The sequence below is a fragment of the Lissotriton vulgaris genome, chromosome 2_1 (assembly GCF_964263255.1).
Source record: "Lissotriton vulgaris chromosome 2_1, aLisVul1.2, whole genome shotgun sequence".
NCBI classification, from domain to species: Eukaryota; Metazoa; Chordata; class Amphibia; order Caudata; family Salamandridae; genus Lissotriton; species Lissotriton vulgaris.
In genome coordinates this window covers 219,628,143-219,700,231 of record NC_141687.1, presented here as the reverse complement: position 1 = coordinate 219,700,231, position 72,089 = coordinate 219,628,143, and positions in this window count along the sequence as shown.

The window sequence follows — 72,089 nt, the reverse complement described above, 5'->3', positions numbered from 1 at the left end:
GTCAAGCAGTGCCGCGCAGCAAGGTGACTTCCTGCACTGCACTGTGTGACTTGGCCATAAATCTGGCCCTAAGTGTAGGAATTGAGTCCGCCCTTTGCTCTTTACTGGATGGCTTTGTTGTCCATTTCACTTCCCTGCTATTGATTCAATGGCTTCCCTAGCTATTCTTGTGTGTGTCCTTCTTAGGAGCATTTCTGTATCACCGTGTTTTGATTGGTCAAGGTATCCTTGCACTGGTGACATCACACTTTCCACTACAATACAGGAGAGGGACTATTTTTCATCCTCTTTCCTTGATCACCTCACCTTGCATATCACCATCATTTTCATCTCAATCCTTTTCCCACCAACCATTCAGTGTCCACTATTCCCCCCTCCTCCCCCGCCCACAGCACTTTATTCCCACCCATCACTCTGTCAGCAGATAAAGATGGCCACTGGCATGTGTGCATGCACAGGTGGCACTTTTTAAATGAAGTTGTTATATTTGATCACATTCCATTAAAACATTAGCTACTACGGATGTGTACCCATCAGCAGCCATCATCATTGCATAGCCTTTGTTAAAATATTGGGTAAAAGAATTGTCTTCGCCAGTAGGTCAATAGGATTCACAACGGAGACCCATTAACATTTGCTATGCTTCTTTTTACTACACTACTGATACGAACTTCTTGTGATTAATCTGACTGCAGTCTTACCCCAATTTTTTAACGTCTTTGTTGGTTTAGAGTAGGTGCTCATGTTGTTTAGACACGGAACCATGATAATGGGGGTCCGGCTAAGTTGCTCTATGTTAGAAATGGGGTCTCTAGTTGGCAGAGGTAGGTACTTTTGTCTAAATAGAGGCCCTTGCTTCTTGGCAGGTTAAGGGGGATACACACTTTAGGTAACCCCTGCTCACCCCCTGGGTAGCTTGGCACAAACAGACAGATTTATCCAAAAGGCAATGTGTAAAGTATTTTGACTCAAAACACATAGTAATACAGTGATAACACCACAAATGGACACCACACCAGTTAAGAAAAATAAAGTATCTTTATCTAAACACAACAAGACTGAAACGACCTAGAGGGACAATTTCTCCCAGGCTGTCAGGTCACAGTGACAGCAGCCCTCCTCTTATTAGGGCAGCACTCAACCCTGGACCTGGTTTTACCCTTGTTAGGCCTCCTCAATGGACATGCCCATCACACTTAGGATGTCTCACTCAGAACCTATAGAGGTGATGAGTGGAATGTGGTTGCGTTTGGTTCCATCTGGCGGGAGCCTGGTCTGTCAGTTTGTGCTTGAATGTACCTATTGGAGCTGGACAAAGGGTGATTTGTATATGGTTGGCCTCTTCTGGAGTGGCAGACTTGATGTGTGGATGTGACATGGCCTTATAATGATTAGTGGCTGCTGATTGCACTTGTAGCAGCCGGTTGGTGGTACTAGGACCTTGTGTGTTCTACAATCTGGAGAAAAGATATGATTAATACTCTAACCAACAGCCTGGAAGCAATTCTGCACAGGATCTGGTCTAACACGCCGACCAACTAGATCAGAGCTGGGATCACACCTCTGCCCAGAGATGTTTTAAGGCATGGCCAAAGTAGGCAATTGCCCAGGGCCTCTGCCTTCCAAGGGGCCCCCTGAGAAAAGGAATTTTCCATCAGCCTTATATCATCTTAAGAATTTTTGGCGATCCAGATAAGACATATTTAAACTGTTTTTGTGTGACCTTCTTAAAGATTAACAGAATTCAGAATTTGGTATTGTTTGTCATCAGATGAGCTGGAATTAGCAGGAACTGGGTAATGACATTCAAATTTATTCCGTACAGAGGCCCCCTAAATCGTCAAAATGACAATACCTCAGCCTTGCTGGAAAGCCTTAAGGCTATTTGTCAGAGCTGCAGAGATGAGGTGCTGTAAGGCACCCTATCAGAGCTGCAGAGACAGGGTTGGATTGGGATTACAAATCGGCCCAGGCATGCAAAAAAAACAGTGGCCCACATTTGCATAATGCCTTTCCTCAAATCACTCCTTCAGAGTAATTTTATTAAAAAAAGGAGGTGGGAGGGTAAAAAAAAAAGCACGAATTAGTTTACACTGGTGAAAGACATCTGAAAATAAGTGAGGCCACTTCTGCTCACACCCCCTGCCACGCTCAGTATGCATACATTATTGGGCGGGCCAGCAAGACAAAGGGAGTGATACCTCTGCCTGTTGCTAAACGGGAGGTAATGAGCGCCCATCTGCCTCTAGCAAGGCCAATCAGACACCCAATGGGCCGATGGCTGTATTTGAAAAATAGAGACACCGCCCAAATCGGCAACCCAGACTGCTCAAAAAAGCAGTCCACAGCGGGAGCTCGGGCCCAGGACCCTCGGGCATTGCCAGAGTGCCCGCGTTACCAATCCGACGCTGTGTAGAGATGAGGCGCTGTAAGGCACCCTGTCAGAGCTGCAGAGATGAGGCTCTGTATGGCACCCTGTGTGAGCTGCAAGGTTTGAGGCGCTGTAAGCCACCCTGTCAGAACTGCAGAGATGAGACGCTGTAACGTACCATGTCAGAGCTGCAGAGAAGAGGCACTGTAAGGCACCCAGTCAGAGCTGCAGAGATGATGCGCTGTAAGGCACCCTGTCAGAGCTGCAGAGATGAGGCACTCTAAGGCACCCTCTCAGAGATGCAGAGATGAGGTGCTGCAAGGCACTCTGTCAGAGCTGCAGAGATGAGGCACTGTAAGGCACTCTGTCAGAGTTGCAGAGATGAGGCACTCTAAGGCACCCTGTCAGAGATGCAGAGATGAGGTGCTGCAAGGCACTTTGTCAGAGATGCAGAGATCAGGCGCTGCAAGGTACTCTGTCAAAATGCAGAGATAAGGCTCTGTAAGGCACTCTGTCAGAGCTGCAGAGATGATGCGCCGTAAGACCCTCTGTCAGAGGTGCAGAGATGAGGCACTCTAATGCACCCTGTCAGAGATGCAGAGATGAGGCGCTGTAAGGTACTCTGTCAGAGATGCAGAGATAAGGCGGTCTAAGGCACCCTGTCAGAGATGCAGAGATGAGGCACTGTAAGGCACTCTGTCAGAGATGCAGAGATGAGGCGCTTTATGGCACTATGTCAGAGCTGCAGAGATGAAGCACTGTAAGGCACTCTGTCAGAGCTGCAGAGATGAGGCGCTGTAAGGCACTCTGTCAGAGATGCAGAGATGAGGCACTCTAAGGCACCCTCTCAGAGATGCAGAGATGAGGTGCTGCAAGGCACTCTGTCAGAGATGCAGAGATGAGGCGCTGCAAGGTACTCTGTCAAAATGCAGAGATGAGGCTCTGTAAGGCACTCTGTCAGAGCTGTAGAGATGATGCGCCGTAAGACCCTCTGTCAGAGATGCAGAGATGAGGCACTCTAAGGCACCCTGTTAGACATGCAGAGATGAGGTGCTATAAGGTACTCTGTCAGAGATGCAGAGATAAGGCACTCTAAAGCACCCTGTCAGAGATGCAGAGATGAGGCACTGTAAGGCACTCTGTCAGAGATGAGGCACTGTAAGGCACTCGGTCAGAGCTGCAGAGATGAGGCGCTTTATGGCACTATGTCAGAGCTGCAGAAATGAAGCACTGTAAGGCACTCTGTCAGAGCTGCAGAGATGAGGCGTTATAAAGCACTCTGTCAGAGATGAGGTGCTGTAAGGCACTCTGTCAGAGCTATAGATATGAGGCACTCTGTCAGAGCTGCAGATATGCGGCACTGTAAGGCACTCTGTCAGAGCTGCAGAGATGAGGCGCTGTGAGGCACTCTGTTAGAGATGCAGAGATAAACCACCATAAGGCACTCTGTCAGAGCTGCAGAGATGAGGCGCTGTAAGTCACTCTGTCAGAGATGCAGAGATGAGGCACTGTAAGGCACTCTGTCAGAGCTACAGATATGAGGCACTCTGTCAGAGCTGCAGATATGAGGCACTGTAAGGCACTCTGTCAGAGCTGCAGAGATGAGGCGCTGTGAGGCACTCTGTTAGAGATGCAGAGATAAACCACCATAAGGCACTCTGTCAGAGCTACAGAGATAAGGCGCTGTAAGGCACTCTGTCAGAGATGCAGAGATGAGGCTCTGTAAGGCACTCTGTCAGAGAAGCAGAGATGAGGCACTCTAAGGCACCCTCTCAGAGATGCAGAGATGAGGCGCTGCAAGGCACACTGTCAGAGATGCAGAGATGAGGTACTCTAAGGCACTCTGTCAGAAATGCAGAGATGAGGCGCTGCAAGGCACTCTGTCAGAGCTGCAGAGATGAGGCGCTCTAAGGCACCCTGTCAGAGATGCAGAGATAAGGCACTCTAAGGCACCCTGTTAGAGATGCAGAGATGAGGCACTGTCAGGCACTCTGTCAAAGATGCAGAGATGAGGCACTGTAAAGCACTCTGTCAGAGCTGCAGAGATGAGGCGCTGTATGGCACTCTGTCAGAGCTGCAGAGATGAAGCACTGTAAGGCACTCTGTCAGAGCTGCAGAGATGAGGCGCTGTAAAGCACTCTGTCAGAGATGAGGTGCTGTAAGGCACTCTGTCAGAGCTGCAGAGGTGAGACGCTATAGAGCACTCTGTCAGTGTTGCAGAGATAAGGCACTGTAAGGCACTCTGCCAGAGCTACAGATATGAGGCACTCTGTCAGAGATGCAGAGATAAACCACCATAAGGCACTCTGTCAGAGCAGGCAGAGATAAGGCGCTGTAAGGCACTCTGTCAGAGATGCGGAGATGAGGCTCTGTAAGGCACTCTGTTAGAGCTGCAGAGATGAGGCGCTGTAAGGTGCTCTGTCAGAGCGGCAGGGATGAGGCACCGTAAGGCACTCTGTCAGAGCTGCAGAGATGAGGCACCATAAGGCACTCTGTCAGAGCTGCAGAGATGAGGCACCATAAGGCACTCTGTCAGAGCTGCAGAGATCAGTTGCCATAAGGTACTCTGTCAGAGCTGCAGAGATGATGCGTTGTAAGGCACTCTGTCAGAGCTGCAGAGATGAGGCACCGTAAGGCACTCTGTTAGAGCTGCAGAGATGAGGCATTGTTAGGCACTCTGTCATAGCTGCAGAGATGAGGTACTCTTTCAGAGTTGCAGAGATGAGGCACTGTAAGGCACTCTGTCAGAGTTGCATAGATGACTCGCCGTAAGGCTCTCTGTCAGAGATGCAGAGCTAAGGCACTCTGTCAGAGATGCAGTGATGAGGTGGTGCAAGGAACTCTGTCAGAGAAGCAGAGATAAGGCATCTTAAGGCACTATGTCAGAGCTGCAGAGGTGAGGGTCTGAGGCACTCTGTCAGAGATGGAGAGATAAGGCCCTCTAAGGCACCCTGTCAGAGATGCAGAGATGAGGCGCTGTATGGTACTCTGTCAGAGATGCAGAGATGAGGTACTGTAACATACTCTGTCAGAGATGCAGAGATGAAGCATTGAGAGGTACTCTGTCAGAGATGCAGACATTAGGCGATGCAAGATACTCTGTCAGAAATGCAGAGATAAGGCTCTGTAAGGCACTCTGTCAGAGCCGCAGAGATGAGGGTCTGTAATGCACTCTGTCAGAGATGCAGAGATGAGGCACTCTAAGGCACCCTTTTAGAGATGTAGAGATGAGGCGCTGTAAGCTACTCTGTCAGAGATGCAGAGATGAGGCGCTGCAAGGCACTCTGTCAGAGATGCACAGATGAGGTACTGTAAGGCACTCTGTCAGAGCCGCAGAGATGAGGCGCTGTAAGGCACTCTGTCAGAGATGCAGAGATGAGGCACTCTAAGGCACCCTGTCAGAGCTGCAGAGATGAGGTGCTGTAAGGTACTCTGTCAGAGATGCAGAGATGAGGCGCTGCAAGGCACTCTGTCTTCGATGCAGAGATGAGGCACTGTAAGGCACTCTGTCAGAGATGCAGAAATTAGGCGCTGTAAGGCACCCTGTCGGAGATGCAGCGATGAGGCTCTCTAAGGCACCCTGTCAGAGATGCAGAGATGAGGCGCTGTAAGGCACTTTGTCAGAGATGCAGAGATGAGGCGCTGTAAGGCACCCTGTCAGTGATGCAGAGATGAGGCGCTGTAAGGCACTCTGTCGGAGCTGCAGAGATGAGGCACTCTAAGGCCCCCTGTCAGAGATGCAGAGATGAGGCGCTGTAAGGAACTCTGTCAGAAATGCAGAGATGAGTCATTGCAAGGCACTCTCTCAGTGACGCAGAGATGAGGTACTGTAAGGCACTCTGTCTGAGATGTAGAGATGAGGCACTGCAATGCACTCTGTCAGAGATGCAGAGATGAGGTTCTGTAAGGCACTCTGTCAGAGCCGCAGAGATGAGGCTCTGTAAGGCACTCTGTCAGAGATGCAGAGATGAGGCACTCTAAGGCACCCTGTCAGAGCTGCAGAGATGAGGTGCTGTAAGGTACTCTGCCAGAGATGCAGAGATGAGGCGCTGCAAGGCACTCTGTCTTCGATGCAGAGATGAGGCACTGTAAGGCACTCTGTCAGAGATGCAGAAATTAAGCGCTGTAAGGCACCCTGTCGGAGATGCAGCGATGAGGCTCTCTAAGGCACCCTGTCAGAGATGCAGAGATGAGGCGCTGTAAGGCACTTTGTCAGAGATGCAGAGATGAGGTACTGTAAGGCACTCTGTCAGAGCCGCAGAGATGAGGCGCTGTAAGGCACTCTGTCAGAGATGCAGAGATGAGGCACTCTAAGGCACCCTGTCAGAGCTGCAGAGATGAGGTGCTGTAAGGTACTCTGTCAGAGATGCAGAGATGAGGCGCTGCAAGGCACTCTGTTTTCGATGCAGAGATGAGGCACTGTAAGGCACTCTGTCAGAGATGCAGAAATTAGGCGCTGTAAGGCACCCTGTCGGAGATGCAGCGATGAGGCTCTCTAAGGCACCCTGTCAGAGATGCAGAGATGAGGCGCTGTAAGGCACTTTGTCAGAGATGCAGAGATGAGGCGCTGTAAGGCACCCTGTCAGTGATGCAGAGATGAGGCGCTGTAAGGCACTCTGTCGGAGCTGCAGAGATGAGGCACTCTAAGGCCCCCTGTCAGAGATGCAGAGATGAGGCGCTGTAAGGAACTCTGTCAGAAATGCAGAGATGAGTCATTGCAAGGCACTCTCTCAGTGACGCAGAGATGAGGTACTGTAAGGCACTCTGTCTGAGATGTAGAGATGAGGCACTGCAATGCACTCTGTCAGAGATGCAGAGATGAGGTTCTGTAAGGCACTCTGTCAGAGCCGCAGAGATGAGGCTCTGTAAGGCACTCTGTCAGAGATGCAGAGATGAGGCACTCTAAGGCACCCTGTCAGAGCTGCAGAGATGAGGTGCTGTAAGGTACTCTGCCAGAGATGCAGAGATGAGGCGCTGCAAGGCACTCTGTCTTCGATGCAGAGATGAGGCACTGTAAGGCACTCTGTCAGAGATGCAGAAATTAAGCGCTGTAAGGCACCCTGTCGGAGATGCAGCGATGAGGCTCTCTAAGGCACCCTGTCAGAGATGCAGAGATGAGGCGCTGTAAGGCACTTTGTCAGAGATGCAGAGATGAGGCGCTGTAAGGCACCCTGTCAGTGATGCAGAGATGAGGCGCTGTAAGGCACTCTGTCAGAGCTGCAGAGATGAGGCGCTGTAAGGCACTCTGTCAGAGATGAACCACCATAAGGCGCTATGTCAGAGCTGCAGAGATGAGGCGCCGAAAGACACTCTGTCAGTGAATCAGAGATGAGGCACTACAAGGCACTCTGTCAGAAATGAAGAGATAAGGCTCTGTAAGGCACTCTGTCAGAGTTGCTGAGATGAGGCACCGTAAGGCTCTCTGTCAGAGATGCAGAGCTATGGCACTGTAATGCACTCTGTCAGAAATGCAGAGATGTGGCGCTGTAAGGCACTCTGTCAGAGATGCAGAGATGAGGCACCATAAGGCACTCTGTCAGAGATGCAGAACTAAAGCACTGTAAGGCACCCTTTCAGAGATGCAGAGATAAGGCACTGTAAGGTACTCTGTCAGAGATGCAGAGATAAGCCTCTGTAAGGCACTCTATCAGAGATGCAGAGATGAGGCGCTGTAAGGCACTCTGTTAGAGATGCAGAGATGAGGCACTGTACGGGATTCTGTCAGAGATGCGGAGATAAGGCACTGTAAGGCACACGGTCAGAGATGCAGAGATAAGGCACTGTAAAGCACTCTATCAGAGATGCAGCTGTGTGATGGTCTAATCTTGTTCTTCTTTGAACATGGTTATTATTCCTAGCCCTTCCTTTGTGTCCTTTCCTTTATACCTTCTAGAATACTTGTAATGTTCTGTATGTTTATCTCTGAGCCAAGCTGATTCCAGACTTGTCAGTTGGTGTCTGGTCAGCTGGTGAGGAGTACGTCTCGTCTGTGTTCTGCAGAAATCCTTACCTGATCGTGAAGAGGCTTCAGCGTTGTCATTCCAAGTGTCTACTTCAATTTGGCGATGGTTTTTGGTGCTGACCAGACAAGATCTTGAGCCTTCGACAGAGCAGACATTCAGTTGGAGCTTTCCGGATGAGCGACAACTCCCTGATAGGAATCTACTGCGTGCAGAGCGATCGCTGTTCCTCCAAACCGTGATCCCATTTTGGCAGTAATTGAGAGGATTTCGGAGAAGTTGACAAGGCGATGACGTTGGTAGGCAATCCATGAGTCAATGTGTGCTTGCTGTGTTCCATGCACTACCACTTGACACGTTGGATGTTGCTAGGCATCAGAGATCAGCTGATATGTCAGCGTCGTCTCTGCGCGTCATACTCCAACGTAACGCTCAGAATATTCCTGGGCTGCAGCGGTAATTGACTCTAGCACGTCCAACCTTTATCGCGCTGTTGCTGTCCTTAGTGCTTAACGTCCTGACATCATATCTCAACGTCGAACGGCCATCTTGGATAAGTAACGTTTATTGTCATTTACTACGACTGCACCCGTGTTGTTTCTGTTTTCGTAGCCATAGTAACAGAAACCAATGAGCGTAATCGCAAACAGTGATACGCTCACAAGTTCATACTTCAAGTTTGGATTTTGGCATTTTATCACTGCCCGCAAAAGTTGAAAGAAGTGTAATCGTAAATGTTGATACGCTCATCACTTCAGTACTTTACCTTACACTTTACATCGTTTTATTACAAATAACAGCTTGGAACATTCATTGGAATAATACAGGTTTGGGTGCTACGGCCAAACGAAGATACACTCCACACACCATCGACCCCGACCCCCTGCTAGCCTGGGCCAGTGTGAGCATCGATGACAACATCAAGACCATGAGCACAATCCACTCCGGCTCTCCGTCAGACCCATTCTGCACCACGTCTTCAACAGAACATGCAGCTCCATCGCACCCCACCTGCGCAACATCATCAATCCTTCCAAGAGATCTGGAAACACGCCGAGATCAACGCCCTACTCAAAAAACCTAAGGCAAACTCAAGAGACCTCAAGATTTTCCGACCCATCTCTCGGCTCCCCTTCGCTGCCAAGGTCATCGAGAAAACCATCAACAGACAGCTAACCTAATACCTCGATGAAAACAGAATCCTGGACTCTCCCCTCATCGCCGCCACCGACGACTTCAGAACCCTGCTGGACAACGGCGAGACTGCAGCACTCATCCTACTAGACCTCTCTGCCGCCTTCAACACCGTCTGCCACCGCACACTACGCACACGCCTCCACGCCACAGGGATCCGAGACACGGCTCTGGATTGGACCACCTCCTTCCTCTCCAGCAGAAACCAGAGCATCCGCCTACCCCCCATTCCATTCCAAAGGCTCCGAGATCATCTGCGGCGTACCCCAGGGATCCTCCTTCAGCCCGACTCTGTTCAACATTTACATGGCCCCACTCGCACACGTAGCCCGACAGCACAACCTCAACATAATTTCCTATGCCGACGACACTCAAGTGATCCTCTCCCTTACCAAGGACCCCATCACTGCCAAAGCCAACCTCCATGAAGGAATGAAGGCTGTCGCTGCAGCTGAACTCGGACAAGACGGAGGTCCTCATCCTCGGCTCCAACCCTTCAGCCTGGGACGACTCCTGGTGGCCGACGGCACTGGGGGCAGCCCCGACACCCACCGACCATGCACCCAACCTGGGAATCATCCTCGACTCAACGCTCTCAATGAACAAGCAAGTCAATGCCGTCTCCTCCTCCTGCTTCAACACCCTCCAAATGCTCCGCAAGATCTACAGATGGATAACGACAGATACAAGAAAGACAGTCACCCAGGCCCTTGTCAGCAGCAGACTCGACTATGGAAACGCCCTCTATGCGGGAGCCCCGACCAAGCTCATCAAATGACTACAACGCATCCAAAACGCCTCGGCACGACTGATCCTCGACGCACCACGCCATGGCCAAATCACCCCCACCTGAGAAACCTGCACTGGCTCCCTGTCAACAAGAGGATATCCTTCAAGCTCCTCACCCACGCACAAAAGGCACTCCACAAGACCGGCCCAGCCTACCTCAACAGACGGCTCCCCTTCTACATCCCCAACCTCCAGCTCCGCTCCGCCGACCTCTCACTCGCCACCGTCCCGCGCATCCCAAGAACAACCACAGGTGGGAGATCCTTCTCCCACCTCGCTGCCAAGACATGAAACACCTTCCCACTGAGCCTACGACAGACGCAGGACCTGCTGACCTTCAGGAGGATACTTAAGACCTGGCTGTTCGATCAGTAGCGCCCCCCAGCACCTTGAGACCTTTGCGGGTATGTAGTGCGCTTTAAAAATGATTGATTGATTGATTGATTGATTGAGTGTCATCATTCTGTTTCTTCACTAAATAGAACTTCTGCTGTGTAACTACATTCCCGTGTGTACAAGTGTTTAAGGTGTTACCACTATAATATTTGGTGGCAAATATTTGCTTTCAGTTACAGCTATTTGGAAGTAAATTTGTGTTTAACTTCTACATAAAGGAGTTGGCAATTTGTGATTTGTTATGGCTCAACAGGTGACAGTAGCTCTACCATTTGACTATTATCATTCCTAGTCAATCTACAGTCTAGACATTAGTATGTTGCACCACACATAATATATGAAGAAGGAATACACAATTAGAAAGCAAATTAGCAGAAAAAATATAAATACGTAGAGAAATTTTTGTAAAAAAGGTTACAGTTTTTAATGGTTTGTTTAAAAATCCTCAGAATAGGATATACATAACACATAAATCAATAAACATTACATAATAGAGATACCCATCTCATACAAATGCATCTTAAAAAAATATACTTTAAAAGTGGCAAAAATTATTTTTAATATTCGTTTGACGCGCGTTTCGGCGTTTTACACGCCTTCTTCAGGAAAAAGCCACAAGAATATCTGTTTATAATAAAGTGCAAAGAATACAAACATTAACATTATATACCAAAAGTACAATGCCATAAAACATTTACATACTAAATTCTCCATATATATATATAAAAAATAACATTTCAGTTATAAACATATTCATATCATAATCATTTACATAAATTCGACTGTCTCTACTTTTTATAAGAAAAATCTTCTTCAATGGTGCCATTGGTATAAATCTTACTAGTCATATGCTCATTAGGAAAGCTCAAAACTCTCTTGTATTTAATAGTAATGATGTTTACACAGGCATCTAATAAATTCGACATCTGGTTTGTATCGAAGATATCCTGGAGCTTTAAAAACCCACAGACAGAACAGTTCATAATAATTCCTATTAACTGTTTATTTTGTTTAATAACTTGAATATAATCAAGAGAAGGAGCCTACTATTTATAGAGAAGACTTAACTCCATATGTGCATGTTATATCTTGATTCAATATACAAACTTTCTTTGCTCCAAAATTATCAGCAAACAGAATACATTTGTATTGTGGGTACCTGTCAGGTTTTAGCATAGTCCACAGGTTTTGTTGAATCACGTTGTATATTATCTACGGCAGGTTAATTGTAGTAACGTGGATCCGTTTTCAGATACAATCCAACAGGTGACATCAGCTCTACCTCCACAATTTCTTAGCGAACCAGGTACACCTTTAATTTCGTGGGAAGATTGGATAGTCTTGTTTGATAACTATCTAGATGCACTCGATGGATAAGACTTTTCTTCCAACGTAAAAACGCACTATTGTTAAGTGCTTGGAGCAATGAAGGTCAACGAGTCATCAAATATCTTCCCCAGGTGTTGCAATCCAGTGGGCAGTCCAGTCTTGATGAGTACAAAGAAGCTGTTTCTAGACTTGAAGTTAGATTTGCAAAAGAGGAGAATTTGGTAATGAATAGATACGAGTTCTTCACTCTCAAGCAATGTCAGGAAGAATCTATCAATGATTTTGTTGCTCGACTACAAGAATGATCTGTCAAATGTAATTTTGGGTCAATGACAGATGAGTTGAACCGTGATCAACTCATTGTTCAATGTAACAATAGGAAGAAACAAGAGAGGTTGTGGGCAGCAAAAAATCCTTCCTTAAAATTAGCTATAGATTTGGCTAAGGTAGTCGAAGAATCTGAAAGATGTATGAAAGAGTCGCAAAAGTGTAGTTCACAACAACAGATTTCAGAGGTGTCGGAGAAGACCATGCATGAGAGTGAACCGGGTGATGATAACTCTATAGGTTCCATAAAAGCTATAGGGAAAAACTTTCAAAAGAAAAATAATTATGGCAAATCTTCCACTAAATTTTGTTCAAGATGTGGTAATAATACCCATTCTTCCCATGCAAAATTCTGTTTTGCAAATAACAAAGAGTGTCTTAAGTGCGGTAAGATAGGTCGTTTTTCAAGAATGTGTAGAAACAAAGGTCGGCCCAAGGTAGCGGTTATTGAAGATGAGGACATAGAAATAAGAAGGGGGAAGAATAACATTTCTGTTGGTTGAGGAACCTGACATCATCACATGTAATGAAAAGAGAGAGAAAAGACCAAAATCTGAGTTTAAGATTGATGGTCATAAAGTGAATCTTATGGTGGATACTGGTTCAAAATACACCCCAATCCCCGAGTCAATGTCCTGGAAGGAGTGGGGTGATAGGTTACTTAAAGCTAGTTACATCTCTCCTACGGGTTATCAGGGTGAAAATGTAGAGATACTAGGATGTTTTGATTCTGACATTTTCTTTACGAATAGGTCTACCAAAGGAAAAGTCAATGTTTCAGTTGATGGAACACTAATTCTTGGGTGGATCCATCAATATGACTTACATATAATAGGTAATCCCACGGCTCCTAACCAGGTCATGGTCATTGATGACATTACACTCAATGACATTTCACATGATGCAAACAGATTTTTTAGGGATGAGTTGGGAGAGTTGAAGGGGTATGTACGTAAGATCCAGTTAAAGAATGGTGTCATCCCTGTTCAACACAAGGTGAGAAGAGTTCCCCTTGCTGTCAGAGAAGAAGTTAAAAATGTCATAAATGAAATGCTACAAGGGGGTGTTATTGAGCCTGTGGAGGCTTCACCTGGGTGTCTCCGGTTGTTATCATGCAGAAGGCGGCTAGCAAGATAAGATTTTGTGCGGACTTAAGATCACTTAATAAAAATATTGTAGCAGACACTTTACCTCTCCCAAACATCAGGGAGTTGGTAACCACCTTGCAAGGTGTGAAGTTCTTCACAAAATTGGATCTTAAGAGCGCGTATCACCAGATCCAGCTACATGATGTGTCTAAGCATTTGACCGGGTTCATAACCACGGAGGACACGTTTCAGTTTCCCAGGCTTCCTTTTGGACTCATCTCTGCTGCTAGTGTTTTTCAGTGTATGGTAACAGAGATTTTCCAAGGGATCAAAAAGGGGCTATTTTTTCGGGACAATATCCTTATCTTTGGGGACACCTATCGCTGATAATAATCAAGTTCTCAAATCAGTTTTGTAGAGAACTGAAGAAGCTGGTTTGACCCTACGTAAAGAAAAATGTGATTTCCTTGTTCAACATATAGAATACTTAGGCTATGAGATTTCAGCCCAAGGTGTTAAACCAAAGAAAAATCGTCTAGAGGCTATACAGTTAGCTCTGTGTCCCTCTGATAATGACCAGCTACGTTCTTTTATGGGCCTCATAGAGTTTTACTATACATTTGTGAAGAACTTCTCAGACAAAACATTTACTTTGAGACTGTTACTTAATAAAAAAGGAGCAAAGTTTTCTCGGAATGATAGTCATTCTGTTTGTTTCAATGCCATTAAGAAAGAGTTGTATGAGGCTAAAGTCTTGGCTCCTTTTGACATCAAGCGTACCTCTGTAATGACGGTGGATGCAAGTGCCACTGGTTTGGGTGCGGTACTCCTACAGAAATATCCTGATGGTGAAAAAACAATTGCTTTTACTTCTCGCACTCTTTCTCAATCTGAGCACAACTATTTGGTAATAGAAAAAGAGGCTCTGGCTGCTGCATGGGGAGTACAATATTTTAGGACATAATTGTGGGGTACCAAGTTTCAACTAAAGAACGATCATAAACCTTTAGTTCAGGTTTTATCTCCAGGGGGTGCTGGCAAGGGTTCTCCTAGATTAGCGAGTCTTGCTTCAAAGCTGCAAGAATATCAGTATGATATTTATTATACACAAGGTTGGCGCAATGTACAGGCGGATTGTCTACCTAGACTTTCAGTAAAGAGTGAAGATCAAAAGTGTGATGGTTCGGAGGTTCAAGATGAGTGGGCTGTGGCCTGTATTCAGGATATTGTGGCCTTGAGTTTTGGTACATTTACCAAGGACGAATGGTGTGTTGCCATGGGAGAAGACGTAGTTCTCAGTAAGGTCATAGAGCTTATCAAATTGGGTACAAGACGTGAGAGTTGTGTTCAACCATCTATTCGCCCTTTTATTAAAGTGATAGATGAGCTTTCAGTATATGGTAACAGTATTCTAATGAGAGGTGATAGCTACATCCCACCATTTAGTTTAAGGCCAAAATTGTTAAAGCTTGCTCACGAAGGGCATTTGGGGCAAACTCCTACACAGCGCAGACTTAAAGCAAATCTTTGGTGGCCAGCTATGGACGCACAAGTTACGTCTTGGGTAGAAAATTGCTCTGCTTGTAAGAGGGTGAAAAGAGACTTAAGATTGCTGCTAGTTCAGCTGTGGGTCACATTGTCACTCCAGATCAGCCTTGGCATAGTGTGTGCCTGGATTTTATAGGACCTATGGATGAGTTTCCTCTTACGCAGCGTTTTGCCATAGTTGTAGTTGACATGTTTTCAAAATGGCTTACTGTCCAGTTTGTTAAAGAGATTACCACTGACTGTACCATTCTATTTCTGAAAGATTTATTTCATGATGAAGGATATCCCTCTGTATTGATCACTGATAATGGTACTCAGCTTACGTCCAACAAAATGCGTATGTTTTTGTCTGGTTGTGGTGTAAGCCATCATCGCACTCCCCTTTACAATCCCCAAGGGAATGGTGTTTGTGAGAGAGCTAACAGTTGTGAAAGGGATTATACAAATGACGTGTGCTTCTGGTGGTTTTGCTAACAAGGTGGTTCAGGAGATGGTGTGGGCGTATGGGACCACTGCTCATAAACAAGGTGGAAGGTCTCCGTGTGAGCTCATGCGAGGAAGATTACCTGGAACTAAGCTTGCACCCTCTTTGTAAAAAATTGTGCTGTCAAGAATTGTCATTCAGAGCCTCATACTTTTCTTCTTACTCAATTTCCTCTGGTGATTTTGTTAAAGTCAAATCAGGGAGAGTGGCACAGGGGCTTTCTAAGTTCAGAGGTCCCTATTTAGTTAAACAGGTTTTTTAGGTCTCGCCTGTCGATGCGCATGCGCATCGAGCAAGGCGAGAGTATTGCGGGTTATCCACTCTTTATCTACACTGCAAGGAATCGTGGCGATTCCTTGCAGTGCCCGTGACTTTTAAGGTCAATGCGCATGCGCATTAAGCTTATGCGCATGCGCATTGACCTTAAAAGTCACGGGCGCGTGCATGTCCGTCTTTGTTTACCCGCTCCGCCCCCTCCCCTTCCCGCCGTGTCGCATTTCTCCTCCCCCCTCCCCTCTCTTCCCTCCGTCTTGTTTGTTATTTTACCCGCTCCGCCCCCTCCCCTTCCCGCCGTGTCGCATTTCTCCTCCCCCTCCCCTCTCTTCCCTCCGTCTTGTTTTATTAAACACTCCCTTTCATCAGACTCGAGGCCTGCTCTAGTGCTGGCGCTGCCCCGTCGTGTCTGAAGTACTGATCTTGGCGTTTTAGGAGGCTCTCTACTGGTCTCACCACTCCTCCGGTTCTGTCCTTCCTCTGCTGCATTTTAAGATTTCTTTCCAGGATCGCCACTGTTTCCCCTGCTCCGCTTTTACTCCCAGCCCCCCGTCTTCGTGTCCAGAGCACACAGGAGAGTTTAGCAGAGGCCGGTCTCACCCCACCCCTTCTTCCTCCTCTTGACCTGCTGGCAGGCGGCGCCTCTGGTGAGCTCATGGGGGAGGAGCAGCCAGGTTGGAGGTAAAGCCCCACCTCCTGCCGGGAGTACTTCTCTGAAACTCGACAGGACGCTTCCAGTAACCAGGAGACATCTTACGTGCAGGCAGTGAGGGAACTGCTCTCCTGCTTTCTTACAGTTGTTGCCCCCCAGGCAGGGCTGCTTTTCAGGACACAGCCAGTGTTTTTGCTGCCCCATGGCCGCCTTCAGCATGGCCGCAGTGTCTGCTGGGACGTGTCTCCTGAAGGTTACAGCAGGGCTGGAGGACCCCATGAATGCATGGACTGTACAGAGAGCCCCACCCTGGCTTCCGATAGACACCTCTCTCTGTGAGTACCCTCTTATTAAGTTGTGCCCCTCCTGTCACTTCACGTCGAGCCTTCATTTTACACCTCTGTTAGTGCCTCTCTGCCAGTACCCTCTTTTTGCCCCTACTCCTTGTGAATATCCTCTTGTATTTACATCATTTTACACCTTTGTCATTACTCGCTTGTTCATCCTCTCTGTGTATCAATGTCCCCGATCTGCCACTTCTTCTCTTCCACATGCTGCTAGTATTCTCATTTTACTTCTTCTCTTAACCCCTTCCTTTTCCACCCTGTGGTGATTACCCTTATTTTACACCAGTGTACGTGAGTACCCTAAACTTACACCCTCACTTTGCCTGTCCCCCATTACTCACTTTCTGTGAGTAACCTCTTCTCTCCCCTGTGTCATTTCCAGTTTATTTCTCCCTCCGAGAGTGTACTCGCATTTCACTCTTCTAGTCACCCCTATCTGCTTGTACCCATCTTTTAAACACATCTGAGCACCCTTAGACCATACTTCTCCCTGAGACTCCCGCTTGCACTCTCCAAGTACACACTTTTCGCCGCTCCCGAAGAGTGCACTGGTGTTGCGCGTTTCTTGTCCTGGTTCTCACAGTCCTTTTGAGTCCTAGTGTGTTAACTTCTTTGTTTTGCACCCTATCTGCTGAAATCTTTCCCCATTTCCACCCTCTGTAAGTAGCATTTTTTTGATCTTCTAAGCGTTTTGTGGCAGTTTGTAACAAATGCATTTACTGAGAGCCATGACGTTTCTGAACCTAACCACTGAATAACCGTACTGGAGGGGAACCTGCTATAGTGTTTTAAAATTGTATTTGTTATCTAGTGGGTGTTTCTGGGTGTATCATGTACGTCTGCTTTTCGTGGGAGATGTTTATCTATGTGCTTTAAACTATCCCTGGCCTAACAGAAATTGGGGGGGGAGGGGGCAATGCATGCAGACAGAATTTAGAGGGTTTTGATAAGGGCATGTAGTAAGTCCTTCCACGCATTCCTCGCAGATATGTGGTACTTGGTATCATGTTCTGTTTTGTATGAGGGAGACTTATTACCATGTTCCACTCCTTAAAGTACTATAAAGCTGCCTCTCAGAAGAGGAGGCCCCATTTCCCACGTGTGAGCACAAACAGCTGCTGACCCTCTTGGGCTGAGGACGTTGAACAACCTGTCCCGTGGGATGCCTTCATCGTCCTCCAACGGCACATAAGAGGCTGCAATTGACCGGGGTCCCCACTTTTGGGACGCCCATGTCACCCTCAACCCCTCACCCTCAACCCCTCACCCTCAACCCCTCACCCTCAACCCCTCACCCTCACTCACCCTCACTCACCCTCAACCCCTCACCCTCACTCACCCTCACCCACACTCACCCTCACCCACACTCACCCTCACCCTCACTCACCCTCAACCCCTCACTCACCCTCAACCCCTCACTCACCCTCACTCACCCTCACCCTCACCCTTACTCACCCTCAACCCCTCACCTACCCTCACCCTCACTCACCCTCAACCCCTCACCCTCACCCTCACTCACCCTCAACACCTCACCCTCACTCACCCTCAACACCTCACCCTCACTCACCCTCAACCCCTCACCCTCACTCACCCTAAACCCCTCGCCCTCAACCCCTCACTCACCCTCACTCTCACTCATCCTCACTCACCCTCAACCCCTCACCCTCACTCACCCTCACTCACCCTCAACCCCTCACCCTCACTCACCCTCAACCCCTCACCTTCACTCACCCTCAACCCCTCACCCTCACTCACCCTCAACGCCTCACCCTCAATCACCCTCAACCCCTCACCCTCACCCACCTTCACTCACCCTCACCCTCACTCACCCTCACTCACCCTCACTCACACTCACTCACACTCACCCACCCTCAACCCCCCTCAACCCCTCATCCTCACTCACCCTCAACCCCTCACTCACCCTCAACCCCTCACCCTCACTCACCCTCAACCCCTCACCCTCAACCCCTCACCCTCACTCACCCTCACCCTCACTCACCCTCACCCTCACTCACCCTCAACCCCTCACCCACCCTCAACCCCTCACCCTCAACCCCTCACCCTCAACCCCTCACCCTCAACCCCTCACCCTCACTCACCCACACTCACCCACACTCACCCTCACCCACCCTCACTCACCCTCACCCTCACTCACCCTCACCCTCACTCACCCTCACCCTCACTCACCCTCAACCCCTCACCCTCACTCACCCCCACTCACCCTCAACCCCTCACCCTCAACCCCTCACCCTCCCTCACCCTCATTCACCCTCAACCCCTCACCCTCACTCACCCTCAACCCCTCACCCTCACTCACCCTCAATCCCTCACCCTCACCCACACTCACCCACACTCACCCACACTCACCCCCACTCACACTCACTCACCCTCACTCACCCTCACCCTCACTCACCCTCACTCACCCTCACTCACCCTCACTCACCCTCAACCTCATGCTAAAGATTTACAAAAAAAACCATTAACAATTCTAAAAGCACTAACTCTAATGCTGCGAGACCTATTGCATTTCTAATGCTTGTCCTCATTATGTAGTCTTGGAGAATGGTGATAAGTGGAACCTCCGTAGAGTGGCGTTGTACCGTAAATCTTTTTATTCAAGTGATCTCTCTCAGGAGATTAGTGATTCTTCTCTGGATAACAGTGGTTACGTTGTATTGACCTCGGAAGGGGTTACTTTATCTCCAGACGTAAGGTTGTAGTCCTCCCCTCTACTTGAATGATTATTTATGCTAATGTTTCACAATAATATTATCTATTGTTGGTTGTGTTCTTTATTCCAAGGGGAGAAGATGTTTTGTCAACTTATTTTTCTTTCAACATGGTTATTATTCCTAGCCCTTTCATTTGTGTCCTTTCCTTTATACCTTCTAGAATACTTGTAATGTTCTGTATGTTTATCTCTGAGCCAAGCTGATTCCAGACCTGTGAGTTGGTGTCTGGTCAGCTGGTGGGGAGTACGTCTTGTCTATGCTCTGCTAATAAATCCTTACCTGAACGTGAAGAGGCTTCTGCGTGTCATTCCAAGGGCCTTATTTATGAAAGCCTTGCGCCACCAGTGCGGCATGGTAAAAATGACGCACCGGCGGCCCAAAACCTTCATAAATCTGCCCCCAAGTGTCTACTTCATGTGACTCACTGCTAGCCTCAGAACAACGAAGAGGGAGCATACTCTGCTGTGATCTTTGCCACAGCATGTCTCGTTCTGTTTGCTGTGGAAATGCCAGTGCCTGAAAGGAGTTTTCCTTTGGAACCAATGCCCAATGCTGACTCGATGATTGAAAGTTGTTTGCAGCCGGGTATGCTGAGGTGGATGTAAATTACATTATTTTCTGATTACTGTTCCACATCTGTAAAGCTCTTCATGAATTTTGCAGAAAAAACACCCAGAGTTTCAGATCTAAGTAAGGCACTAAGGGTCAAAATAGTAACGGTGGTTGCAAAGAATGGTCACAAACTTTGCAACTACTTTTTGCAACCAGCCTTTAATTGTACACATGCAACCAATAACTGCGACCCCCTACGATTGCATGCAGACACAGAGGTGATGGAAGGCAAGGAAACACAGAGCTCCCTCCTTGAGTTGACACTACCAAATGGGGAAACATCAAGGGGAGTATTGGGGTTCTATTGTTCCCATTTCCTGGCGCTTACATTTTTACAATGTTTGAGTATTCCACCACCCAGTGGTCAAACTGGGGACTGCTCCTTCGAACCGGCTGAGTCGATAATAACAGAACCACCCGCACTGACTGAAAGCTGGTGACGATAGTTTAAGGTGTGCCGCTAGCTTCATGTAATAAATTAGAACTAATAATACATAGAGAGGGTCCTGGGACTGCCTCTCCTAGTCGTTTCATTATTGAAATATCACTCATGTTGACTGACATTAACAGCTCCAGCCTCCGAGTCCGTTCCCTCTTCCTGCTTTTTTCTTGACTCCACTGTCGCGAAATCCTGTATCGCATTTAATTAAATTCCTGCACATTCTCCTGCTTCTAATATAGACAAATCCAGAAACGTAAAAGCTCTGCACATGCGGGCGACCATGCACTGAAGCTGGCACAGCTGATGGGGTACCGCTTCTGCAACCCCTCCTTCTCTTGCTTCAAAAAGGACCTGAAACTCTTTCTCCTCAACCAATACTTTACCGACCAAGGCAACCATCCTAGGCATCAATAACCTAATGTGACTCCCCACTCCCTTTGTCCTTCAAGGATGGTGGTTTTCTGACTGTCAGCCACCTGCGTCCTTCTACCCTCTCTGGATACATAAGTATTACGTCTTTGCTTTTATCTTTATGCATCCTCATGTCCTGCGATGTTATGCAATCTTTTCTTTTCCTTTGTGTATGTAAAGCGCTCTGATACTCATGGGTCTAGCTAGCGCTATATAAAACTTTATAAATAAATAAATGATGTCAGTTAGGGGGTAGGGTGTGTGGGCGTTGAACTGCTGCAGCCTGTGCTACAAACCCATTGTGTACATGAGGTAGGGACGTTTCTACAGTTTCTGCACGGTGTCTTCCTGGTAGTGGGTGTTTTTGCGAATTGTGCAACTGGACACGCATCTTCTCCTCTGCCCCAGCACACACATTTTTGATAGCTGGACGAGGATAAAACCCTGGGTATCCCAGCTTTGGGTCTGACATTTCATTACGCCTTGCTTCTCACAAAACGCTTGATAAAACCAGTGATCGAAGTGGGGGAGAAAAAGTAGGGGAACTGTGGGTGAAGAATCAGAGGGCGGGAACAACCCATTGATTGGGTCAGTTGGGGGAGTCAGAGGTGTGGCCAGAAACAGCAACATTTCCCAATTTGCATTATTTGTGTGGCATTTCGCTTGCCAGTTATAGCTTATTATGTTAATTCAACCTATGGGTACACATGTTTATTTAAGGGTTAATATGAGTTATTGACATTAAAACACATTTACAAAGTGGGATATGTTTCCAGTCACAGAATGTCCCAAATATGCTTAAAAGTAGAATCACAAGCCTATTGTCTCTGAGCCAAGGAGTTTCTGTCATCAGCACTTCTCTTCCCTTATTGCACAAGAGCAGTTCAAACATGAACGACAAAATATCCAAGTTCGCAAATGTTTCCCGCATAATTATTGCCCTGCCATAATTGCCACATAATATATAATATGCTGCATAATCTGACAATTTTAACTAATAAATTGTTTGTAGCTCAAAGGGATCAAAAATTACAAAAAAAATCTGACTTGTGTTGCTGCAAAGTGGAGGGCCCTTTGAAAAGGTCAACTGGGCACCTTTCTCACTGCTGCATTTGTATTTTACACTGCTACTACTGAGGGAATATCTTTGCAGAGTATGTTAGCCTGTGTAAAAATGTCAAAATAAAGTATCAGAAAATATACTGCTTTACGCTGCAGTCCTTTTTGCTGCAAATTGTAGTCAACGCTGCTTCATGATTTTGTCCTCCATTGCTGCATAGTTCCAGTTGCCCCAAAACAGGCAGCACATGTTAAAAGTGCTTGTGCATGAAGCAGGAAGACTGTGAAGTTTGCAAAGTTCGTTTGGTGTGCCTGCAAATCCTGCATTGCCTTTCTCTGGTGAGTTGCAGCTAATACTGCTTAAACACGGCCAATGGAGGTACAAGTGGGTGAGGAGGACTTGCCTCAAGGGTTCTGTGACTTCAGTGACCAATTCACTGTCACTCTAGGATGTGCTGCTTCGTAGGCCTGTCTGCAAGACTGGTGGTGAACTTCTGTATGGATTGTGGTGGGCAAGACTTGATGGGTAACACACACTTGCCACCTCTATGGTCCACCTGCTGGTGCTAATACACCAGGGCTTCTGAGGTCTAGCGGGGCCTTCTAAGGTCCAGCATGGGCATGTGCTCCCTGAGTTGAGTGGTCTGGTGGACTGGTTAAGAAGGCTGGGCATGGTTCCCCAGTTCCAAATTTGGCAGCTCTGGCCATAGTGTCACATCCTCTCCCCCACTGAACACCATACTGCCCACCTAAGAGAAACTCACACTGCCTTCAATTACAAACCAATTGTGCCAGGCTACAAACACCTGGATGCGCCTCAATTCAAATTACGCACTAGACAAGAGCAATATGCTGCATAAAGGAAAGTAACAGCATCCTGGAAAAAGCAAATACTCATAGGGAATGCAAGATTGAGGTAAGCATGTGAAATGTAAGCAGTAACAACATGGTTACGTAAACGTTTTTACACTCATTATCCAGAAATCAATGAGTGCTTTTGCCTGAAAAGTCAATGACATGACTACAGGGCCCAGAAGGGATGTGTTTCAATGTCCATTGCTGATATCCTTACAAAACATTAGCAGTATGTTTAAATGCTCCACCACAGCGGAATGTCCACCGCGGTGTGGGAGAATCTGACGCATGCGCAGATCGGACAGCCCCACAGCCCCCAGCTGTCCAACGCATACGCCCACCTCGACGTCGGGCAGCCGGGTGCCGTCCGACGCATGGAAGTGGTTAAAAAGACCACATCCATGAAGAGAGAGCAGTAGTACACCCTTTATGAACAGGGATAAGGAATACGGCTGACAATGATCATATTAAACGTTTTCCAATCCACCCATCAACTTGGTATTGCAGTACCTCCAGGAATGGTGCACTTCCCCACTCGGGCAAAACAATGCTGTTCAAAGAAAGATCAGAGAACGAAAGTAGCGCTTCACTGGCAAACACTGTAAAGTGGCACTAATGTGTGTGGTTGTCAATAAAACCAATCTGGCCACTTTGCAACCACTCTATCTAGCTTTCTTTAGTTATTTATTTATTTTTCATCTTTTGAACCATTTTTTTTCTCTCCATCCCAGAGGCTGCACTTTTGTAATAGAAAAATGTCAGAAAAAGATGACATTTCCAGCAAAAGTATTTTTTTTTTTGATCAATTTCACAGGGGAACAAATAAAGTAAAAGAGAGGTTAGGGGCCGTTTTGTGAAGTCACAGGTTTCAGCAAGTAAGGAGGAGCAAGACAGAAAAAGTGGGAATTAGAGGAAGAGAAAGATAAACAGGCGGGGCAGCGGCAGAGCAGGAGAAGTGGGCACAGACTGTCCTCATCTCTCTGGGCAAGAAGGAAGAGACAGAGCCCTTTTCCTTCCATGCCCCCCGTCCCAAAAGGGCTACAAATGCCGTGCCTTATCTATAGGACTTGGCTATTTTTGTCATCCTGGGACGCATTTTTAAAATAAAAATGTTGTGGAGCGGATTGCTTAAAATTAAAGAAGTAGGGGCACGCCGTGCCCGGCCTACCCGGCCCACTTCGACCACTGGATAAAACCACATATCTGAGAGAAGCTTTGAAGGACAGGACTCCAGGAGATGTTGGCACATGACATGGAGCACACGTTTCTGTGCTAGTTTCTTGCACTTGTTTTGGGGTTTACTCCACAGTGTACATAGCGCACATCACTGACTGAGTGATCACATTGATTAACTTACAGACGCTGCTAGTACAAAATTAACTGGTGCTCAATTTGTTGAGTTTGTAAAAAAAGAACGTGTGAGCAAAGTCTCAGAGACTCAACCTCTAGGTCCTGGGTCACCAGGGAAGGCAGATGATGCTGCCAAATGCATGGAATCTGAAGAGGAATCTAATATGTACTTCTAAACCACAGGCTCAATTAAAACAGGCCCCTCCCCTGCCAGCCTGTCAAGCATTTTTTTTTTGTAAAACTTTTTTTAGGTCTCGCGACCTATCAATGCGCGCAAGCGCATTGAGCGGAGCGAGAATTCAAGTGCTCAAGATCCTCGTCAAACCAAGGGCTTCTTGGTGCGGTTTTCTTTAAGTTCACGTGAATCATGTGACCAAACAAGCACGCGCATCAGCCTCCCTCCCTCCTAATTGCATTTTTTAACGGCCGCACAGCACATCAAAGGGCTTCTCCCAGCGTGTGCAATTCGGCTTCTCCTCCACCATCCGGCGCTGTGGACATGTTTCTTAGCCCCGTATGGCAGCGCATCTTCCTCAATGGAGGCAGCTCATCTCACCCTACCCATCCCATCCCCTCGAGTCCCTTGCACATCTCCCCCTGCTACTTCACAGATTTTCACTAGTGCGCAGGAGCCGGCACTGCACCCCCAGAGGAAATCAGAAGCACATGTAGAGAGATGGACGACTCCAATAATGCAGCGGCGACCGCAGCCCCATCAGCCATGACAGATGTTAGTTACAAAGATCACAAGTTGTGTACGAGTCAGAACAGTGCTGCGTCGAGGACACAACCTATAAATACACACGGAGCAGCCTGTGTTCAGCAGCCAGAAGTTCCACTGCAGGACAACACAAACGAAAACAAAACGGGAGCACAAAAACAAACTTTGTGAATAGTAGGCGCGACCTGCCAGGTCCTTCTTGTCTGCCAATTTGCCAGTTCATGTTAGATGGGGTTCCAATGCTTAAGGTTGTGTCGTCTTTCTCTTCTAAATGAAAAAAACCTTTTTGAACAAAAAAAGCTTCCAACACAAACTTAACGGGTGTAATTCGTCTGCTTTCTCTACTCCGGTGATTTTCTTATCAGCTGCCTCCCCTCGCTCGCATTCCCGCCCCCCCACCAGGCTCTCCCGCCCCCATCCGGCTTCCCTCCCGGCACATAAAACATCTGCTGTGCCTTTAGTCACACCGAACATTCCTGTGAGACATAGTTCTTTAGCTGTGTGATGCTGCCAGCAAAGTCCACTTGAGATTTAAAAAAGCTTCGCACTCTTAGCAAAACCAGCCGTCAATATTCTACAGCACCAGCCTTCCCACTCATGTTATGATAGATACTTTCTTTAATTGTAATGAAACAGTTTACACTTTGCCAATACTCTGAGTAATACTCGACAGTAATAAACGATTAGATCTGAGGGGTTCCAATGCTTAAGGTTGTGTCGTCTTTCTCTTCAAAATTAATAAAAACCTTTTTGAACAAAAAAAGCTTCCAACACAAACTTAACGGGTGTAATTCGTCTGCTTTCTCTACTCAGGTGATTTTCTTATCAGCTGAACCAATGATTTCTAAGCACATAGGCAGGCCCTGCAATGCATGGATAAAGAACTGAGTTATCCATTTGTTTGCATTGGACTTCGAGCGAATGCATATGTATAATACATTAAGGAAATGGAGCCCGATAATCAAGAAAGCCCGCTGCAAATAAAGGCTGGAGTGGTCTGCAAAATAAAGCGTCTCTTAAGAGAGCGACTGCCAACATTTAATACTTATGCAAGTATGGTACCCGCATTCGAAGACACGCAGTTGTAAATATAATCTCACCGAATAATAAATGTTCTGTAATTATGACCACGTGTAAAAGCACCACAGTGCAAGTCAGAAACAAAATACCTTTCTTTCCACCCACCACGTGAAAGACGGTGGGATGTCGCATCACCGAGGTGAAGTATCAGAAGGTAACTGTGTCATTGGTGTGGGGGGATGGAGCAGGGTGGGGTGGGGGTGTTGCGCTCACGAGCAGGCGCCATGATTCCTCGCAATGTGAAGCGGCTCATTTACCGATGTTTTTTATGTACAATACTTATGAGTTTATTTTAAAGCAGAGCTCGCTCCCATTAACCGCCTTCCTTCTGATACCAAGTACACCATTTTTAAAGTATTATTTTCAGATACCTCGTGACTGGACTTTCAGGAAAATATATGTATCTGCCTAGCACCGTCTTACCGGTTGATGCATATTGTTTCATCAGTTATGAATGGCCATTCAATGGAAAATGCAGGATCGAGGGGATACTGTGAATGCTCTCTAATATTTTTTGTCGTCCGGGTTCCGCTGCTTGTTTTATTTTCTCAGTATGCAGCACACATCGTTCTGGCATTCGTTTCTTTCCAGGTTGTGCATCTGAACTGGCTGTCCAAGAACATATTAGTCAGGTGATCACCCCACTTATAGCGCTTAATGGACATTTTGAATAGCCACACGGTGTTCCATCACTTTTACAAGAGCACCGGATTACATTTCATCAGGTCAAATTCACTTTTTCAGATACAGGCAGGTCTTAAGTTACATTTTGCATGGGAATCATTCTTTATGTTAAAGTGCAAAATGTTCAGCGCAACATACACTCCAAATACCACTCAGTGCCACATAGTTACACGCCACATAATTACACTGCACTTAATGCAACATACACTCCAAATACCACTCAATGCCACATAATTACACACCACATAATTACACTCTACTGAATGCAACACACACTGCACACTGTACCACTCAGTTCCACATAATTATATGCTACATATTTACACTGCGCTCAACGCAACATACACTCAAATACCACCCAGTGCCACATAATTACACGCCATATAATTACACTGCACTCAATGCAACATACGCTCCAAATACCACTCAGTGCCACATAGTTACACACCCTATAATTACTCTGCACTCAACGCAACATACACTCCAAATACCACTCAGTGCCACATAATTACATGCCACATAATTACACTGCACTCAATGCAACATAAACTCCAAATACCACTCAGTGCCAATTAGTTACATGCCACATAATTACACTCTATCGCATCACCACAGCATCACTCAGCACCACCAAGAGGCACCACCACATCACTCAGCGCCACCACAGCATCTGTGCAACCATTCAACAACAACTGGTTCAAATATGTTCTCTCAATGTTTCAAGCTTTATTACAAATGTCACATAAAGATGTTAATATTTCACTTCTGTTCTTGGATTTTCGTCACAATAAAATACACTGAACATAATCTTCACAAAAGTTATTTACAAAAGTTTAATCTATTGCCATTATAAATTACAATAACTTTTATTAATTAAAAAAATTAAAATCAATGGTTATTCGTAATATCAATACATCCAAGTCACGTAAATACAACACATATTGCATTACAAATGCTATAGGTGTCACATTTGCGAAAGTTAAAAGTATTGTCTTTGTAAATGACAAAGCTATTAATTTCGCTATTTTCAAAACCAACACATAAATAAAAAATGTGTCATTTACAATACCAATAGCTCAAACTTTCCTAATGCGAGACCTATTGGCAACGCCAGTGCTTGTTATTGAAGAGCGGTACATCGCATTACCGGAGTTACATAACATTGAGACCAGTCAGTACTTTACAGTATAACATTCTGTAGCAATACATGCGCCCTATACAGTGTGATGTGAAGAATATACAATTGGGTTCATTGTACAGTCCATTATTCATTCGCTATTGTCCTGTGATAGTTCTTCAGTCGGTGACGTGCATATATTACCTCTGAAGGTATTCCACTTTCCCCACACCCATTCCCACTTCTTCGGGCACCTGCGGTGTAAGTAAACTGCTTGTGTGGCCACCATTGCCACATCCATATCCATACTCCAGTCTCTCACAGTGGAAGTAGTTCGTGCTCCCAATTGTTTTGCAATATTTATTTTAGCTATGGTTATGCCAAGTGTCATCCAGGTCTGTGCTGCACTGTTGAGACCTGTGACTTATCATATATTCAGAAGGCACCTCTTAGGTTCCGGTGGTACCAGGACCCCCCTAACATTTGTTATCGCAGTCATCATCGCCTCCCAGTAAAGTAACATTTCCGGACATTCCCACAGTGTATGATAGAATGTGCCTGTTGCTCCATACTGCCACAGGCAGAGCTGATTATCTGACCTTCCCATTTTATGTAGTGTCACCCTAGTGTAGTAGATGCGGTGTAGTACTTTAAGTTGAACTAAGCACAGTATTTGCCACCTCCCTAGGGGATGGCAGTGCCTCCTGCCAGTCCGTCTCAGACATGTCTCCGAGCTCCTCCTGCCATCTTACCCATGGGGAAAGTGTGGGGCCAAGGTAATTATTGATAAGTTTCCGATATGTTAGGGATGTGGCTTTTTTGTGCATGTGTTCAGTCAATAGCCTGTCTTCCAAGGGGGAAGCCTCTGGTAGTAAGGTGCCCGGCGGGAGAGCTGCTTCTGGTGCGTGATGAATCTGGCGATAGCTAAACAGTTCTGTAGGTGCCATCTCATATTGTTCTTCTATCAAGCATTTTGCTGCTTTTTAGGGTAAGGTCTTTTTTGTGATATCAACACCTGCAATAATCAAGAATTGGCAACGGCAATCGCTTTGGATTTTTGCAAAGAAAGGATTTGGTAAGGCACACTACACGAGTTCCACATGAGCAGCGACAGAGCAGGCTTCCGGACCAGAGAACAGATCCAGCAAACACAACAGAAGTGTTCAGCTCTTTAACATAGAATAGATCCAGCTTACACAGCAGCAGTGCTCCTCACACACAGACACACACAAACAGCCACACACAGAAGCTTCATTTTACTACCTCGAAGTATATCAGATCAGCGCCGAGCTGCCACAGTGCTAATGATGCAACATTGGTATGGAGCCCAGTGCCACGCCTAGCGGTGGAAACATGGTGCCATGCCAAGAAAATACAGGTGACTGTTAGGCAAACGTGGCGGGAGTGGAGGTAGAGAAGAAATGGGCGGTAGTCTTTGTGGTGGCAGAGCCTCAGAGGTAACACAAGGTGGAGGGAGTCATGACAAGGGAAGTTGTCCAGGGCAATGGGGAACTTGACAGAGACACAGGGATGTGGAATAGACGGAGGCTTAGGAAGGACACGTGGTCCCCGGAGACGTCTGATCAGGTTGGTACAAGCAGAGCTTTAAGTGGGATGAAAAAACTGGGGGGGGGGTCTCTCAAAGGGGCTTGGGCAATGTAATTAAGGGCATTGCTTGCTTAAAACACCTAAATTAAAAAGATGTGCTTATCATAGTGGGCCGCCCGACTTGTATTTTGCAGTTTCTGTCATTACATCTAGATATATGATACAACAAGTAACATCATACCTACAACATGTCACGACTATTGGCTTTGTCAAATGTTGTTAATTGCAGGTGATAAATAAGCGGAAACTATGGCTTGTATATAATATTGAAAATCTTCCAATAGAAGCCCTGGTGACGCCACAACAATATTGCTGCTCCTGAGTTTCAAAAAGAGAAGGCAAATCCAGTGAGAAAAAGACGCTTTAAAGGATTTCCCTTCACCTACAACGCTTCACTAGTGAGAAGTGAGCAGTGTGAGCAGCGCACATCGATGTGCCTGCTGTCACTGCAGTCTGGAAAAAAACAGACCGCCTGTGTCAGGGCACGAAATAGAGCCCGATAGAGACCCGTTTCGAGGCCCCCTTTAAAAAACTGTTGGTGCTCAGCACCAGTGAGACCCGACCCGCTTAAAGCCCTGGGTACAAACCCTTTCGATGCTCATGATGAGCTCAGCTCATCATGAGGCACGGTTGAGCTGTGCTTATGACGAGCTGAGCTTGTCATGAAACTATAGTATTCAAGCAAGTTCAGCACAGGAGGGGAAAAGTCACAGCAGCCAAGGTGTTAACCAAGTCTCTCACCCGTCCAAGGACATTAAAACATGCCCCATTATTTTAGGAAACAGCAACATCTGTGAGTCACAGTTTCAAAACGGGGTCTAACCTCAAAGAAGTAATATTGTTATCTCAGTCAATCAAGCACAGTCCCCGGATTACCGTGCTGAAAGTACTTTAGCAGCTCATCAGAGATATGAAACGCTACATATGTTCAACAACACTGCCCATAATACAATACAATACAATGCAATGCATTACAATACAATGCAATGCAATGCAAAACAATGCAGGTTAGGGCTTTAGAGAACTGAACAATCTCCCAGGCTGCATTGAACTCAGAAGTCTAGGGCTCAGCTTGGAAAGCTACCCCTCATGACACAGAAGTCCCTCAGCTGACACATAAGGTACAAGCTCAGGCCTTCAACAGTAAAGATATCTCACAGGCTCATGCATCAGACAAATGAGCTATCTCTCAGTCTAGCAGATTTGAAAATATGAGTACTTTGACAGCAGAGCTATCCCTTAATTTACGCTCCTGCTATTTGCTGACTGAATAAACATAACATAGACCACCCAATCTAGTATCACAGGGAGTATCTGCAAGCATCTGGGACCTTGTCGTTGTATCCAAATACCTGTATTGCCTGTATGTCTTCAACCTCTAGCCATTACAAGTTCAATGTTGAATACAATATCAAGGAATTTCAGAAATCAGGCTTCAGTTTGTATTTTTTGACCGCATGCACTATTTTCAGATATGCCGCAAATATGGTTCCACTTATACACAGTGCATGAACAATAAGTTTTAACACAACGCTGTCTCTTTGTTCTTACCTCTCTAAGCCCACAAGAACGTTTTCCTTTTCTGTCCATTTTTATGATCTCTTTCCGGTATTTTTCCTCTCTGCCTCTTTTTTTCTGTTCCACAATAGTGGTTTGAAGCAGCCCTAAGTTGGTATACAGCATTATACAAAAAAACAATAGGCTTAAAATCATGTTATCTCCTCCTGACTCCCCTACAGCATCTTACCCATCACACTGACAGAGCCTCACCACTGCGGACAACGCTATACAAAAATTGATACGATGTTCCCTCTTTCCCCAATTTTCTTCCTTCCTTCAATTTTCCTTCTTTTTGCCCAATGCAGTAGTTTGGTGAAGTCAATAGCTACAAATTCACGTTAAAAAACAGCCAATACTCCAGAGTCCCTGAAAACCCTTCGTAGGCTCTCGCAAAACACCCTGTCTTTCACTGGTCCCGGGCACCACCTCCCACATGTGACCCATCCATTGTCCCCATCTATCCACATTACCCTCATATGTACTCCACCCACTGGCAGCACATTGGAATAAATCCTGCTCATCATCAAGGTAAACAGAAGTCTTATTACTCCTTCCCAACCCCAATACATACACCAAAGTCAAGCTGAAGGGACAGACTGACCTCTTGCTGCATACATTTTGCTGCTTTTATTCTTTATCAAGCAAATTTCTCCCCATTCCTATGTATCCTTTAGGTGTCCCACCTTAATAATGGCTCAACATTGTCATTGGTGCATAATATTGTGGGAAAAATATGGTGATTTCAAGATTATTACTAGGCCTTGGCGGTAAATTCCGTTCCGCTCACGGAATTTGGGTAATTTCGCATTTCGCATAGAACGCGGAATTCTCAAAAATTCTTCGATCCGAAGTTTCGCTTTTTTTTGTGCTTGTTCGCGCTTTCAAAATGCGTGTTACCGAGATATTTCCCTCCGAGCACGCGTTTGCGAACAGGAAAAAAGCATCACGAATGGGCAGAACAAGCAATTCCGCATGTTCGCGGAACTCTGCTTGCTCTTGGAGATTTTTTACCGTTTGCAGAGCTTTGTGTAGCGCGACTATTCAACTTCCGCCCACTTCTAATTATTACAGTAAGAGTATCAGTTTTCACTGTATAGACACTATTGATGCAAATAATATCGAACACTTTAGCATTATGGCATATAATATCTATTTTTTATTTTGAGATATTATATTTTTTATTTGATTTAAATCAATTTATTGCAAATAAATATTTTCATTTTGCTTTAATTTTGTTTAGTATTCTGTTATATTGTATTTTATTTTGTTTTTGCGTGAGTAGTTGGGTTTGTGAGGGTACAGAGTTGCAAGTATTTTAAATTATATAAATTGTCATTTAGTAATGGTTTTAATTATTTTAATGTACTACTTAATAACAATAGTTTTTAATGTTGCAATTTGTGTTATTTTTATTGTATTATAGCATTTGTTATATATGCTATTAATAATAATTTAATTGGCTTAAGTGATATATTATTCATATGTAATTTTATGGTCAGATTATTGGGTGTGCAGGGAAGAAGGATGGGAAGTTTTTGGAATATATATTCTCATTTTAATATGTTAATTGGTTAATTGAGTAATTGTTTTAATACATTCATATTGAATTGATATTTAATATTTACGTATTTTATGCCTTTTTAATTGTATTTTTCAGTTTGGAAAATGTATTATTTATAAACCCAATTATTATTTAATGTACCTTATTACTGTAATCATTATAATGTCTTCTATTTTTCATATTTATTATATGTAAATTGGTATATTATAACAATAATTTAATATTTTAGGTTTTAACAAAATTATTCTTTGAAGGCTTTACACTTTAAACATTGTGTATAATTTTGGAGAAGGAGTAGTAAACCTGGCCCCCTTTGAGTGCAGTACTTTTTCCATTCCTCAGCTGAGGTTGAAGTGGGATTTGTAAACCTGACCCCTTTAGAGTCCAGTACTTTTCCCAATGTGACTATAGCAGTAGGAAATCTGACCCATTTAGAGGCCAACACTTACCTCAATATGGCTTAGTTTGGAGCTGGAAATATAAACTTCGGAGTAGGAATATCTCATCATATCCTTCTAAAGTGTATTGGAGTGGCATAGAGTGATGTCGCGTAGAGTGGCGGACAGTGGAGAGGCGTAGAGTAGAGTGGACTGGTGTAGAGTGCATTGGTGTAGAGTGTTGCGGTGTATAGTAGCACAGAGTGCAATAGCATAGAATTCAGTGGTGTACAAAGCAGCGTCGTAAAACACAGTGACGTGGATTAGTGTATTGCATAGTAGAGTGCAGTGGTATAGAATGTGGTGTTGCAGAGTAGAGTGTCGTAGAGTGCAGTGGTATTGAGTGACATTGAGTACATTGGTGTAGAGTGCAGTGGAGTAGAGTAGAGTGCTGTTGAGTAGAGTGGCGTACAGTGCCGTGGCGTTGAATACAGTGTGTGCTGCTCTATGATAAAGCTGTCCCACCTCTAGACTGGATTGTGCTAATCTTCCATGGTGTTGTCATTATGAGCACATTTGAGTGTTCAGTCACAGGGACTGATGCAGAGGCGTAGCTACCAGTGGTGCAGCCAGTGTACCGAGGTGAGAGAGACCCCACTACAACAGCCCCTTCAGGCCTGAGAGGGTACCCAAAAAACCATTCTGGAATTCCAAAAGTGAATGGAGCATTAAAGTAGATTTTACATTTTGTTTTTATCTTGTCAAATTTGCTGTGCTTCACAAGGGCAGAGGTCAAATGTCAGTCTAGTCTTCTGACAAATTACTGCTTATTCATTTAGATGGAGATTTGTGTTTACTTTTCTTTCACTTACTCCAAAGTGTGAGGAGTTTGTAAAGTGAATTATGTAAAAATATTGCTGTTGTGAAAGGGAAGGCTGTATGATGTTTTCTTCTAACACACAACCAAATTTAAATACCAATAAATGAACTGTGTAAATATTTCGAAATAAATATACAGTTAGGAAAGCAAAAATGAAACACCTTTGTCTAATTCTAAAGTGTGATAGAAACATAGATTTTAATAGAATCAAAACAAATCAAGACCCTTTACTTGGTGATGCGCAAATGACAAATATTTTCTGAAACCACATTCCATACATTATTGTTTGTGTGCTATATAAGTTGACAGTAAAATTGTATAACTGTGCAAATATAGTGGTCATTTCAATGGAAAATGTTCAGAATATAAATGACCGGGGCTATCCTACCATGCTTTAGTAATATATTTCTGACAGTGTGCTCCTAAAGGCAACACCAGCTACATACTAGAAGTGGGCAGGACTCACAGAGTTTCAATCTGTGGAATTCCACAGAGTTACAGAAAAACTGCAGGATTCCATGGAATTCCAACAATAAGCGCAAAATATGCAGCTCGCCTGGCAATTTAGCGCCAGTAGCGCAAGCAGGGCTGAAAATCAAAGCAAACTGCACCATTCGTTGCACAAGTTTGCATGGTCATTCGAGTTGATTTTGCTGGTACTTGAATAGAAAATGTACTCGAGCAGCAACAAATCTACTCGAACGGCAGCCCTCTAACTGTGACCGCTCTCAAACATCGGCATCCGCCCTCGTTAGAATATTGTGCTGGGGGATGACAAATCTCGCTCCTCACCAGCCAGTATATTTTGAAGCCTCACAGGAGTAAAATCCCACCACACGGCGATTGGTGGAATTTGGACAGAACTCTGCATTTAAGAGTAATGCAGAGTGGCCAAAATGTCACCAATTGCATGGGCAGGACAGAATATTTTGCCCATCCTTACTACATACTACACCCTTACCACTCTCCTGTTGAATGGGTGTTCCTCATTTGCAAAAATAGTTTTTATGTGATGCTTGGTTTTAGCAAATATCCTATGGGTTCAGTACTGTAACACTGATGGAGCACCGCTGACTTCTATGCCACAGGAGGTCCTAAAGCACTGGGAGCTTGCTGTTTGTTCCGTCCAATTCACACAGCGGCAAGAGTCAGACACTGAGTACGAGAATCTACTGAAGCACCTACAAGTGCACTAGAAATGCCTCATTACGCGCATTTTGAATGGTTGTGCTGTGTGCATGCTCACTGTTTTAAATGCAGAGTGTGCCATTCAACCCTGGCTGCCTGACTTCAGCAGAAGTCAAAGAAGAAGTTATGATCATGTGTAGCAGGGATTCTGCTCTCACACAGAACTGTGCATAGAGACTTAGAACCTCAGTGAATTAGGATGAACCAAAACTCACCTTAGTATCCAAAATCCCCTACCAAACTAGCAATCAGTGTCTCTTTGGTTCTTACCAACCCCCAACGATTAGACAACCCAGAACATGGACTTAGAACACCTTAGGTAACGTGGAACACATGAACACTCTTTCGTTATACTAACATAACAACCCAAAACGAGGAGTCAATGAGGACACGTGCAAGTTTGAAATGTTTATTTCTAATGCAGTGTTCTCAGTCGCCGTATCTTAGCTAATACAAGCAAACATATTATAAGGAACAAGGTTAGCAGCATGGTTACTATTCCGTAAAATACAAAGGGTGAAAGCATGTTAAAATGCTAAAGGAAAAAGGTGTAAATAGAACCTCAGTTTACCCTCCCTAGCTAGTATATTATATTATGTCTACAGAAGGTCTCTTTGGGTTTAGAAGGGCGGGCCCATACCTTTGGGTTCAGCAGAAATGGATCACATCATCTCCTGCACCAACTCTCTGCATACGGATATTCATCAAGTGTGTGTCTCCTGCTTTACGCAGTCCATTATTAAAACGCGCCTAAACCCAAAGTTGGCCAAATCTGCATCCATATTATGTCTATTCTGTGCGCTGATCAATCCAAACAATAAGCGCTGTGTTGAAATAACCTTGAAGGCCTCGGCACTCACTGTACAGACATAGCTTACCAAGCAAGGCTGATATTATAAACAAACATCTTATTCTCGTGTAAAGCAAAATACCTAACTAGGCAAAAAGCTTTAATAACAAAATGTGTTGTGTGCAGAGGTAGCAGAAAAGGAAAGATGGCGTTTAAGTTTCTAACAAGCTCATGCTACCTTAACACAGTGCAAAGGTGAAACCAAAACACAAGACACATGCTGCTGGATAGCTTCTGACGGTAGGAGAGTCAGGGTAATCACTGCATACAGCCTCACAGGTGGTGGCAGACACTGGCAGTTAGCAAAAGAACACATAATTACTTATGGACAGAGTGCTGAAACTGGAAAAATTAAAGATTTGTGTGTGGTGTGTTTAGTTTTCTGCTAAAACAAATGCACAGCTAACAATAAATCAACTTCTCAGGATTGCTAATTCACAATTCTTCCTTATAAAAACCAGAAACAGGAATAGTTATCCTTCTGAGACCTGCAGAAGTCAGTCAGAATCTCAGAAATCAATATGTTGCTCCCCAAAATAAGATACTAGGGGGCACATTAGTATGGCGGACGGACTTTGTCCGCCCGCCATACCAGTGGGAAATTGGACCACCCGCAATGCTAGCGGCGGTCCCGCACATCCCATTAGGACGTAATAGTTAGTTCAGCTAACTATAACTCACACCCCCGCAATGCACTCCTGATGATGTCACATATTACATCATTCATGATGGTCAGTGACATCACTGATGACATCATCCAGTGACTGTGTGTTTCTTTCAATTTTAAATATGTATTATATATATATGCCAAGGTGTATTGAAGAATGAGTGGGGGTATAAGTGTCTGGATGTTGGATTTAGTAGGTGCGTGACTGACTGTTCACGTGAGTGATTACATGTGTTTTACTGAAAGCATGGGTAGGTGACTAAACTGTGTAAATGTCTATATCAGTCTGTCTGTTGTTGTATAAGCTGCTGCATGGGTTGGTCAGTAGCTACATAAGTGTCTATATGGGTTATCGATTGGTTGCCTGAGTATTTGCACCGGTGCCTGAGTGTGTGTGTGGGTGGGTGGGTGGTCGGTGTGTGACTGTGCATAGATGTTTGAGTGGTTGATTTACTGGGTGTATGGGTTCAAGAGTGCATGAGGAAACAGTTGCATGTGTTGGTGAATGTGTGGAAAAGCAATCTGCTTTGGATTTTGGAAGCGAGAGCAGGAAACCTGCTCTTGCTTCCAAAATCCAACCCAGTGTTTGCTATGATCGGGCCGGAGCCGAACAGCTCCCGCACTGCCATAGGAAACAGCAGTGTCCCGGGGCTGGCACCCTGGGACAATGCAGGAGCTGACACTGGGGACATGGCGGTCCCCAGGGCCATCAAGGGCTCCAGGAGAGGGGCTGTGCGGTCCCCCTCCCTACCAATGCAAAGCACCGGGGAGGTGGTGGTCCCCGGGGCTCGGGGGTCCGTAACAGACCCCCACATTTCCATATTTAGTGCCCCGGGGAGGTGGTGGTGCTCGGGGAGTGTGGCAGGGCTCGAGCCCCCCCTCACAGGTTTATTAAAAATAAAATAGTGCCCCGGGAGGTGGTGGTCCCCCGGGCAGCGTGGGGGGATTGGGATCCCCGCACATTTTGTTCACAGCCCCGGGGAGGTGGCGGTCCCCGAGGCTGCGGGGGGGCTGCATGTCCCCCACTGTTATTACTGAAAGCTCCGGGACAGCGTGGGGAGGATTGGGACAACCCCACTCATTTTTTTCACAGCCCCCGAGAGGTGGCGGTACGCTAATCAATTGGCAGTGCCCCAGGACCTGGCCCACCTGGGGGCTTTTTTTAAAACGAAGTGCGGGAGCCCGCTCTTCTTTTTTAAAAATAATTTCGGCTGGATTTGCGATCCCATTGCGATTTCTGCCGAAATAATTTTTAAAAATGCTTTTTTTTGGCCTTGGTGGTCCTTGTGGGACCCCCTGAGCCGGCCTAGGGGGTCAGGGTGTTTCTACCCTGCCCCATTTTATTGTTTTTTAACCTCTTTTTTCTGTTTTATTATGACTCAGTTCTACCGAGATACAAGATGGCTGCCAACACTTCCTGGTTTGGAGTGTAGACAGCCAATCAGAAGTCAGCTCGTGCTCGGGAGGAGTCGCGACTCCTCCTCATTGCTCAGATATCGATATTATTCTTTTTTAAATTTCTCAGAAACTACTGAACGGATTTACACCATTTAAAAAAAAGTGCTCTTTCTGAACCAAGGCCTACCTTTTTGCCAAATGTGGTGTCATTCCGGTCAGCAATTCGAGCTGTAGCCTGTTCCAATTTTTCCTTAGGAAATTAACTTGGGGAAACACGTTTTGGGACCACCTTTTTTTCTCGGTCCCCGCTTAATGAATCACCCTGAAACTTCCAAGATAGGAACTGACCAGAGCGGGCCATTAGTTTTGAAAATTTCACGAAGATTCGTCAAACGACACAAAAGGTATATATAATACACGTAATACCGAAATACTTACATTTAATTGTATTTTTTTTTACTACGAGTATGCCTTTATCCTTTCATGCATTTACAACGAAATCCGTTAAGGCATTTGTGGTAAAGGCATACTTGTTGTAAAAAAAACTTTGTAAAAACATTAGTGGTAAAGACGTTGTCGTTGTTCTGTCTTTGTTGTAAAGGCATCTTGTTCAGCCTTCGTTGTAAAGGCTGCTTCACTTATACCATTCAAGTGGTTATAAGCAGTATCAAATTGCATATTGTGGATTTTAAACTGAAACTGCTAATTGTAACTATAAGTCCAAGAATGAAATGTAATAATGGTTATAAAGCCAAAACAAATAGAATGTGTCTCATGTGACAAACGGTCACTTGGCAGATTAACATTCTATTAGAAAATCAGCGGCAACTGGTGGTAACATTTTTCCTTTGGTGTTCACCCTATAGTAAGAATTACCACCCGTGTGCCAAAGCCAGTATTTAGATATAGGTACCCCTTAGGCAAATAATTAAATACAATATGTCAGTACCAGGATTTTGCCATTTGTACTGGCCATATACCATGGATGACTCATGTGTCAAAAATTACCTTCAGTATTTCAGAGCTAGCATTCAATCACCACCACCAGATCCCTCACCTCCAATATGCCACTGCTGGCCTCTATGAGGCTAGGAGCTATCTCCAGTATTCCTTTTACAAAAAAAGGGGGAGTGTGGCCCATTCGGACATGAGTGGGGTAAGGGCCCATATAGTTTATGAAAACAAGGAACCCACACTCAAAATCTTTTCACACCGTTTTAACTCAGGATGAAGAAGGATAAACAAACCTGAATATGTTTATCTCGGCAATTACTTGCGCCGTTTTATTCAAGAATTTTTTAAGTGAAAAAACGATTTATATCAAGAGAAGTCTCAATGTCTTGAACTTACTTGCCAAACACGTAAACTTATACAAATTCAAAAAAATACGTGAATGAACAAACATAAGAAAGAGTACATATAGGTTAAAGACTCAAATCCAACATAACATAATTGCGCAATAATTAAACAAAAACAAACATTTAAATTATGCAGAGCATAAAACAAATATGCATTACAAAAATAAGTGCAAAGGGAATACTCATTACATCATCATACGGTGTTCAAAAAAATAGTTGACCAAAATGAAGCCTTTTAGTGTGCTTCCATATAACAAAACAACCTCTCGGTAGCAATGTTAACAGGCGTAATGTTCCTAACAGTCTTAATTATTTCTAAACTGGCTAGGATTTAATCCTGCACGCCTACGCGTTTCGAGTTTGGGAGGGATCTTCTCAAACTCTCTTCAGGGCCAAATATATTCCATTCCCCTTTTGATGACCTATTGATAAAAACACAAAAATTGAAGGTACTTATTACTGAAAGCTCCCCTCAACCTGCTCAAGCTGCCTCTTTTGTACAACAGTAAAAATAGACGTACCTCTAGGGATTTGAGGTAATTCAATTCGTCCAGAAAAATCTTGCAATTCAATACGGTCTGTGCGGTACTCTAAAAAGATTTACACAACAATTTTTATGAAACCTTGGAAGTCAAACAGACCTTTAAATAATGAATTCAATGTGACAACGGCATGTAGTTCCTACCTGCTTAACAGGTACAAGAGAAACCAATTTGGGCTGTAGTTCTCATATATGTAGATGTCCGTTTTCAGCCTAAACAATCACCCGCGTTTGTTTACACAGAACCGCGGAAATAGAGAAAACTATCAAGAAGGGACCCGGATTAATTACTGAGTTCACCGCGAACTAAGAGACGCTTGAACTTCAAAACGGCAAAAGCGCTACCAGTAAGTCAAGTTTTTAACACATATGAACTTCTGGACAGCTTCAATATGAACCATTTTTAATATAGATAATGCGCCCAATTCATTTACAGCGCGCAAGGCTGAAAACGGACATCTACATATATGAGAACTACAGCCCAAATTGGTTTCTCTTGTACCTGTTAAGCAGGTAGGAACTACATGCCGTTGTCACATTGAATTCATTACTTAAAGGTCTGTTTGACTTCCAAGGTTTCATAAAAATTGTTGTGTAAATCTTTTTAGAGTACCGCACAGACCGTATTGAATTGCAAGATTTTTCTGGACGAATTGAATTACCTCAAATCCCTAGAGGTACGTCTATTTTTACTGTTGTACAAAAGAGGCAGCTTGAGCAGGTTGAGGGGAGCTTTCAGTAATAAGTACCTTCAATTTTTGTGTTTTTATCAATAGGTCATCAAAAGGGGAATGGAATATATTTGGCCCTGAAGAGAGTTTGAGAAGATCCCTCCCAAACTCGAAACGCGTAGGCGTGCAGGATTAAATCCTAGCCAGTTTAGAAATAATTAAGACTGTTAGGAACATTACGCCTGTTAACATTGCTACCGAGAGGTTGTTTTGTTATATGGAAGCACACTAAAAGGCTTCATTTTGGTCAACTATTTTTTTGAACACCGTATGATGATGTAATGAGTATTCCCTTTGCACTTATTTTTGTAATGCATATTTGTTTTATGCTCTGCATAATTTAAATGTTTGTTTTTGTTTAATTATTGCGCAATTATGTTATGTTGGATTTGAGTCTTTAACCTATATGTACTCTTTCTTATGTTTGTTCATTCACGTATTTTTTTGATTTTGTATAAGTTTACGTGTTTGGCAAGTAAGTTCAAGACATTGAGACTTCTCTTGATATAAATCGTTTTTTCACTTAAAAAATTCTTGAATAAAACGGCGCAAGTAATTGCCGAGATAAACATATTCAGGTTTGTTTATCCTTCTTCATCCTGAGTTAAAACGGTGTGAAAAGATTTTGAGTGTGGGTTCCTTGTTTTCATAATCTCCAGTATTCCAGCACAAGCATTTTGTTGTCTGTATTTCAGGGGCTGCATTTTTTTTATCACAAACTTTATTGCATTTTTTGAGATATACATTGTGCCAAAAGTTGGTACATATCACTAAGCATAGTGGCTCAAACTGTAACCCCGTAACTGTATGCACCGCAGTGGGGGAAAAGGTTAAGATGTTAAGTTGGAACGTTGCTGGGCTGCGTTCCAAGAGAGATGATATTAACTGGTTAAACTTTGTTAAACAACATGATATTGTTGCTCTTCAAGAGACATGGGACAAGGACTGTGATTTTTGGGTGGATGGTTTCACTTCGCATTTTGTTCCTGCATTGAGATCGCCAGCAGGGAGAGATAGAGGGGGCCTTGTGCTATTGGTTTCTGTGAATGTAAGGGGGAGAGTTAAAAGGGTAGATTGTGCCTCCCATAATTTTCTTATTCTGGAATTATGTCTGACTAATAATACCAAATTAATTTTAGTGAACTGCTATAACTCGCAGCAAGGGGATTTCCCAAAGGAACATTTAGTTTGGTTGACAGATTTTTTAAATACCTATAAGGTAAAGCAAACCACTTTTTGCCAATATATCTTGTTGGGCGATTTTAACGTGCATTTATGAAGTCAGAACTGTCTATTAATTGATAATGATGGACCAGATTTCACATCCCCGCAGCATTTCGAGCATAATCACAAGGGGGAAGCACTGGAGAAACTCTTGTCGAATAATGATCTGTTTGAAGCAGGGTTTTTTGATAAAAGTACCCGTGTTGCCACGTATATAGGTAGGGATTGTGAAACAATAATTGACTACATATTTATCTCCTCAGTACTTTTAAAATATGTAATCTCTTATAATGCTATACCTTCTTCTTTTAGTGACCACAATCCTGTGGTGATTGAGTTAGTAAATGTTTTTTTTCTCTTAAATAAAACTGTTCCGCCACAGGCTGTAGTTGAGGTTAAAGCCAAAGATCAGGGGAGGAGGTTAAACTGGATTAAACTTTGTGCCAGAGGATTTTTTCAATACCATTACCGCTAAGGCTGCCCAAGAATTAAACATCTGTGGAGATCCTCTCTCTAATGGGGAGGATGTAATAACCTCGTATGAAGTTATCTGTTCCCAAGTGGCAAAAGAACTTACGTCCAATTGTCGAGCAGCAAATAATAAACCGATAATGGGCTGGTTCGACCACAAATTCACTAAAACTCATAACCTTCTTAAAAAGGCTCTTCACAATCAACCTAGGAATAAAGTTCTGGTTGCCCAGCTTAGGAGAGAGTACTCAAGAGTGGTTCAGGCAAGGAAAAACGAAATTAAACACGATGCATGGGCTGAGTTTATGGATAAAGCAACCCTAAAAGATAATGCCAAGTTTTGGTCTATTATTAATACCCCCTTGTTTTCCTGTACTCAAAATACTGTCTTAGAGCTAAATATTGCAGAGGAGGACTGGTTAAGCCACTTTGAAAAAATTTATGGAAGTCATCTAGAGCTGGAAACCTTTGTGGCCCCAGCCTCTGAACCTCCTGTTATGCCAGTAAGGTTTAACTTAGCTGAAGTTGTTAAAGCAATTGAGGGCACTGCAGGATGAAAGGCACCAGGCCCGGTCGGGGTACCCTCAGATATGTACAAGGCAAACCCTACGTACTTGGCAAATATCCTGACTAATGTCTTCAATACCTCGGCCAGTGTAGGATTCCCTAAGTCATGGTCTTGTTCGATAATAATTCCAGTGTTTAAGAAGGGTCAAAGGGGAGACCCCAGATGCTATAGGCCTATATCTTTGCTAGATTCCTCCATTAAAATCTTGGGGAAGGTCATTCTAGCAAAGATAACAGGTTTGGCTTCGGATAACAATATACTGTCCGACGCCCAGTATGGCTTTAGAGCGGGGAGGAGCACGGAGGACCAATGTCTGAACTTACACCTAATTAAAGCTAAATACACGAAGGCGGCAAGAGGCTCTATTTTCCTGGGCTTTATGGACTTGTCCACGGCCTTTGATCTAGTTAATAGATCAAGGCTGTGGACAATGCTCCTGGAGATGGGCCTTGATCTGTCCCTTGTGTATTTTCTGGCCGAGTTGCATAAAGACTTAAATGCTTCAATTAGGATGACGAATGAGGGGAAATGCATGTCAAGTTTTAAGTCTGGTAGAGGGGTGCGTCATGGATGTATCTTGGCCCCCATGTTGTTTATGCTGTATGTAAACTCGTTGGAGGTAAATTTGTTAACAGCCACTCTTGACATCCCGCGCATGGGAGGAACACCGATCCTGGTGCTCCTCTATGCCGACGATGCAGTCTTATTAACAAGGACTCCGCTGGCCCTACAAAGATTGTTGGACTCTTTTGGAGATTTTATGAAAAGCCTGGATCTGGTGGTAAATAATGGCAAATCGCATGTCATGTCGTTAGGTGCCTCAAAAAATAAAGTTAAGACCTTTTACTGTGGCAGTGAAGAAATCACCAGAGTAAAAGTATTTACCTACTTGGGAGTAGTTTTTAATGATAGGGGAACATGGTCCCACAGCTTTCAATAAAGGCAAATGCAGTGAGATGTTCTTCTGCTGCAGTGTTAGGATTCGCTAAAAGACTGGGGGGGAAACCCTATGAGGCGATCCTGGCAATTTATAAAGCCAAGACCATATCAATCGCAAGGTATGGGGCAGCAATATAGGGGATTACCAAACCCGACCTCATTCAAACAGAAGAAAACACATTTTTGCGGTCCCTTTTAGGCCTCCCACAATCCACAGCTACCCACTCTGTCCATCTTGAGGTGGGGATAGGATATATGACAGATATAATTAAAATAACTCCTATCCTGCTATGAATCAAAATTTGGTTGAATTCGAACCTTTCTCTAAACCACAAGATTCTAAAGGACTTTATCAGTTTAGATAATATGAAGGAAATCCAGTGGTTGTCCTATATAAAAACGTCAGCTGTGTATATGGGGCGCCCTGAGATTCTTTTCAATCCAGAATCTCTATGTAAGGCTGACTTAGCGTGGGTAAAAACTAATTTTACTAAGCTAAGTGAGGCAGAGCGGGAAACAGTAGAATTATGTAAACCATCGGTCAGGGGCCATGTTCTGGTTACTTTGTCATTAGCGATGTCTCCTTATTTGTCCATTGTGACTAACTCTTTTCATAGATGGCTATTGACAAAATTCTGGTTCAACCAAATACATATGGTATTATGGGATTTGCAGGGCTGGAGTAGGCTCGAGGACGCTGCTCCGAGCAAATGTAATGATTTTTCTCCCCAAGACACCTTGCATTTTATGAATTTTTGTCCTTGAAAAAGATGAATTTTTTTCAGTATAAACCTGCTTTATTGTTTTTACAACTGCTGGAATCCCCTGAAATCATGTTTTGTGTTGCCAGCTTCCTTGCTGCGTCTGTTAGAAGCAGGAGGGTTAGACAGGAAGCTGCACAAGAAATGTAATCCTCTCAATATAATGTCTATGTATACTGATCATTGACTTTAATCATGGAATTGATTGTTAACGATTTTTAATTGCCTTTTGTACTGTGTTTTTATCTTGTATAACATATTTTTACGAATATTTTTAACGTTTTGTATATGTATAGCATACTTTTATGATTTTAACTAATCGAATAAAGTGGTTTGACTGACATAGTGGCTCATACTGTCATATTAAACTAAGAGCCAGTGTACATATCTGAGCATATAGGGGGGCATAGTTTCGTAGCACTTGATAAACAATTGTGATAGTTCTAATTAGCTGTCAAAAAGCAGAGAAAAGACAATGCAATAGGACTTACCAGCAGAAAACATGAAACCCCAGTTCCCATCCCCCAAACTACTCATCATCACTTCCAAACCAGACATGTCAAACATCATGACTGTATCTTTTTAGTGTTACTAGACTTGTATAAGCTCAGGGAGTGAGGCCGTCAGATGCAGCGTAATCAATGGGGTGCGATAAAAATCCCAACTTGGCCCAGGCGACCTATGATGTCTGAACATCTATACGAGGCTCAGGTACTCTTGGAACATTTAGTATAAAATAGATCCACCCATGGGTTTAATAAGCTCACTTAAGTGTCTGGGGTATCCAAAGCTCTAAAGGACTCCATTCAGGCATTCCATTTCAGTGCCAATAGGCCTTTTCCGCAGACCTCTGTACTCCCCACGGCAGAGCGCTCCACTCTCCGCCAGCCTCCATCTCTCCACCTCTTCTCGCCTTTGTGAAACCATAGGTGCGGTTTGGGACTTCCAGCGTTTCTTCATTAGGCATTTGGCCAGCATGACTACCAAATCTGCTAAACACGAGCTCACTCTTGCACATTTGGGTCAAGGAAACATGCCTAAGATGCAGCACTCCATGGCATGCTAGTGGTCTAGTTCAGAAAGCTCTGATAGGGTAGCAGTGATGTGTGCCCAGTAGGAGGACAATATTGGACATTCCCAAAACATGTGTACTAAACTTTCATGGTATTCTGCATCAGGGGCATGCAGAGGATACTGTTGGAAACAAAGCGTGGAGTGTATGTGGTGTGAGGAAAGCTTGGTGTAGGATGGAAAATTGTATAAATTTAAAGGGGGAGTTGCAAGTTATGCCATAAGGTGTTCCCATTCTTTGTCTTGGATGTTTTATGCTAGGTCCCTCTCCCATTTGGCTCTAAAGGAGGTCAGGGAAATCATGAAATATGTACGACTGCCACGGTAGTGACGACCATGCCCCATCGTGTGAAAAGCATGGAGTAGTTTGTGGGAGGTGGGTTTGATTCCTTCGGGTGCCCAATGTCATCTCATATAACTGGTAATACTGACATGAGTTAAAAATAGGGTATCTGAGATGCGTTGCAGATGTGTAAAATCTGCATAATTCAATAGGGTGGACTCAGAGAAAAGGTTACCAACTGTTGCAACTCCACACTCTGTCCAATGCTGCAGTCTATATTCCATCAGAGCATCAGAGGCGGTTTGGAGGCCCATTAGTGGTATATTCAGAGCATAAGGCAGTTGTGAATTAGTGTAGCGGAAGGTCAATATTAGAGGGCAACCCGCAGTAGGAGGGCGCCATCAGCAGGAAATGGGGAGCCAAGACACAACATGCTGTGAAGCTTACCCCGATTGAGCATGGCCACAGTATAGTCAATTTCAGACACGTTGCAGCCGGCTAGCTATTGTAGTTTCCCTACAGTATAGTACGATTTTAAATCAGGAGCACCCATTCCACCTTCATCCGGGGAGAGTTGGAGCTTGGGAAGACCAAACCTACAGTGACCATTGGCCCAAATTAGATCAATTAGAAGAGTGTTCATTGTTTTAAAGATCCGGTCCACTACTAGTATGTTTACAAAATGGTATAATAAACAAGAAAACAACCATTTAGGCAATGGCCACTCTACCAGCCACTGAGAGTAGCATTGTGGTCCAGAAGCCCACTTGTGACACTTGTGATATTTTTAAGCAGATTACCTTCCAGTACATCGAGGGCATCTTAATATACTTGGATCCCTAAGTAGCGGAAAGTCTGAGGTGATATCTGAAGAGACATGTCTTCGAATGGCAGGAATGGGAGGTTGTAAGTGTCTTTGAAGGAAAAAGCATAAGATTTATCAGCATTGATCTGCAGCCCTAATAAAGAAGCAAACACCAGGAACCTTTAACTAGGTTCATATGGAGATAAATAACATACAAGATCATATCATCAGCATATAATGATATTGCGTGGGTTGTGGATCCTATTGAAATGCCCAATCAGCAGGTGTTTTGTTGTAACCGCTGTGCCAAGGGTTCCAGTGCTAAAACAAATAGGAGCGGTGACAGAGAGCAGCCTTGCCGTGTACCACGATGTATTATATATGAACCAGAGATATGTTAGCCAGTGTGTGCCCATGCCTTGGGGGCAGCGTACAGGAGCTGTATCCACCAGGCATACATAGGGTGAATGCCAAAGTGCCTAAGTGTAGCAATCATAAAAACAAATGCTTGACTTAAATTCAATGATATGCAGCCTGCCCAGTGAAATCAGCCATGCACAGTGTCCATGACTTGGTGCAATCGAAGGATATTAAGTGGTCTATTACGATTGGGAAAAAAGCCCCATTGATCAATAGGGATGAGTTTTGGAAACATGGGGAGGAAACAGAGAGCCCGGTCTTTGCTAAGAATTTCGTATTCAGTATTGAGTAAGGAGAGCGACCTGTAAGAGGACACTAGTGGAATGCTTGTGAGGTTTTAATAAGGATGTTACCAGTGCTTGTGCTGTGATGGGGCTAACCTACCTTTGTCTAGGGAGGATTTATAGAGGTACACTAATTGTGGGATTAGTCGGGTGTCAAAGACTGTGGTGAGGCCATCAGAACTGGGAGTCTTATTCCCGGCCAGCTCTTTAATGGCTCTCGGAATATCACTGGCTGAAATAGGAGCTCACAGGGCATTATGCTCTTCAGCCGATATTTTATGGAGGGTCAGGCCATCCACAAAACCTTGGATCGCCTCTGAATCTGCAACTAGGGGGCTGCATGCAGTGTGGAATAAAAATCACGAGATGCCGCATTGATTTCTTGCTGTGAAATAGCTTGTGGGGCGTGTTAGTTGAGAGGATCAGTTGTAGTTTAAGGAAGCAGGCTAGTAATGCCCCTGACATATCGACTTCAGTATGAGTCCTTTGTATATAAGGTCGGTAATCAACTACCGGCAAGCCTTCCAACAGCTTAGCATATTTGATCCTGGCTTCCTGTTGGTGAGCTGTGTGGGCATCATTATCTGCTGCAGCCTTCTCTAGAGGCCCCAGACTCCTCTCCTGCACTCGAGTAAGCTCTCTAATGACCATTTTATGGGCCCCCCACTGTTCCTTTGGACGTCCCTCGTATTACTACTTTGAACTCCTCCCATTCTGTTAAAAAGGATGAAATGGAGTTGGTGTTCTTGTTAAAGTAATTGTCCATTGTAGTGCCCAATGTGTCCCAGAATACATGTAGGGGTAAGCCCAAGTAAACCCGTATCACAAGGGCTAAATACAACTTGAACATTAAAAGTAATGATACAGGGAAAGATCTATGTAAACAAATTGCCAAAATTATAACTCTAATTAATCATTTGTACTTTAGCAAGGTTCCAGCACATTTATTTAGAATACGTCAACCAAGGTTATATTTGTTACCCCCTCCACCCCCCACAAAATAATATATAGAGGTTTTACTTGGTGTAGTGCGCAATTATTATATGCATGACATTCCACAAACATAGATGTACAAAAAAACATTTTTACTCACCTACTTAAGAAAAACATCAAATCGGTCACAAAATTATTATCTTAATACTTTCACTCTTCCTACTGCTTTTACAAATTTGACTGTGCCGTAAACTCCATACACAGTCCCTTATGGAGATAGTGTATATACAGCGCACATATGAGGTAAAGTTTCCTCCCCCTTGTTCTAAAGTATGTGCGCCAACGGTCCCTAATCAACTCATGTTAAATTAATGAAGACTCCTCCGATGTAAATGTCGACGTATTTCGGCTATGGACTTTAGGCCATCTCAGGACAAATGAAAGACGGAGTACTGGTATGAAGATCATTCGTCTGTAAACAATACACAGGTTTCTATGTAGTTAGTTCACTGGTTCCTATTGTGAATATTTTCCATCCAAGGAGCCAGACAATGCTCGTCGGTTGTTCAGAGAGAGGAAATTTCAATTAAATCAAATTGCGGAGTTCACAACCAAAGGGGAAAGCGCAGATCACAAGTCACAGGACCTTGTGCCTGCACCAAAAGGACGAGGTCATCTTTGCCCCAGCTTCACAGGCATCCGGGGTTGCCAGACGAACAATGGGCCCAGTTGGACAGGGATGGCAGCTTGTGGAAATTGTGTAGCAAGATGCCTCTGCGGAGGTGGAGACATATTAGGATTTCAGGTCGGGCCCGGGAGCTTAGCCATTAGGCTGCTGTCATCTACTGTGGTTAGCCATGCCCCCCTTCAAGGGCTGCATTTTGCCTTGGGTGTCCTCCCTTATGATAAGAATTAGCACTAATTTCCCGGGGCACCATTTTACCACAGGTGCCCCTATGTCAAAAATTATTTTGTCAGGGTCTGCATTTTGTCATGGGTGCCCTCCCTTATGTCAAAAAGTACCTCCAATATTCCAGTGGCTGAACGCTACCGTAGGTGCCTCCTTAAGCCCAGAATTATATTGAGTATGCCATTGCCAAACTAAGACTCACAAGCATAAAACACACAAACGCACTCGTACTTGCACTCTCATTCTCACTCATATTCACTCCCTCTTTCATTCACTGTTCCCTCTCACTAACTCTAACTCACTCACACTCTCTCACTTACTCATTGCCACTCATACTCTTTCCCACTCACTGTCACTCTCACACAGAGGTATTCACGCTCATGGGATCTCACTCGAATTAACAAACCCACACCCACTCTCACTGACCACTCCTGATGTACAGGCACCCTGCTTTTATAAATAGTATTCAGTAGGCCCCTCAGACCTCTGAGCCCTGGTTCAACTGCACCTGCTGCATCATTGCATTGCCCCAATTTCATACTATAGCAGATTGTGTCCTTTTGAAACTGTACTTCACAAAAGTATCCTTTCTTAACCCCTTCCCTGCGGTACTAATTCCGCCGCGGTGCAGGAATGTAATTAGGGAGCGTAACCCCTTGCGCAGTCAGGACAGCCCCCGGCCGTCCTACGTCACGGTAGGCGTGTGCGGAGGACGGCCGGGGACCGTCCAAACTCCACCCAATAATTAGTTCCTCCGCACAGGCGCAGAATTCATGCTGCGCTGGGGAAGAGGCGGTGCATGGGCGGCCTCCGGCCCTCCTGGCCAGACGTCCAGTGTGACGTAGGACGGCTGGGGGCCGTCCTGAGCACAAAGGGTTTAAATGTGCACACAATGAAGTGCATTTATAACTGTACTCATGTATATGATGCTGCTATGTATTTTAATTGAGGTCTACAGTTATCCTTGTAAACCAATTTATTCTATATATCCTACCCGTATTGCTTTCTAGTTTGCTTTTAGTGCTCTTGTATGTCATGCTTAATAGATGTTTAACTATTATATTACTAATTTAAGCTGTGACCTTTATTGCAATTGTCTGTCTGTCCGTCTATCTATCTATCTATGTTATGTTAGAGGTGCTTGTATAGCGCATGGCTGCCCCAACAATGGGGCGTACCTGTGCTTGAGGACGGGTGACCGTGGTGAGTGTGCTAGCCAGATGGAAAGACAGACAGGTATTATCTGTTTCTAAAAGCCCAGGGGACAAGAGCGCAGCATACCCAAACATTGTGTGCTACATGGATGAAAACAGCCAGGTTTTGATCTGTTTTCTGAATGCTCAATGATCTTGTGTACTGCGAGCCGTGATTGCAATAGAGTTCTGTTGTAAATAGATGACAGGATACTTCTCGTTGATTACATGTAGATTTATTGTAGGACACCTCTGAGTACACACCTCACCAGCTGGCCAGACCATCAACTGAAACAAGTAGAACACTCTGGTACAGGTTAGAACACTCACAGGTATTCTGGGAGGCTGAGTAGGGAAAAAACACTAAGGAAGGGCTAATGACTACTGTCAGCCATATTACATGAAGAATCAATATAAAACACATCTTCCTCCTTACAGAAAATAAATGAAACAAAAATAAAAAAGTAGCTAAAGTATAGGAGACAGCAACGATAATCATAAAGACAGATAGGAGGTCCAAGACGACTTGAACTATTTTAGTTCATGAAGGCAAAAAAGCATTTTGGGGCAAAGAGTGTAAAAGTGAAGTGTGAGGTGAGACACAACACTGAAAACAACTAATAGGCATCACCACTACCTACTCCACTTAGAGTAACAAAACAGGAAAAGATAGTCCACTGTTAGAAATGGGATCTCTGGTTGGCTAAGGCTTGCGCCAAAGCCTGGCAGAGACCACCACTCTAGTTAGGTCAAGGGAGTTACACTCCAAAGATAACCCCTGCTCACCCCCTTGGCAACGTGACACGAGCAGTAAGGCTGATCCCGGAGGCGTTGTAAGTTAATCTTTTGCGCCCGCACCCCCCAGCAACAACATCCCAGGCCCCCCACAAAAGGAATTCCACACAAGGGTATATCAACAAAAGCCTTTGTATTATCAAACCACATCAGATAGTAATCACACCATATACATTGTGCCTCCTGGCACGGTAATATTTACAAGGGATTATGTACACAGGACAGGGCCACATGGGCCACTGTCAGGAATAAGCACTTGGTAAAGAAATTGTACATTAGATAGATTTATAAAAGTAAGATAGGCCATAAAACGTGCAACCAGTAAACACTAATCAATCACTGTACTTCGCGATAGCCTGCGCCATGAAATCCGTCATACACAGTATCACATCAGTCTAACTACCTTAGTCAAGTCAAGTCAAAGAATTTATATAGCGCACTACATACCCAGAGGGTCTCAAGGCGCTTAGGGAGGGGAGGAGGATTACTTGTCAAATATCCACGTTTTAAGTTGCTTTCTGAATGCTAGGTGGTTCTGGGTAAGGCGAAGGTAAGTGGGGAGTGAGTTCCATGTTTTAGCTGCCAGGTATGAGAAGGATCTACCTCCCATGGTGGTCTTGTTGATGCGAGGTACATTGGCGAGGGCTTGGCTGGAAGAGCGTAGTTGGCGGGAGGGGGTGTAGAAGGACAGTCGTGAGTTGAGGCATTCTGGTCCGATATCGTAGAGTGATTTGTGTGCGTGGGTTAGAAGTCGGAAAGTGATCCTCTTATTGACGGGTAGCCAGTGGAGGTTTTTCAGGTGACCAGAGATGTGTTCGTTACGCGGGATGTCTAATATGATCCTGGCTGAGGCGTTTTGGATTCGTTGGAGTTTTTTCTGGAGTTTAGCGGTAGTACCTGCGTAGAGGGTGTTTCCGTAGTCCAGTCGGCTCGTGACCAGAGCATGGGTGACTGTTTTTCTTGTTTCGGTGGGGATCCAGCGAACTGTTTTTTTGAGCATGCGAAGAATGTTGAAGCAGGATGAGGAGACGGCGCTGACTTGTCTGTTCATTGAAAGTGAAGAATCCAGGATAACGCCTAGGTTCCGTGCGTGGTCTGTCGGGATGGGTGCTTTTCCAAGGACTTCCGGCCACCAAGAGTCGTCCCATGCAGAGGAGGATGTACCTAAGATGAGGACTTCTGTTTTATCTGAGTTCAGTTTCAGACGGCTGTGTTTCATCCATTCGGCAACTTCTTTCATTCCTTCGTGTAGGTTAGTTTTGGCGGTGCTGGGGTCATTGGTGAGAGAAAGGATCAGTTGAGTGTCATCCGCGTAAGAGATGATGTTGAGGTTGTGTTGGCGGGCGATGGCCGCGAGGGGGCTCATGTATACGTTGAAGAGGGTGGGACTGAGTGAGGATCCTTGTGGTACACCACAGATGACTTCAGTGGCCTCGGACTTGAATGGTGGAAGGCGGACTCTCTGGGTTCTTCCGGTGAGGAACGAGGTGATCCATTCAAGGGCTTTTCCATGTATTCCGATGTTTCTTAGGCGTTGTAAAAGGGTGCTGTGGCAGACTGTGTCGAAGGCTGCAGAGAGGTCGAGGAGGATGAGGGCGACTGTGTCTCCATTGTCCAGTAGAGTTCGAATGTCGTCTGTTGCTGCGATGAGGGCGGTCTCAGTGCTGTGTTTTGCTCGGAAGCCCGACTGTGAGGAGTCGAGGGATTTGTTGGCTTCGAGGAAGGCGGCGAGCTGGTTGTTGACAGCTTTCTCGATGACTTTGGCCGGGAAAGGAAGGAGCGAGATGGGGCGGTAGTTTTTGAGTTCGGTGGGGTCCGCTGTGGGTTTTTTCAGGAGGGCGGTGAGTTCGGCGTGTTTCCAGCTTTCCGGGAAGGTGGCGGAGTTGAAGGAGCAGTTGATGACATCTCGGAGGTGCGGTGCTATGACGGAGTCTGCTTTGTTGAAGATGTGGTGAGGACATGGGTCTGTGGGGGATCCTGAGTGGATGGAGTTCATCAGGCGGATGGTGTCCTCCGTGGAGATTGGGTTCCAGTCGTTAAGGGTGTTCAAGGGGGGAGAATGTTCAACATATGGTTGGGTGGGTTGGTCTCCGGGTTGGTTGTCGAAGCTGTTGTGGATGTCTGCAATTTTGTTGTGGAAGAATAAAGCCAGGGAGTCGCAGAGGGCTTGAGAGGGGGTGATGTCGTTGGAGTTGGCCGAGGGATTGGTAAATTCCTTGACGATGTTGAAAAGTTCTTTGCTGTTGTGAGCGTTGTTGTCTAGTCGATCCTTGAATGCTGATTTCTTGGCCTTTCGGATTAGTTGGTGGTGTGTGCGGGTGGCGTTTTTGAAGGCGTCCTTGGTGCTAGAGGTTGGGTCTTTTTTCCAGGCCTTTTCAAGGGAGCGGCAGAGTTTCTTGGACTTCTTAAGATCATCGTTGAACCATGAGGCCTTCTTGCTGCCAGGTTTACTTTGACGTTTTTTCAGTGGTGCTAGGATGTCGGCGCTGTTGGATAACCATAGGGTGAAGTTGGTGGCGGCTTGGTCTGGGTTAGAAGAGTGGGCTGGGGTGTTTAGAAGGAGCGATGAGGAGATCTGGTCGATGGTGATTTTGTTCCAGTTTCTTTGCAGAGTTGGTTGGGGGTGGTTGATGGGTTTCGGCTTGTTGTAGGTGAAGTGAACGCAGCTGTGGTCAGTCCAGAGGAGATCCGTAGTGTGGCTGAAGGAGACATGTTTGCTGGAGGTGAAGATAGGGTCGAGTGTGTGACCTGCGATGTGGGTGGGGGAAGTGACCAGTTGTTTAAGTCCGAGGTTGGCGAGGTTGTCCAAGAGGGTGGTGGTGTTGCGGTCGTTGTTCTTTTGAAGGTGAAAATTGAGGTCTCCCAGAAGGATGTAATCTTTGGAGGGGAGCGCGTGTGGAGTGATGAAGTCCGTGATGTCTTCACTGAATTTTGCGCGGGGTCCTGGTGGTCTGTAGAGGAGGGTGCCTCTGAGTGTGGTCTTGGGGTCGATGTGGATCTGGAAGTGAAGGTGTTCAGAGTTGGCGAGATTGACGTCAGAGCTGGTTGAGATGTGGATAGATTTTTTATGGACGATAGCGATTCCTCCTCCTGTATGGCCGGTACGGTCCTTGCGTGTGATCTTATATTCTTCAGGGATGGCAATGGTGATGTCTGGGGCGGAGGAGGCGTTCATCCATGTTTCTGTTAGGAAGGCGACGTCTGGAGAGATGGTGTCTAGTAGATTCCATAGGTCAATGGCGTGCCTGTGGACCGATCGGGTGTTGAGAAGGATGCATTGTAGGTGGTTGGTGTCGGGAATCTGAGGTGTGATCGTAGCGGAGTTGGTGACGGTACCGATGAATTTGCAGGAGTAGCATGAGAAAGGACCATGGGTGTGTCCAGGAGCGGCTTGGACGCAGTTGGGGGAACGGCCGGGGTTGAGGGCTAGGAGGGTGGTGGCATCGTAGTGGAGTTCTGGACTTTTTGGTTCCGTCCAGAGGTGTCAGGGTACAACACCCAAAGACCCCGGAGTCCCACCTGCCTTGGTGCACAAATGAACAGAAACACGGGCTTCTCGATGGTGGCGTCAAAGACCAAAGGTTTATTACTGCAGGGACACAGAAGTCACAGAATCTACACACGGGCAGAATCTAGGAGACTGTTCGATTTGTACAAAGTGGGTTGCTCCTTATATACTAAAAATTGTGCTCTAGGCAAATATTTCACATGTCGGTACATTCCCAAACCTTTTGTGTCTCTAAACAATAAATATTTGGCGTTACACAGGAACTGTCGATAATATCTGATACCAAACATCACGAAGAGGGGTTCCCACCAGTCCATCACAATCCCTTGTCAATATTGCATTCAAGACCCGGACCGCCTCATCGTAAAGTTCGTTACCTCCCCCTAATAAAGGCCCAGAAGGAAAAGAGTAGAGCCAGGTGCAGGAGATAGAAAAGCGGGATAAGAGATGTTTGTGGGTTGTAAATGGGCAAGGCTACCGGCTTCGGCCGCCTAATCATGATCAGGTACAATGGACAGGAAAACCAGTTCAGGTGGGCTGGCCTCGGGCAGAGGAGGCAGCCTTTGTCGAGTCATGCAGCTTCAGCGTGATCTGGTTTAAGGTGCACGTGTCATGTAAAAGGTGAATCTCCGGCTAAGGCTACGTGTCCTTAATCAAAGTGAAGTGAATGAAATGATCAGAGGCTATTGCATATGTGAGGGCAAGGAACCACAAAATGGCGGCCATGATCTTAAGATGGATGCCGTGGGTATATCAGAAATGTGTCAGTGGAAGGAGTGCTCTTGCTCGTAGCGTAGCGAAAACACTAGGATATACTAAATGGATCATTTGCGGTTCGCTGATACTAATTTTATGTATTTCCGACAAACTTGAAAACACGGGTTCAAGTCGTCACGGAACCGTCACGGAACCTCAGACCCTCCTTTTGCCCTTACATAGGCAATTACTCAATCTATGTCTGAATCTAGTTCTATGCTCATCAGGTCAGTGACATGCTGTTGTATCATCATCCTTTCTCGTGTCTTTTCTCCAAATGCAGGTGGTTTCCTGAGACAAGTTGTAGCACAAAGACTACACAGAGCAGGACCACACTGGATAATCAGACAACATGAGAATAGGAATACTAGGATGACACCAATGACCATTAGAACCTTCCATCCCCACGCTGAGATCAGAGTCCAAAACCACTCCATGAAGGACCAGTTTCCCTCATCTACATGTATGGAGTCCGAAATCTTGTGCAACTTAGAGATCGCCTCGTAAACTGTTGGAGCATTATTAGGAATAAAGACACAGCAGCTCGATTGGATCATTCTGCATACCCCACCTCGATCTGCAAGTATAACATCTAGAACCATACGGTTCTGCAATGTCATGAGCCTATCCGCCTGAAGCTCAGCTGTCAGATTGCTAAGGGCACCAGCAGTTTCGGTAATAGTAGATTCAACTACCCGTGTTAGCTGACGTATGTTTCTACTATTGGCCATAGGCCCCCAGAACGGAAGGAAGCCTTTGAAGAAGTCTCCAGCTTCCTGACCGGCTGTATCTTCCTTGCTGAAGACACCTCTCGCTACTCTTGTTCTGTGGTAAGCAGGTGAAGCAGTGTATGTCGGAGGCAATAATCGAGCAATATAACATGATCCTGAGAAGTCGGCAGGCAACCATGTATAAGCTCTGTCTCGACAAATGAAATAGGTACCCCTGGCAGTAAGGAAGGCAGGGGAAGAGTTAGCCGGAAACACATAAGTCTCTACGCACTCACTCCTCCCTAGCTGAGCTCTCGGATTTCTCCCATTACCTTGCAAACAGACCTGACCTCGGTGAGGTACGACCCAGATTGGAGTTGAGCTTTTACGCTTGCTTTCTCCTAAACTAAGGCGATACTCTGAAGTATTCCAACTTAAATATACTCGCAATTCGTCTCTAGGGTAAGATGGAGTATTATTGACGTCTTTGATCATGTCAATAATTCCCTGGACTAAAGCTTTGTTAGCAGAGTTATATTTAGTGGAACGTGGTGGACGTGGAGGATAGGTCTCAAGAGCATAAGCAAAGATGGTTTGAAGGGCCTGAAATGATCCATTGTAGCTGAAAGGCAAAACCAGATAGGGAATACCTTTATCCATAGTGTGAGGTATCAAGCCACACACCCAACAGTCTGTCGTGTTAACTACCAGTTGGTGTTGATGCAAGAGCTGTACAAAAGTATTATTAATGAATTCTGAGCGTCGAGCTTGCTCATGTTCCGGAAACGAGTGAAAAGAGTGTATAGAAGAAACAGTAGAAATAGCAGGATCAAGGGGAGGTACTGTAGATACTGGCACAAAAATCAAATTTATGCTAAAGACAATTCCACCCACCAGTGTTGCTAAAACAATCAAAAATGTAATGGCACATTGCATCAAGAAACATTTGCTATGAAGAATTCTATTTAGTCTGTTTCTGCGAACGTAAATCACATTTTCTCGTTGCAGCGCAGGAAGTTCCATCTTCTACAATCCGCTCGCGACCACTGATGATGTGTACGTAGATGAAAATGCCTCTGTCAGCCCTGGGAGTTCCCAGTACTAACAGAAAGATCGACCTTGTGTCAGACCCCTGCAAATTCAAACTAGGCACACAGCCACGACCCTACGGCTACCCAGACGGCAAGGCAATTTTAAAAACAATAAACAATAACAAACTTCCTGGCTGAAGGCAAAAGTTCAAAATATATATATATATATCAAAATCACAGTATGCAGTTGCCTGCTTTATTAGTCCTTTTTATGGCTTCTAAGGTTGTATTTCTGCTTCGCTGGTACTGTCTGATCGGAGAATAGTGTATCACTAGCAGCTGTTGCAGAGTTTACGTTCGCAGATGGCAAAGTTTCTTCTGGTGCTGGAGACAAATTTTCAATGTTCAAAGCAGTCTTTTCAAGAGGAGAGTCACGTTTCAAAGTGTCAGAAATCAAATCGGCATCGCTGAAAGGGACAAATTTTGGAGTTATTTCAGATTCGGAGGCACCAATTCCCTTCTTCACCCAGTCGTCGTAGGGCAGCGGCAGTGGAACACGCTTTACGTGAGAAGCGTGGATCCAGTGCTTGCGACCAGCAACACGTACAGCTGTCCTCGTCGCCAGCAGGATTTGGAAGGGGCCGATGTAGCGAGGCTGAAGATTCTTTGTCCTCGCAAAATTTCTGACCACCACGTGGTCGCCGGGTTTCAGCTGATGCCCTGGACTCTCCGGAGGTTTTGGCAAAGCATCAAAGACCTGTTGATGAATAAGACTTAATTTAGCAGTCAAGTCGTAAAGATAGTCTATCAACATAGGATATTCAATGGAGCAGAATTGTTTAGGCCTTGGCACACCCCAGACATTTGCCGGGCGGCCAAATACAATCTCATATGGAGAAAGCCCTATTCTAGAATGCACTGTTGCTCTCGTTGATAACAAGGCCAAAGGAAGTGCATCTGGCCAAGCCAAACCTGTGGATGCTTGAATTTTGGCTATTTTAAGCTTGAGGGTGCCATTGTAACCCTCGACTAAACCAGCAGACTGGGGATGGTTCGCACTATGAAATTTTTGTTTTAATCCTAGACCAGCACACACACTCTGCATAACTTTCCCTATAAACTCACTTCCGTTATCTGACCATACAATCCGTGGCATTCCAAACCTAGGGAAAAATTCTTTGAGAAGAATTTTGGCAGTTGATAAAGCAGTGTTGTCCTTTAGTGGGTATGCTTCTATCCACCTGGAAAAAGCACAAACCACCACCAGGACGTATTTTAAATTGTTGCAGCGTTCCATGTGAATGAAGTCTAACTGTATTACTTCAAAGGGGCAGGAAGGAGGAGCGAAATGACCAGCTGGAGTTGGAATTCCCTTGCCAGGGTTATGCATCAAGCACACCATACAATTTTTCACCACTCTCTCTGCACACTTACTGATTCCCTCATTCTTCCAGACCGGAGCTAACATCTTACATATCCCTTTAGAACTTATGTGCGCCACTCCATGCGCCATCGTCACTACTGCAAGCACATACGCATCAGGCAACATCCAACGCTGCTGTTCTGTCAAATCGATCCAACATCCATTCGAGTCCAATTTGCCCGTACTTTCTCTCCATACGCGTTTCTCTTCCTCAGTCACTTCTTTCTGAATCTCTTTCACACTTTCCATTGTGTCCTCACACATTCCAGACTCAGCAATCCATCTTGCAGACGTAGCAACATACATTCTACTCATCATGTCTCTAGCTGTCTGTTTAGCGGTTTCATCAGCAAAGGCATTTCCCCGACCAACATCATCCGTGATTGCTTTATGAGCACTGCACTTCACAATCGCAACTTCAGTCGGTAAGGTTAGAGATTCTAACAAGTCGTTAACTAGCTGACCATGTTGAATCTTAGTCCCATGGGACGTAATGAAACCCCTTTCTCTCCACAACCGGCCAAAACTATGGGCCACGCCAAATGCGTACTGACTATCTGTAAACACATTCACTCTCTTTCCCTTAGCTAAAACACACGCTCTCGTAAGAGCTATTAACTCTGCAGCTTGGGCAGAATTCTGACTCACTCTTGCAGTCTCCACAATCGTCTTCAAAGTCGTTACCGCGTAGGCAGCAGTCACATCACCATTCTCCAATTTAAAACATGACCCGTCCACATACAGCGTACCATCTGGGTCGGATAGAGGAGTATCTCTCAAGTCGATACGACCTTTTGTCTCTTCTTCCGTTTTGAAATAACAGTCATGTGGCTCAGAATCACTCGACTCTTGATCAGTCGGCAACAATGTTGCTGGGTTCAATACATTGCATCTTTTGATCTGAATATGACTCGCTAATAACGTCAGCTCGTAACCAGATAATCTCGCACTAGTAAGGTGTTGTGTCTTCGTTCGGTTCATGAGTGTGTCCACTGCATGAGGAACCATGACCACTAGCATATTGTTCATCACCAAACCAGCAGATTGTCGAATGGAAGCTGCAGCTGCCGCTGTAGCCCTCAAACAACTAGGCAATGCTCTAGCTACCGGATCTAATGTTGATGAGAAATACGCACAAGGGCGTTGTTTATCACCAAACTTCTGTGTCAAGACACTCAACGCGCAACCTTCTCTCTCGTGAACGTAGAGCGTGAATGGCTTACTGTAATCAGGTGTGCCCAATACAGGAGCTGAACACAAAGCTTTTCGTAATTCAGCAAAACTCTCTTGACATTCATCAGACCATGGCACCGGACTCGGAACATTTTTCCCAGTCAAAGCTACCAACGGCTTTGCTAAAAGTGAAAAATTTGGGATCCATTGCCTACAGTAAGAGGTAATACCTAGAAAGGCACGTACTTCCCTCTGTGTGCGTGGAACACTCATCTGCGTAATTGCTTTTATTCTTTCTGGGGTCAACTTCCTTCCCTCCTTTGATAAGAGGTGACCTAGGTAGGTTACTTCTTGGCAGCAATATTGCATTTTGGAAGGTGACACCTTATGATTCAAATTAGACAAATGATGCAATAGTGAAATTGTAGCTGCCTTGCAAGTTTCCTTGTCATCGGCAGCCACCAAAAGATCGTCTACGTACTGTACTAGGGCAGAACCTGGAGGAAGGACAAAAGAATCTAACTGATTTTTTAAAGCTTGACTGTAAATAGATGGACTTTCACAGTAGCCTTGTGGAGCGCGTTTAAATCTGAAACTCCGACCTCCTAAACAGAAGCCGAAAATATCCCTACTTTCTTCAGCTATCGGAATGCTGAAAAATGCATTCTTGAGATCTATAACTGAGAACCACATAGCTGTAGCAGGAATCAATGTTAATAAGGCAGTAATGTCTGGCACTACAGGAAACTGCGGAATTACAATCTTATTAACTTCTCTAAGGTCTATGACAAACCTATAAACTGGAGGCTTTGTAGGATCTGTTCGTTTCAAAATCGGCAATACAGGACTATTACAAAAATTTCCTCGCGTTTCTTCAACCACACCTTTTTTAATCAAATCTTGCACAATCAATAAGAGTGCACGCTCACCTTCATTCGATATTTTATATTGAGGAATTCTTGGAAATTTCACATTCGCTTTCAAAGTTACTACATACGGTGGAATCTCTAGTAGACCTACATCATTGGGACCAGTCGCCCAAAGAGAATCAGGGAGTGAACGTAGCTCCGGCGGGAGTTTGTCCATTGACAAGTACATCGGAGAGGTGAGTCTTTTACCCAAAGTAAGCTGTACTCCTTCCGGAGAACAGTACAATGTCGCATATAGTCGTTTTAACAAATCTAAACCAAGCAGATTTTCATTACAACCTGTCGTCAAAATTAAGGGTGCTTTCAATTGACACGGTCCAACAGAAATAGACAAAGGACCAGATATTGGGTTGTACACAGGGGCGCCTGAAAAACCTACGGAAACATTTGTTGAGCCAGACAAAGGTGCGCCAGGGAGTTTCGCATGCATGATAGAACTTTTTGCGGCACCAGTATCCAACAGAAACGGTTCGACTACACCTGATGTTGCTACTGCGACATAAGGCCCACTCTGATCCACTGGAACTGATACTACTCCCTCTCTCTGTCCATGGCTGTCCTAGTACCCATTTTGTTGAAATCCCTCTTCAACTTCACAATAATCCTCAACAAGATATTGCTGAGATCTATTCTGTTGAGCTGACTGTACATTTCGTTGATCAAAGTGATTAGAAGGACGATCATTAGTTTGTGGAGGCATAGCACCTCGTCCCCGACCTCTAGAATTCTGTGCAAAACCACCACGACCTCTCTGAGCTGCTGCCGCATTATTTTGCGCTAAAATCTGACAATCATTTTTATAGTGACCCTCTTTCTTACAGTACGCACACTGATTCCACTGGTATTGAGGCCTGGTCGAATTATAATCTGTCTTTTGATACGAATTCTGTTGCATATTAGTCTGATTCGTGCGAGGCGGATACGCCTGCTGCAAAAGAACTTTAGTTTTTAAATCTTTCGTTTTCTTCTCTGATTTTTCCTTTTCCTCTTTATCCCTATTTTCATAGTACTGTGCAGTCGCAAGTATTTGCGCTGTCGTAGATACAGCCCACGCACTTTCTGAGTCTTTCAATTTATTGCATAATTCGGGTAACAAATTATGCACAAATTTATCGACAAACAATCTCTGTCCTCCTTCAGTGCTCATGTCCTGACCACTATGATCCACAAAAGTCTCTTCGAACCTCGTGAAGAAGTCGGAGACACTTTCGTCTTTCTTCTGCTTGCATGCGGATAATTTATCCCAATTAACACGCAATGCTGGCATCAGAGTCTTCATTAAATCTATTATTCTACCTGGCAGATTAGCGATCAAAGGTTCAGGTTTCGCACCACCTATTTGTTGAGCATCTGCTGCAGTGATAGCTGCCCAATCACCACCTAAAGCAGCCTGATGATCCTCTCTACGAATTTTAGCCCACACTGGTTGTGGAACTACATTACCAAACAACATATCAATGTCGGCTAAGTTCATTATACAAGCCTCAACTGTCTGTGTCAATTCCTTGTAATATCCGGCTGGATTCTTACGTGGATCTGGCAAGGCCTGTTTCACTGCTAACACTTCTGCTCGCTTCCACGGAATATGTATCCATACTCTTTGGAACTGTGCTGGAGCAGCTGCAATACCCGCATTATCATCACGTTGTACTGCTTCGCGCCAAATTGGAGGAACTTCCCTCATAGGATATTGGCGACTTAGCTTCATTCTACCTTTCTCTAAATCTCTCGGTGAACGAAGAGATGGATCATTCCTAAAACTCAAAATGAGTTCCATCGCTTCCTTTATATTATCGCCCACTATCATTCCAGCAGCAAACTCTTTTTGAATCTTAATTAAATCTTCCAAATCTGATTCGACATCGTCTTCTTCTATTTCCTCACGTAACAACGAGCACATCTCATCAAAGACGTATCGTTGCGTTGGCTCTCCCCATTGCATAAATGTCTCTAACACATCTTTCGTACTATATCTTCTAACTTTTGTAATCCATCTGAGAGCTGTGGAGTCTAAAACTCCCCGTTCCTCAGTACTTGGAAGCTGACTCCGTCTCTGAACAGAGTCAGGAGTAGGAGTCTTAATCAAGGTTTTATATATAGGAGACAGCATATTAGTAACAGAATCAGTAATTCTTCGACGAACAGAAAGTGGAGTTAGTACACTCGCAGACATAGAGAATGCAGTAGAGGTAGGAATAGATGACGAAACAGTAGGAGTATCGAGGAAAATAGTTTGAGGACCAATAGGTACAGTGGTAGGTATAGGAGCGGGCAGTGCAGGAAGAGGAGGAGCTGTAGGAACATTTACATTCACCACAGGAGGTATAGGAACTTGATTCTGAGGAACAAGAACACCAGGTTGTCCAGCAACCGGCAATTGAACATTCGGTATAAGTGGAGCCGTAGCACCTTGTGCATACGGTGGAGGCGACCGTAACAGATAAGATAGCAGAGGATCGTTTTCAGAATCCTCCAGTATCTTAGCCATTTTCGATGGCAAGGCAGGATAGCACTTGTCAATCGCTAAGTTACGCTCTCTAATGGCTACATCTATGGCTTTCTCACACTCGTTAGCCTGCAACTGCTTAGTCGCTTGCTCTAGAGTTAACTCTTCTAGTTCTTTTTGCTCTTTCTTCAACCTTTTCATTTCTCTCTGTTTGGATTCTTTCCGCCAATAACGAAAAGAGTCAAACATTGCCGGCCGGGCTTTCTTCCTAAACAATTTCGCTTCTAAATTGTCGAGAATCTCTTGTTCAAAACTACCATGCAGTGGCCAACTAAGGACACCATCCTTCTTACAATAATGGACCCATATCTCATTATAAGTTATAGGACCCACACCATACTTACAATATAGGTCATATAGGGGAGTCCCAATCGGAGGAACCAGACAAGAGTCCTCTAATTGTGAGTCACTGTTGCAACTAAAACAAGACAACATTTTCCGACTTACCATTTTCAGTCCGGAACACAAAACAAACAAAACACGAAACAAATTGTGCACTTGAACCAAGAACTTAGGCCTACCAAAACGAACTGATGTATCGATACCCAAAACTGAACCAAATAGATTATCGTAACCAGAACAACTAGTGATAATCTTACAAAACCAAACCAAACCAAGAACCGATCAAGGATTTTTAACAATCCTCACAAAAATAACCAGCTAGCTATCACTAAATACTTAACTGAGGCACTGAAGACGTCACCAAGGAGAAACCCGTCACGTTTCGCCGTACTAAGGACTGCACCACTTCGGGTCCAAGACAGGGCGACGGTCAAGGCAACGGCCCACTGCAGCCGTCCTGAACGGGAACCCTCGTGGAAGAGAACTTCAGGGCCACTTTTGCGATATGCCGGGATCGATGAAGTGGGGCGCCTCCCTCAGGAATCTTCACACGAAGCTTCTCGAACTCTTCAGGCTTTTGGACCGGTACCGAATGACGTCGCCCCACGTTGGGCGCCAATTGGAGTTCTGGACTTTTTGGTTCCGTCCAGAGGTGTCAGGGTACAACACCCAAAGACCCCGGAGTCCCACCTGCCTTGGTGCACAAATGAACAGAAACACGGGCTTCTCGATGGTGGCGTCAAAGACCAAAGGTTTATTACTGCAGGGACACAGAAGTCACAGAATCTACACACGGGCAGAATCTAGGAGACTGTTCGATTTGTACAAAGTGGGTTGCTCCTTATATACTAAAAATTGTGCTCTAGGCAAATATTTCACATGTCGGTACATTCCCAAACCTTTTGTGTCTCTAAACAATAAATATTTGGCGTTACACAGGAACTGTCGATAATATCTGATACCAAACATCACGAAGAGGGGTTCCCACCAGTCCATCACAATCCCTTGTCAATATTGCATTCAAGACCCGGACCGCCTCATCGTAAAGTTCGTTACCTCCCCCTAATAAAGGCCCAGAAGGAAAAGAGTAGAGCCAGGTGCAGGAGATAGAAAAGCGGGATAAGAGATGTTTGTGGGTTGTAAATGGGCAAGGCTACCGGCTTCGGCCGCCTAATCATGATCAGGTACAATGGACAGGAAAACCAGTTCAGGTGGGCTGGCCTCGGGCAGAGGAGGCAGCCTTTGTCGAGTCATGCAGCTTCAGCGTGATCTGGTTTAAGGTGCACGTGTCATGTAAAAGGTGAATCTCCGGCTAAGGCTACGTGTCCTTAATCAAAGTGAAGTGAATGAAATGATCAGAGGCTATTGCATATGTGAGGGCAAGGAACCACAAAATGGCGGCCATGATCTTAAGATGGATGCCGTGGGTATATCAGAAATGTGTCAGTGGAAGGAGTGCTCTTGCTCGTAGCGTAGCGAAAACACTAGGATATACTAAATGGATCATTTGCGGTTCGCTGATACTAATTTTATGTATTTCCGACAAACTTGAAAACACGGGTTCAAGTCGTCACGGAACCGTCACGGAACCTCAGTAGGTAATGCGGGAGGGCTGGGCAGCGCGAGGGGCAGGGGGTCTGGCGCTGGGCGCGGTCCAGGCGCGGACGGGCGTAGACGGGCTTACCTTTGGCGCACCTTCGGCGCGGATGGGGCGCAGACGCTGCGCGTAACCGCTGCGCGCGGGAACAACTGTCATATATGGATAGTGGGGGGGAGGGGCGAGGGCGGCTCAGCTGGGAGGCGGGGCGGGCTCCAGAGGGCGACCACAACAATCAAAATGGAGGCGGAGGGGTCAGCAGAGCGGAGCGCTTGTGGAGAAACGTGCAATACCAGTTAAAGTAGCAATAGCGCTTTAAAAATGCTAAAAGAGTAAAGCGGCAAGCAGGGCAGACTGCAGGCAACAATTAGGAGGCAGTAAATAAAGTAAATGTGGAGCAACGATACCACAGGTCACCAGGGGAGCAGGGGAGCGACCACTCAGCTCGAGAGCGAAGCGAGTCACCTTAGACCCTTACCACCTAAGTAAAGCCTGACACTAAGGTCGTACATCACACAGGGAAGTATAATCTTCCTAACCCAAACCTAAACAAGTAAAACAACCTCCTATGCATAAACCATATCTAGAGGTATCAGAACAGGGTGCGCAAAACATACGACACACAGTACATTTCCTAACACCCCCAAAGCATTAACACATAAATCACATTTAGCACATAAATAACATCAGGCGCATAAATCACATTAGGGTACATAAATCACATTAGGGTTCATGTTGCGCCATTGCACCAGAACCTAAATGTAGCAGCTGCCCACTACTTGCTGGGAAGCTGAGGGCGGGAACAGGGCCTAAACGCTGCAGCTGGCACTAAGTGCTGCGCAGCTGTGGAAGGCCAAGGTAGGGATAAAGTGCGTCTCACTCCTAGATGCGAAGTACATGTCCCTAGAAAGGAAAGTACTTGACCGTAGCAGCTGCCCACTACTTGCTGGGCAGCTGGGAACTTAAAACTGCGACAGGGGCCCTTACTGGCCCTTATGAAAAGAAACTGCACCAACGGGTAGAGCCATCTAGGCTCTGAAATAGAACTGCGCACCTAGGAGCCCTGTAGGCTCCATAAATACATAATACATATTGCGCCTACGGTGGAGCGCACTAGGCTTTAAAAGTCTAAAAGTCCCCCAAGGGACAGCGGGGGAAAGGACAAAATGGGCCCTAGCACTACGGTGCCCTCTGGGCCCTGCTGAGGTTCTTTAGAATAACACTGCCCTTACTGGACTCACCTGGCTCGGAAACAACACGGGGTGGGGTAGCCACAGAGGCTCTTTGAACAAATATGCCCCCGGCCGTAGGGGCAGCCCTCTAGCACGTGGGCCGCCCGGGCGCCGACTATGTGCCCCGATATTGTCCCGGACTTGGGGGACCCCCGTGGGGCCCGCTCTGCCGCCATCTCTACGTTGGAGCAGCCCACTGCACACACGGGCCTCTCTAACTAAGTCCTAGAAGCCCCCCTCACCTGGGTTCTCCTTTGGCCGGTGCTGTCTCCTTTCGCATGGGACTCCGGCGGCCATACTTAGCTTGTGGCGGGGGGCTTCCCTGTTCCTCTCAGGAGTCTCGCACTGCCAATGGCGGCCGCTCCGCCTCCTCACTTCCCCCCAGCAGAATCCTCCTCCGGGCCTCTCCCTCGCTGCGGGGAGCCCCGCACCTCTTGCGTTACTTCTCGCTGGCAGCCCCGGGGCTCTCCACAGCTCACGGGAGCCCCGGGCCGCGGGAGGACTTCCGCTCCCGACCTCCTCTCTGTGCTGCTCTCCGCTGGACCCCCGGGGCTCCCAACAGCTCGCGGGAGCCCCGGGCAGCATGCGGCCATTTTTCTCGGCCCACTTCTTCTCTCTCCTTTTTCGCGCCTAACCCCCGTGGCACAGCTTCTTTCCCAGGCAGAGGGGGGAAGCAGAAACGAAGTACGCCAGGCCCCGCCCATGTCCCGGGCGAGAGGCGCCTGGCTTCCGCCCCGGCCGCGGCGGTGAGCTCCCTCAAGTAAATTATAAATAGTGGGGTGGGCACCAGCAAAAATAAATAAGTAATTTCAAAAGAGCACAAAGGAGGGGAAGGCTCCCTCCGAAGTGGATGATAGAGCAGGGTGGGCTCCTGCTATGTAAAATATAAAAGCATGGGTCACTCTCACCACATGCAATCAGGGAGCGCGCGCACCCCACACTGCGCCACAGCGCCAAAGTGTGCAAAGACCAGAAATCACCACAATGATGCCACACCAAAAGGCATAAAGTTCAGGGGTGTACCTGCCAGCAGGGCCAAGTCCAACATCCACTCTCTCCAATCTGTCTTTTACCAGCAAAACAGAAAGAGACAGTCCGCTCTCTCAAATCTGTTTCCGTCCACCACCACTTTATGCTCTGAGTTGAAGATAGACAGTTCAACGTACGCCTTCGTGCTTTACAGATACCACAGTCTTAGATAAAATTTGAGAATTCCATACATAGGTACTCTTTAAGATTACTAAGTGCAGTACCACATGTGATGTAAAGAGATTCAAATTTTGACTTGAAGTTTTCACTTCAAAAGATGGATACATATTCCTAGATTTGACTAACTTTGACACTGTCTGGATCACTGTCCATTCCTAGTGTTAATCCTGGAACCTTTGTCCTCGTTTTGGACTTACTGTGCAGACTCTGTCCTGGGACCTTAGTCTCCGTTTTGGACCTATTGTTGAGACTCTTTCCTGGGACCTTTGTCCCCGTTTTGGACTTTCTGTCTAGTCATGGGCGAATTTTGCGGATCTCGCGTTCGCGAATTTTGCGGATTTGCGAATTCGCAATCCGCAAAATCCGCGAATTCCCGCGAATTTGCGGATTTTTTTTTTTTGTGTTCGCCCGTGTTTCTGCCAGTTCGCGAGGGTTTTTACAATTTCGCAATTTGCGAACTTACCTGTCGGGTCGCAAGTTTTGCGAACTTGTTGTTTCTACGTGTCCAGCCTGTTTGGGACACTCTTCTTCATCACTGCCACTCTCTGTCACCACTGCCACTCTCTGACTACTCATGCCACCCTCTGGCCCACCCATGCCACCCTCTGTTTCATCACCACACCCTCTGGTTGTCCAGTGTACATTATTTTCGGCAAAGCAAAGCACACCTTCCCTGCCTCAAGTGACCTGAATTAATTTGGGGCTGATTAATGTGTCACAGAATATTTTTTTAGCTGGCACCTGCTTCCTTAGTGCGCCCTGATTAGTGATCTTTTGCACTTGCTAAGTGCTTTCATTGTTGCAAAATTAGTTACAACACCTGCCCTGCCCCAACTGACAATAATGAATTAGGGGCTGATTAATGGATTTTAACTTCCAGCCTGGCTCCTGCTTGTCTCCCTTAGCTGTAATTCAGGACCTTTGTGGCACATGTGTAACTATTCTGAGGTTCAGAGCAGGGTCACATAATAGTTGCAACTGGCAACTGAACTCTGGAGGGGCCCCTCAGGAAGCACTACAGGAAATGGCTACTAATGATGAGCCTGAACTTTTGAACCTGGCAAGTAGTTTCAGTTTTGCTAAGATCGTATTTCTGCAATTTAGCACTTATTCGCGGGGCGCGAAATTGTACTGGAAAGCCGCGAACTCACGCGAACAGTGCGAGCAGTGCGAGCAAAATCCGCTGCTCGCGGATTTGCGGATTTTGCGGGAGATTCGCGAATCTCGCAGATTGCGGATTTCCCGAAAATCCGCAAAATCCGCAAGCGGAACGGATTTTCCGCCCATACCTATTTCTGTCCAGACTCTGTCCTGGGACCTTTGTCCCCTTTTTGGACTTACTGTCCAGGCTCTCCATCTTGGTACTTACTCCTTGTTTCGGGACAACCTTTGTCCCCCTCTTGAACGACCATTGTCCATTCTCAATTTTGGAACAACCTTTGTCCCCTCTTGGTTCTGAGACCTCAGTCCACTCTTGTTTCTGGGACCTCTGTCCACTTCTGCTTCTGGTGACTTTGTCCCCTCCCGGTCCTGGGACCTCCTTTGTCCACTCTCGGTCCTGGTTGTGGAACATGCTTCTCTATCGTGGTTCGTTTTTTTTTTTTTTTTTTAAACTGCTTCTAGTTGTTCATTTTCCCTGGTCTGGGTCCTCTGTCCCGGTTCTGCTCCTAAACCGATTTGTGCTTCTTTTTCTTGTTCCTGGACTCTTTGTCCTTTTGCTGGTGTCGGGGCCCAAGGCTAGATCTGGTATTTTTCTGCACTTTGGTATTTTTCTGCACAATGGTGTGCATTACGTTGTATTCTATTGTATTAATAACTCTATGTGCAGCGTGACTCTTAACGGTGGAAACTGCAGATGCTTAATGTCTCAGTCTGTTCACGAAATGCAAATGCCCACTTAATGTCTCTGTCTGTTCACCAAATACAAAATGCCCATGACAACGGTACAGCTTGCACTTTGATTTCCTCACTGATTCTCCAAAATTATGAGTGACGTAGTGCGAGGTAACAGGCTCAATACAGAAGCTCAGCACAGGCTAGATTTTACTAGTGGCGAAGTGGAATGCAGTGCCATCACAAAAACACATTGCGCAGATTGCAATTGTATTTTTTTTAAAACGACATAGACTTGACTGTTGGGTAAAGTGATGCAGATTTACCTGACTGTGGCTGACTGAGTGTCCATAATGGGTTAAACTCTTACCTGCACTATCAATAAGTCCTTTCATGCCTGGAGATCACTGCCCGGTAATACATTTTGATTTCCTCATGTACAGACCATTTTGATGACAGCGCAAAGGTGCTGCGATGCGACGAGAACACGGCCCCTAAGATGGACACTTCACTGTGTGTCAGAATTCTGTAACATGGCAACGCCACTTGTTGGCAACATCCGGAGCATGAGGGAGTGGCGCAAGTTAGCGCGTTACGCTGTTACCAGGCAACGTTCATGACAAACACTCCGTAACTGACTCAGGAGTCAGAAGTGCCTCGTAGATAATTTTGTCTTCCTTTAGGTTTTGATATACTAACTGCCAAACATGTTCTCCAAAAAAAAACTTGGCTCGATGCTTGCCCCCGTTAAAAATGTCATTAAATGCTTAAGGGGCATATGTAGGTGGGCGTTTGCGATTCGCAAACGCCGGAATTCTGTGAATTCCGGCGTTTGTGAATCACAAACGGTGCTTTGGTATGTAGGTGCATATTAGCAAAGTAAGGAATCACAAAAATTGCGATTCCTTATTTTGCTCAAGCATTTAAGGAATCGCAATTTTGCGATTCCTTAAATGCTATGTAGGAGTGAATTTTAAAATGCGATTTTGGCTTAAGGAATCGCAAAATACCACCTATTCCAAGAAGATGGTATTTTGCAATTTCCTTTCAAAATGCATTTTTTTTAAAAAAATCAAAGTGCCATGTGGCGCACAGGCATGCCCTTAGGGCATGTCTGTGCGCCACATGTACTTAGAGGCACATTCCAGGGGTGCAACAGGTGTCCTTTGGACACCCTGGCACCCTTGGAATTGCAATTCTCAAATTGCGATTTTTTCAAAGAAAATCGCAATTTGAGAATCAATCAATCAATCAATCAGTGACACTTATAAAGCGCGCTACATACCCGTAGGGTCTCAAGGCGCTGGGGGGGGGGGGGGGGGGGGGGGGGGCGCTACTGCTCGAACAGCCAGGTCTTCAGCTTCTTCCTGAAGGAGAGGTGGTCTTGGGTCAGGCGCAGGTCGGTCGGGAGGGAGTTCCAGGTCTTGGCGGCCAGGTAGGAGAAGGACCTTCCTCCTGTAGTCGCTCTTCGGATGCGGGGGACGGCGGCGAGGGCGTGGTTGGCTGATCGGAGGTGGCGTTTGGGAGCGTAGAAGTTGACTCGGCTGTTGAGGTAGCTCGGGCCTTGGTCGTGTAGGGCTTTGTGTGCGTGGGTGAGGAGGCGGAAGGTGATTCTTTTGTTGACGGGGAGCCAGTGAAGGTCTCTCAGATGTCCGGAGATGTGGCTGGTTCGTGGGATGTCGAGGATGAGTCTGGCTGAGGCGTTCTGGATCCGCTGGAGTCTCTTCTGGAGCTTGGCGGTGGTACCGGCGTAGAGGGCGTTGCCGTAGTCCAGAATGTATCCCCATTTATTCCTATGGGCCTCTTAGCCCATACGAATGAATGGGACACTCATTCCTTAATTGCGATTTGCAATGTGCTAATCGCAATTAAGGAATGTTAGAGATTCGCAAAAAAAATGAGAATTATTACCTACATTCCATTTTGCTATTCTCAAATAGTGATTCCTTAAAAATCGCTATTTGGGAATCGCAAAATGGAAATTACCTACATATGCCCCTAAGTCTTTAAAGTGGTTGACATTACAGGAGGGGCCTAATCCCTTGACATTCAAACCGGGGCCCAATAATGATGATAAAGGTCACTTCAAACAGGCTTCATGAACGTTGTGGTTTAAATACTGCTCTAGCTTGAAAATATTATAGTGTAAGTGCAACATCTAGTGGCAACAGTTAAATGATGCATGTAGGGATAATTAAGCTTTGAAAAATAACTCACGATTCGGAACAGTCGTTTGTCTCCTTTGAAAGCAGCTGGGAAGAACTTGAGTCGTGTTTCAACAGATTGCTTAAGGTGGACTTCTTTTAACTAATGATATTTGCAGTAGGTGGGTTTCTTCGTTTCTTCTTTAGTTTTGGGTTTCTTTGTTTCTTCTTCTTTAGTTTTCTCTCATCTTTGAGGAATTTTCCTTGTTTTTGCCACGTTTCAAGCAGTAGATGACTTGAAACGTGGCGAGATGCTGCCAAAAATCAGTAAATGACTCACGTTTGGGAAAGGTACGCTTTTCTTTTCCCGGTGAAATTTCCTTTTACTTTTCCCTCGTTATCCACTTTCCAGTTTCTTAGATCGCTTTGCTGGCAGCATGTAGGTGGACCGCAGTGGGTTCTTTTTGCGAGGTGTAGCTCAGGCTGTGTATGATGGTTT